This window comes from Lactuca serriola, chromosome 7 (assembly GCF_051521515.1).
Source record: "Lactuca serriola cultivar US96UC23 chromosome 7, Lser_US96UC23_V15, whole genome shotgun sequence".
In the NCBI taxonomy this organism is placed as follows: Eukaryota; Viridiplantae; Streptophyta; class Magnoliopsida; order Asterales; family Asteraceae; genus Lactuca; species Lactuca serriola.
In genome coordinates this window covers 156,037,648-156,109,736 of record NC_136414.1, presented here as the reverse complement: position 1 = coordinate 156,109,736, position 72,089 = coordinate 156,037,648, and the positions used below count along the sequence as shown (strand labels likewise).

Below are 72,089 nucleotides of genomic sequence, written 5' to 3'. Positions count from 1 at the left end.
GTACTCCAAATGTGAGTTCGGGATGTGCGAGGTGCAATTTCTTGGGTACCTTGTCAATCAGAAGGGTATTCAAGTCGTTCCGGCTAAGTTAGAGGCTGTGATGCAGTGGGAGTTTCTGAGGTCTCCAATTGAGATTCGGAGCTTCCTAGGTCTAGCAGGTTATCACCGGAGATGTATTCAGATTTTTGGAAGTGGTGTGATCTTTTGGATTGGTTAATAGTGACACACTAGCAGTGGCAAACATGGTTTTCAGCAGATTGGGCATAGAATGGTAAGAAGGATTGAGGATCCTTCCAGCATTGTGTGATGTAAGACGTTAGTTGAATCAATGTGGGGGAGAATCATCCATGGATTCAGAGGTAGGAGCAGTTTTGAAACTGGGATAAGTTTCAGATCCTTATCAGAAAAGAAGACAGCCTAGGAAGCTGTGTGGATTGAGGTTAGTGTGAGATGGAAGTTTGGAAAAAAAACTTGCCAGTAAGGAGGTTGCATTCTCGTAATGTTTTCCAGCAAGCCTTAGGGAATCAGGTTGGGGATTCCAATCAGGAACTGGGTTCAGTCTTGAATGATAGGTCGTATGTATACTCGGCATCGAATGTGTTCGGATCAGTAACCAGCGAATGATATAGTGTTAGAGTGTTGTAAGTCTGCGGGTGTAGCCGTAGCATTCACTAGCCGTCAGATAGTGTTAGAGTGTTGTAAATCTACGGGTGTAGCCGTAGCATTCACTAGCAGCCAGATAGTGTTAGAGTGTTGTAAGTCTGCGGGTGTAGCCGTAGCATTCACTAGTAGTCAGATAGTGTTAGAGTGTTGTAAGTCTGTGGGTGTAGCCATAGGATTTACTAGCAACCAGGTAGTGTTAGAGTGTTGTAAGTCTGCGGGTGTAGCCGTAACATTCACTAGCAGTTAGGTAGTAATAGAGTGTCGTGAGGTTGTGGGCATAGCCGCGGAATACACTTGGCTGGTAGCCAGCATGAGTGCGTTGTTAGGACGCGGAAGGAACATTAGCCCCCCAGTTCGGGCGTAGCAGTAAGGATGTGGAAATCCACGAAGTGGATATCGGAATTATCTGAATGGATTAGACCTAGTTGAGCCAGTGATAAGACTGTAAGAATGCCACTGCATTTTTGAGATCGAGGAACCAATGGATTGCTTCAGGTTACTTGTTATAGAAGGATACAATTGGTCATGCATTAGAAGAAAGTAACTACACACTCACTTGATCAGAAAATGATCAGACAACACTACGGCTTATAGAAGTAGTATTCTTCGGTAGATTTGGAAGATCTTCACAAAAATTGGCTTCTCGCGGGCAGAGCTTCGGCTCGGGAATCTAACCTCTCGGGATCCTCGGGGCTTCGGAACTTGTTTCGGGGCTCGGGAATGATACCGGGGCTTCGGGATATTTCTTGCACGAAAAGCGGGGTAATAAACGAGTGAGAGAGAAGAGTTTGAGCAAAAGAAATCGTTGCCTTTGCATGCTATTTGTAGGGGCTGAACTTTGGGGTTACGCTGGGCGTAATTTCGGAGTACGTTGGGCATACTCGATACGCTGGGCGTACTAAGCCCTACGATGGGCGTACGCTTCGGATCAGGCTTCCAGATGATGAAGTCTCGGTGGAGCGACGTGGACGAAGTTGGACCAAGCAAGGCAGTTGTACGTGGGGCGTACTCCTAGGTACGCTGGGCGTACCCTTCGGATAAGACCAGCCTCGTCACTCCTTCGGGTATTATCCAAATTAAAATAAATATATTTTAATTATTTAAAAACTTCAGAAATTCATATCTTCCATATACGAACTCCATTTTCAACGTTCTTTATATCCACGCGTAGGTGAGACTAAGATCTACAACTTTCGTTTAGACTTCATCGGCTGATTTCGACTTTATTTTTATTATTTATTTTTAGTAGTCCGAGACAGGAAAACTCCGTTATAAATTCATAACTTCTTCCTCCGACGTCCGTTTTCGTCTATCTTTTTACTGTTGCACTACCATTGACAAGATCTTCGATTCTCGTTTAGATTGTTTCGGCTAAAAGCCGCTCGATCTCAAATCGAGTATTCGGGCTGCACACTGCTAAGTCGAAACTTAGAAAAATCATAACTTTATCATACGAAGTCAGATTTGGGCATTCTTTATATGCATGCTCTCGGTTTAACGAACTCTAAAATATTTGTTTAGATCACTAGGGCTAAATATCGCTCTATCTTAATCTCGTATTTTACGTCATTCAACATCGTGCCGGTTCTGTCGCGAAACTTCGACAAATCATAACTTCTTCATTATAACTCGGATTTCAGCATTCTATATATATTCGGAAACCTCGTTTCAACTAATACAACATTATCCATAGATATCGTCTTTATCTAACATTTCATTTTGACGCTTATTTTCATACTTAATTTAATTAAGTCACATAGTTAAGCACAAAACACATAATACTCAAATAATACACTTCTATTATTTTAAACAGGTTACAAAGGTTAACCTAGACTATTACATCAATATTAAAGCCTAGCCCAAAAACATGGGCATTACAATTCTCTCCACCTTAGAATGATTCCGTCCTCGGAATCACAATCAACAAACAAATGCAGGTAGCGACTCATCATGTCACTCTCCGTCTCCCAGGTGAGATTTGGCCCATTCATGTGTTTCCATCGGACAAGCACTAACTCGACCATCTTGCGTCGCAACTTCTTAGTCTTTCGGTCAACGATTGCCTTTGGTTCTTCAATCAACCTTTTGTTCTCATCAATTCTCAACTCCGAAAATGGAATCATGTCGGGAACTTCTCCCGTGAACTTCCTCAAATAACACACATGGAAAGTGTTGTGAATTCCATTCAGTTCTTCTGGTTGTTCGAGCTTGTAAGCTTGGTTCCCAATCCTCTGAATAACTTTAAACGGTCCAATAAACCTTGGACTTAATTTTCCCCTTTTACCAAATCTTATAAGTCCCTTCCACGACGAGACCTTAAGCGAAACCGAATCTCCAACTTCAAAAGTCATCGGTCTTCGCTTGTTGTCAGCATAGGTCTTTTGACAATCCTGAGCTGCTAACATTCTCTCCCTAATTATTTTGAACTTTTCAGCAGTTTGATGGACTATCTCGTGTCCCATAAACTGCTTTTCCCTAGCCTCAAGCCAACAATACGGCGTACGACATTTTTGTCCGTACATAGCTTGATAAGGTGCCATCTTAATGCTCGAGTGGAAACTATTATTGTAGGAAAATTCTACCAAAGGAAAGTGTTCATCCCAATTACCTTGGAATTCCAGGGTACATACTCTCAACATATCTTCAAGTGTTTGTATCGTTCATTCACTTTAACCATCAGTCTGTGGATGGTAAGCTGTACTCAAACACAATTTGGTACCAAATTCCTCTTCTAGACTTCTCCAAAATCGCGAGGTGAAATGGCTATCACGATCTGACACAATCGTTAACGGCGTACGACACTTATGTCCGTACAAGGCTTGATAAGGTGCCATCTTTATGCTCGAGTGGAAACTATTATTATAGGAAAATTCTACCAAAGGTAAGTGTTCATCCCAGTTACCTTGGAATTCCAGGGTACATGCTCTCAGCATATCTTCAAGCGTTTGTATCGTTCGTTCGCTCTGACCATCAGTCTGTGGATGGTAAGTTGTACTGAAACACAACTTGGTACCCAATTCCTCTTGTAGACTTCTCCAAAATCTCGAGGTAAAACGGCTGTCACGATCTGACACAATCGTTAACAGAACACCGCGAAGCCTCACAATTTCCTTCACATAAGAATTCGCAAGCTTTTCCATAGACCATTTGTCCTTGGCTGCTATGAAATGCGCACTTTTAGTGAATCAATCAACGACCACCCAAATCATGTCGTCGTGACCATTCTTTGTTCTGGGTAGTTTAGTGACAAAATCCATAGCAATGTCTTCCCATTTACCCACAGGCACAGGTAAAGGTTCTAAACTCCCGTGTGGTTTCTGATGTTATGCATTGACTCTTGCATAGGTCACACACTCTGCCACGTACTTTGCAATATCAAGCTTCGTCGTCGGCCACCAGTAATAGGGTTTTAAGTCCCTATACATTTTAGTGCTACCGGGATGAATCGAGTAGATGGTTTTGTGAGCTTCTTCCATCAGAAGATCTCTGACTCTTCCTGTCTTAGGTATCCAAATCCGATCTTGGAACACCTTCAGTCTATGACTATTTATACCGAACACCAACGTTTTTCCCAAACGTTCTCCCTTTTGGTATGAGTATTTTATTTTTGAGCATTTGATTGTGATCGAGTTATATGCCATCTGCATACCTTGGGTATTCGAGTGGTAGTGAGGAGATGTTCCCTATTGGAGAAGGCTACATAGGATGCAGTAACTGTAGCATGCTTGGGAGGGACTTGGTATGTCTCGCTAGATCGGAGTTGTATAGTGTTAGAAATGGATTGGTTAGATCCCTAGCTATGGTAAGCTTGGATTCCTCAACAGATTGATTATGGAATGGTAGCAAGGATTGGGATTTCTTTTTGAGTATTGAGTAACAAGGGGTAAGCAGGATCGAAGTGGGGGAGAATCCTCCAAGTGTGCAAAGGTAGGAGCACGCAGACCCAGAATGAGTGTGCGACCTCCGAGAAGGAAAGGAAGTAGTTCAGCGTTTGATGGATTGAGAATTTTAGGGTTGGGAGTTTTAGAAACTCACCATCAGTTAGTGCGTGTGATGGTAATGGTCAGTGCGTAGTTGGGAATTCAGATTGTGGATCGCCGAAGGACTCGAGGGAGTCGGAATGAGGATCTGGAGAGCTTATGGCACATGGGTGCCTTTGTACTAGCAGTCAGTGGTGGAAGTGTTGTAAGACTACGGGGCAGCCGTAGCATTCACTAGCAGTCAGCAATGGATGGTGATGTAAGACTACGGGTAAGCCGTAGCATTCCTTAGTAGCTTCGATTAGCGGAGTTGGGGCGAGGCCCTTATCTCCTAGCGATCAGGTAGGGATTAGGAATGGGTAGTGGATGAGAATGATAGGGAGTTGCCTGTATAGCCCTAGAGAGGTGAGACCTTGGGAGGGGCCGCTCCAGGATATGGTTGGGTGAGACCCGTGGACGAGGCCCGTATGAGATTAGCAGTGTAGGTGAGACCTGAGAGCAGGGTTGCTTAGTAGTATGGTTGGGTGAGACCCGTGGGCGAGGCCCAAGCGAGAGTGGTTAGACTAGTGCGACTAGGAGGTTAGAGGCGGGTGGGACCCGTGGGCGAGGCCCATGAGTTTTAGCAGCATAGGTGGGACCTGGTAAGGACCTTAGTGTCAAGATATGGGATCGAGGATCCCAGGATTGTAGCGCCTGAATGGCCTGATAGATTGAGCAGTATGGGTGGTCTTAGTTCGTCCGAAGTCAGAAGAGGAACAGCAGAATTGCCAGTCAGTGGCAGTGCGAGTATGCAGCGTATGGTGGAATTGAGTTAGTTGATCGTGAGGTGCTCGGCACCAAAACATAGTAGAAAGAAATGCCCAGTGGATACTGGCGATAATGACCCGTACTGGTAGTAGCGGGAGTAATATAATTGGTGAAGATAGGGTCTTCACAGTGGCAGAGGAAACAGTTGGTTATGGAGCATTGCCTTGGGGAGGCAAGGAAATCGCGCAAGGAAGAAGGGGGTGAACCCCTATAGGTTCAGTTGCAGTACTCGGAGAGTACCAGAAGGATTGACGGTGTAGTAAGTTGCGTTTCCAGAATGTTCAGGGTCAGGGTTGACCCGAGATGATTATCCGCAAGGATTGATGCTAGTCAGGATGATCGGGCGGAAGACCAGCGAAGGTAGGCAGCTGGTGTTGGAATAATTGGTTGGGTATTACAGGCAGATCGCAGGCAGTGGGCCATAGCAAACTTCGAGGACGAAGTTTAGTTTAAGTGGGGGAGAGTTGTAACACCCAAAGTTTTGAAGGCCAAGAAAGGAAAGAAAACCTTAATAATAAGGGGCGACTCGGCGAGTCCAAGGAGGAACTCGGCGACTCCGAGCGGGATCCCGGTCGAGGAGTAAGTGACCGACTCGGTGAGTCGGCCAAGGTGACTCGGCGAGTCTGGTCTGTGTGTGGAAAACCCTAAATTCGGGACTTGGAGCCTATATAAACGTCTTAATCTTCTTCCTAGGGTTCCTTACTGCCTCTTTAGCCCTGGATACCAAACCCTAGCCGTCATATCCATTGATTGAGCCAATTATTGCCTTGAAGAGTGCATTAAGCTTGGAGAAAGAAGAAGAATCTTGAGAGTGCAAAAAGGGGGCTGTAGATCCGGGATTGGGAAGACATTTCTGAGCTTTTGAAGGTAATAAGCTAGTCCTTGGACTCCCTTGCACCTAGATCTATGTGTGTGTTGGGCATTCTTGGCATAATAGTAACCATTTCGAGCTAGAAGTCCAGATCTGAGGTTGCTACCTCAGATCCATGCTTATTTTGGTCTAGTGTCTCATAAAGTATCTGCCCTTGAGCTGATTATGGAGCTTTCTTGCCTTAAACCCTAGTTTATGGGGTATTGTGCCTAGATCTCCTTCTCTACACGTAAAGTTTGCAACTTTACGTGAGGAATAAGCTTGGGAAGGATAAATCTACAGTTTGGAGTCCGTGCATGACTCCAAAGTCCTCTGGATGTATGTAGATTTGAATGGACTCGACGAGTCTTTCGAGTGGACTCGGCGAGTATCATGAAGATGAGGAGGAACTCGACGAGTGGGATGAACAGCTCGTCGAGTCGGATGAAGTTGGGCATGAACTCGGCGAGTTGGAAGAACAACTCGGCGAGTTGGATGAAGATTGCCTTGTAGTCGGCGAGTCTGCTCTTGGACTCGGCGAGTCAGGTCGCGGAACCCCAAACCCTTCGAGTTGAGACTCGAATCAGTGAGTCGGGTGGAGACTCAGCGAGTTGGGCAGGTCAGGACTCGGAAATCGTTGGACTCGGCGAGTCATGGACTGACTCGGCGAGTCGTGTCGCGAGTGGAAGGACCCGAAGCATATGAACTCGGCGAGTCAGTAGGTGGACTCGGCGAGTAGGGTTAACCTGGAAGGTTGACTTTGACCAGGACTTTGACTTAGACCAGAGTTGACTTGGTTGTCTGTCGGGGGTCAGTTTGACTCAGTGAAGCTTTGATATTGGTAGCTCGGGGAGCGAGTGGAGCGGGAGTTTAGAGAGTTGTCGGGCAGCAGCTAGTGGGTTCATCAGCCAGTTCAGCCAGTGCAGGTGAGTTTCCCTTTTGTGTGAATGGGTCTAAGGCCACAATGCCGGCCCATGTAGCTATGAGTAAAAGACCCGGGGGTTAGCCCTAGGCACAGTATGCTAGTATGATATTCGGGACGAGGTCCAATGATTGCGGGCAGGTGCCCAAGGATTGGGTTATATGACAGTTTATACTTGTTGTCTGTGTGATACATGTATGTGCTTGGTAGGGAGGTGAGTGTGGGTGAGGTCTCGTATCTCACCAATAGCAGAGTGTGGATGGTGTTCCACATCTCATTAGCAGCAGAGCAGGGGCAAGGCCCAAGTTAGGGAAGGAGTAAGTGTGGGATGGGCCCGTATCTCACTATCAGTAGGAGCATGGATGGGGTTCCATGTCTCATCAGTAGCAGGATAAGGGCGAGGCCCAGGATAGGCAAGGCCTTAGGACATGATCCATTGTATATTCTTAGCTTATGCTTTGCAGTATGATTATGTGCTATTATATCTTAGCGGGCGAGGCCCTGTGACAGGCGAGGCCTAAGTGAAATAGATATGTAACCGAGCGGGCCTTGAAGCCAGGCGGGGCCTGGAGCGGTGGGGCCGTTGTAGCGGGCGAGGCCCGAGGTAGTGGGCGAGGCCCAGGATAGTGGGCGTGGCTTAGTATGTGCAGTATGTGGCTATGCATGGTATGTGGTAGGGTGGGGAAACTCACTAAGCTTCGTGCTTACGGTTTTCAGTTTTGGTTTCAGGTACTTCCGGTAGTAGAGGGAAGAGTTTGGGGTGATCGCATGGCACACACCATAGTTTAGACAGCCTGGGAATGTTTACTCTGATAACGAACATGTATTTTGGAAACTAATACTTTGTTTATGATTTGAAATGATGATTTCGCTTAAAGTAATGTTTTATTAAAAGAAATTTTTAGTCTTGAATTTTGGGACGTTACAAGTTGGTATCAGAGCCGTGGTTTGAGGGATTCGGACATGCTCTCGGGTGTGTCTGAACTCAAACCGAGGAATTGGTATAGAAGTTCTCAAAATGAAAAGACAGTTTTGTAAAAAGAGAGTTTTGGGAAAGAAAACAGTTTTCAAAAAGCAAAAATAATTCAGAAAGAAAAGAACTTTGAAAGGGAAAAAGGGGTGTGGTGCATGCAATCAGCCGAGCTCAAGTAAGTACCCCAAAATACCCATACAAGTTTATGTTATGATTATCAGATAATAGAACAGTATGCTAGAATAGGACTAAGGATCTAGGGATGATGCCTTATGTGCCTGTTATTTGTGCTTTTGAGCTACATGATAGTGCTGCTTAGACAGTAGTAGGATAGCCTGTTTAGGTTACGCCTAAGTTTATGAGTTTGTGTTGCATGCTAGTTCAGATTCTTGCTATGTGGATATGATTGCTTGAGTATGTTATGGTGATGGGAGTGATGGGATTTTGAGTGATGGTGCTTGCTTTGTGCATTGTGGGATTCTGAGTGATGGGAGTTAGCCATTAGGTGGATACGACACGCCACATGTGATCAGGGTTGAATAATCTCAGAGTGTTGGACTTGGTCCTATTGCGCAGCTCTTGTTTGAGTCCAACCGTTGTAGGAATGAGTCTTTTACTTGAAGGATTATCTGAGCCTCGCCGCATGTGATGGTATCCAGGTGATGGCTAATTGGCATCACAAGGAGACCTTCAGCAGTTGAGGACTGGTTTGAGTTGAGTCAAAGGTTTCCCTAGGGTAAGCCTAGGATGAGATAGTGCTGGGAGCAGTAGTAGTGGTTAAGGGACCTGGTGGAGTCAAAGCAATTCCTGAGGAAAGTACGGATAGATGTGGAAGGTAGTATGGGCCCGTACTACTGAAAGTAGAGGATCCGTACTCGATTCGGGAAAGGCCGAGACAAGACCAGGAACCTGGCAGGGTGTGTTTGGTCTCGCATCAGTGATGAGTATTCTGATAGTGGTTGTGGTATATTTTCAGCATGGTGACGTTGAGAGAGAGGCCAGCGGGCGGATCAGGCACCGGAGAGGGATCGGGCTCGGGTTCAGGGGCCTAGCAGCTCGAGGAGCAGATGAGAGAGTTGATATCAGCTGAGGTTACGCGCAACATTCTAGCTCAGACTCTTGTGATCTTTGGCACGGTCAAGGCGGGTATATTGGAGATTTTGGATGAGAGGCTGGGAGCCTTCCGTACCGAGATGATGGCTTTGGTGGGAGCGCGTACCTTGACATTTCGAGAGTTCAGGGCGTGCGGGGCACCAGATTATCATGGGGCTAGGGACCCCATCGCTAGCAGCAGATGGTTGGCTGATGTTGCCAACGCATTCCGTACGAGCCGGTGTCCTGAAGGGGACAAGTTAAGACTCGCTTCCTGTCTTCTGAAGGACAGATCGAGGGATTGGTGGGAGGAGATTGGTCATGCTTTGGGGGATGATGCCGCATTGGACGCGATGACTTGGAGCGATTTCTCGGCCAGGTTTAGGGCGGAGTTCTCGCCGATTATTGAGGTGCAGCAGTTGGCCCGGGGGTTTCAGGATTTGACGCAGACCACTGAGACTGTGGCGGAGATCACCGCCAAGTTCAGGGAAATGGCTCTTCTTGTACCGCAGTATGTCGCGGATGAGGACATGAAGAAGGCCCGATACCATGAGATGTTGAAGGATGACATCAGGGAGTTCGTGAGCAGATCCAGCTGTAAAACACTGGAATATATGATTTCTTGGGCTAGAGAGAGGGAAATTGATTTGGAGCAGATCCGAAAGAGGAAGCCGGATGAGGTTCAGGTAGCTACAGGTTCGGGCAAAAGGCCCAAGGGATCGGATTCAAGGTCGAGGGATTATCAGGACCGCAGCCGGTGCGGGAAGTGTGGCAGGGCGCACGGGGGCGCGTGCAGGGGTGGTAGCAGTGGTGAGTCTGGCTGTTTCAAGTGCGGTCGGACTGGTCATTTCAGCAGGGATTGTACTGTTACCACCTCACATGGATTAGACCTGTTATGTTTTCACTACAACCAGCGGGGACACAAGAAGGCCCAGTGCCCCAGTTTGTTTTCAGCAGGACGGGTGATGGAACCTTCCCCTGCAACTTTGAGGATCACAGACGGCCGTCAGGGCCATGCAGAGGCGCCTGCGATAGGAGGCAGAGCTTTTCAGATGACTAACTTAGGGGCGCGATCAGCACCGGACGTTGCAGGTATGCGATTTCTGTTTTCTGTTCTTTTATTTGTGCATGATTATATTGTTATGGTTCTGCATCATCATCGGTATGAGTATTTTATTTTTGAGCATTTGATTGTGATCGAGTTATATGCCATCTCCACACCTTGGGGATTCGAGTGGTAGTGAGGAGATGTGCCCTATTGGAGAAGGTTACATAGGATGCAGTAACTATAGCATGCTTGGGAGGGACTTAGTATGTCTCGCTAGATCAGAGTTGTATAGTGTTAGAAATGGATTGGTTAGATCCCTAGCTATGGTAAGCTTGGACTCCTCAGCATATTGATTATGGAATGGTAGCAGGGATTGGGATTTCTTTTTGAGTATTGAGTAACAAGGGGTAAGCAGGATCGAAGTGGGGGAGAATCCTCCGAGTGTGCAAAGGTAGGAGCACGCAGACCCAGAATGAGTGTGTGACCTCCGAGAAGGAAAGGAAGTAGTTCAGCGTTTGATGGATTGAGAATTTTAGGGTTGGGAGTTTGAGAAACTCCCCATCAATTAGTGTGTTTGATGGTAATGGTTAGTGCATAGTTGGGAATTCAGATTGTGGATCGCCGAAGGACTCGAGGGAGTCGGAATGAGGATCTGGAGAGCTTATGGCACATGGGTGCCTTTGTACTAGCAGTCAATGGTGGAAGTGTTGTAAGACTACGGGGCAGCCGTAGCATTCACTAGCAGTCAGCAATGGATGGTGATGTAAGACTACGGGTAAGCCGTAGCATTCCTTAGTAGCTTCGATTAGCGGAGTTGGGGCGAGGCCCTTATCTCCTAGCGATCAGGTAGGGATCAGGAATGGGTAGTGGATGAGAATGATAGGGAGTTGCCTGTATAGCCCTAGAGAGGTGAGACCTTGGGAGGGGCCGCTCCAGGATATGGTTGGGTGAGACCCGTGGACGAGGCCCGTATGAGATTAGCAGTGTAGGTGAGACCTGAGAGCAGGGTTGCTTAGTAGTATGGTTGGGTGAGACCCGTGGGCGAGGCCCAAGCGAGAGTGGTTAGACTAGTGCGACTAGGAGGTTAGAGGCGAGTGGGACCCGTGGGCGAGGCCCATGAGTTTTAGCAGCACAGGTGGGACCTGGTAAGGACCTTAGTGTCAAGATATGGGATCGAGGATCCCAGGATTGTAGCGCCTGAATGGCCTGATAGATTGAGCAGTATGGGTGGTCTTAGTTCGTCCGAAGTCAGAAGAGGAACAACAGAATTGCCAGTCAGTGGCAGTGCGAGTATGCAGCGTATGGTGGAATTCAGTTAGTTGATCGTGAGGTGCTCGGCACCAAAACATAGTAGAAAGAAATGCCCAGTGGATACTGGCGATAATGACCCGTACTGGTAGTAGCGGGAGTAATAGAATTGGTGAAGATAGGGTCTTCACAGTGGCAGAGGAAACAGTTGGTTATGGAGCATTGCCTTAGGGAGGCAAGGAAATCGTGCAAGGAAGAAGGGGGTGAACCCCTATAGGTTCAGTTGCAGTACTCGGAGAGTACCAGAAGGATTGACGGTGTAGTAAGTTGCGTTTCCAGAATGTTCAGGGTCAGGGTTGACCCGAGATGATTATCCGCAAGGATTGATGCTAGTCAGGATGATCGGGCGGAAGACCAGCGAAGGTAGGCAGCTGGTGTTGGAATAATTGGTTGGGTATTACAGGCAGATCGCAGGCGGTGGGCCATAGCAAACTTCGAGGACGAAGTTTAGTTTAAGTGGGGGAGAGTTGTAACACCCAAAGTTTTGAAGGCCAAGAAAGGAAAGAAAACCTTAATAATAAGGGGCGACTCGGCGAGTCCAATGAGGAACTCGGCGAGTCCGAGTGGGATCCGGGTCGAGGAGTAATTGACCGACTCGGCGAGTCGGCTAAGGTGACTCGGCGAGTCTGGTCTGTGCGTGGGAAACCCTAAATTTGGGACTTGGAGCCTATATAAACGTCTTAATCTTCTTCCTAGGGTTCCTTACTGCTTCTTTAGCCCTGGATACCAAACCCTAGCCGTCATATCCTAAGGGGCGAGGCCCAAGTTAGGGAAGGAGTGAGTGTGGGCTGGGCCCGTATCTCACTATCAGTAGGAGCATGGACGGGGTTCCATGTCTCATCAGTAGCAGGACAAGGGCGAGGCCCAGGATAGGCAAGGCCTTAGGAGATGATCCATTGTATATGTTTAGCTTATGCTTTGCAGTATGATTATGTGCTATTATATGTTAGCGAGCGAGGCGCTGTGACAGGCGAGGCCTAAGTGAAATAGATATGTAACCGAGCGGGGCTCGAAGCCAGGAGGGGCCTAGAGCGGCGGGGCCGTTGTAGCGGGCGAGGCCCGAGGTAGTGGGCGAGGCCCAGGATAGCGGGCGTGGCTTAGTATGTGCAGTATGTGGCTATGCATGGTATGTGGTAGGGTGGGGAAACTCACTAAGCTTCGTGCTTACGGTTTTCAGTTTTGGTTTTAGGTACTTCCGGTAGCGGAGGGAAGAGTTGCATCATCAGCTCCTTCATCTCCTTTGTCCAATAACTCCTGAAGTTGCATCATCAGCTCCTTCATCTCCGTCGGTGCTAATCGATAAGGTGCTTTTGCTATTGGCGTCGTCCCTGGTAACAAGTCTATTCTAAACTCCACTTGCCTATCAGGCGGTAATCCAGGAAGATCTTCGGGAAATACTTCCGAATAATCACATACAACAGGAATGCTCTGCATCTCCGTTTTCTTCTTCTTAGCATCGATCACAAATGCTAGATACGATGTACATCCTTTGGCCAAACACTTTCTGGATTTCATCAATGAAATGATTCAGAATTTACTCTGCGTTTATCTCCATACACCATAAACGACTCTTTCCCTGGTGAGTTTACTTTGACTATCTTCTTTTTGCACAATATCTCGGCGTCATTGGCGCTAAACCAATCCATTCCCAACACGATGTCGAAACCGTTTAGTTCGATAGGCAATAATTCCTCGTGGAACATATTCCCATTCAAGTCAATTAAGATGTTTTTCATACGATTGCTAACAGATACAAACTTGCCACTAGCAACTTCGACTAATAAAGAATTATCTAGTCTATCGATAGCCAAAGCTAGTTTTCTACCAAATTCATGCGAAATAAAGGAGTAGTTGGCTCCAGAATCAAATAAAATTTGAGCAGACAATTTGTTTACGAGAAAGGTACCTGAAGCGACATCAGCTTCATCTTTATTAGCTTCTAGTGTCATCTGGAAGGCTCTCGCCTTTGGCTTTGGCGGAATGTTGGGTTTTGCTGCCTCCATCTTCTTCGGACAATCTCTCGAGATGTGCCCCTCCTCACCACACCCATAACAATCTTTCTTGGTGAGGCTACATTCGTTGGCATAATGTCCTGGCTTTCCACATTTGAAGCATGTGGCCACTACGTCACATTTTCCGTGATGCTTCTTCTTACATTTGTCGCACCATTTCGCTTCGCCTCCTCCTCCTCTCAAACTAGACTTCAAGAACTTGTTTTTCTTGTTGGACCCTGAAGGTCCATCGAACTTCCTTTTCTCACCAACCTCTATTCTTTCCACACCCTTTTCCTTTTGCTGGGCCTCCACATTCTTAGCTGCTTGAACAACAATTTTTTAGAGTAGTTGCCATCTTGACTGTCAGGCCAAAGTCGGCAGGCAGTCCATTAGCGAACCTCTCGATCTTGGAGAGTTTTGTTGGCACTAGGTACGAAAATAACTTCATTTTCTCAGTGAATGCACTAGCATAGTCATCTATGCTCATCCTCCCCTTCTTCAAGTTTTGGAACTCATTGTTCATATCAATCAGATCTATCTCTAAACAGTAATGCGCCCTTAGTCGTTCCAAGAACTCCTCCCATGACATTTTCAGGGCTTCTCCTCGTGGCATAGTATCTGCCAACAACTTCCACCAACTCAAAACTCCAGTCTTCAGTTGCCTAACTGCAAAGATGGTCTTCTGTCTGTTGCTACAGTCGCAACTTTCAAATACCATCTCCATTTCGGAGATCCAATTCATAATCTCAACAGGCTTTGGGCTCCCAGAAAGACTTGGCGGCTTGGCGCCCAAGAAATGTTGGGTTTTGAGCATTCTAACACTCCTAAGTGTACATGAAACCCTAATAAACCTTGGATCTATGTTTTCTCTAAAATACATGCAAATAATAATTTCCAAGGTTTACATCCTAACTAGCATGGCATGAAGAACTAGAATCATAAAACACTAGAAGAATGACATACCTTTTGATAGTGATTGATTGCTTGGAGTTTGAGAGCCTAGCACCAATAATGTGAATGCCTCAAGTGGAATCACAAATCACCACCAACTTGGAAAAACCGTGAGAGAAATATATGCTATGTAGAAATCGGCCACCACAAAGTCTCACACAACTAGTTGCCATTTCTTGCAATATGTGCATCTTTATATAGTGTGGAGGATTAGGGTAAACCCTAATAACCCATGTCTTTTCCTTTCCAAGGATCCATGGGTTAAAAGTTCCATGGATCATCCACGGACCCCCATGCATGCTTAGCCCATTCCTAATGAGTTTAAGCCCACATTATATAAAATGCAAAAGCCCATGTTCAATTAGTCTTCCTTTTAATCACTAAATTAATTCATAATTAATTGAAGACTAAAACTAATTAAATAACATGACTTCATATTAATATATTATAACTTATAATATATTAATAAATCATAAACATACTATTCTCATAAGATTATCCATATAAATTGTCCGGGTGAAGTGTAACCCAAATGGACCATGACGGGTCGGTTCAAGTATATACCAAATAAGTTATGGACTTAGACACCTAATCCAATTGTCTCCCACTTGGATAAGTCTAATAACTGTATTTGTGTATATTACTTCAGGAACCAACCAGAAATCGTAGCTCTCGAAAACTATGTTGAACTATGAAGCGCCATTTTAGATAAGTGATCATATAATCCTCTGTTCTCATGATATTAGTCGGACAAATACATGGAACAACGTCGTACTTGTTTTCCAACAGTTTGTTTTCCGATTTCCGATTTGTTTGACAAAGAACTAAATTGAACACATCAATTAGATTCTGACCGGGCCCGGTACATAGGTCAAAACAAAATCATCGAGGGGCCCAGATATCGCTTCTATTTCTAGAAGGAACAGATAAACTTCGAGTCATATGCTTGTTCTACTACTTGTTGAATTGTACAAAAAGGCACGTTTTATAACATCAAGTTACTGATGCGTTTTCGTGCAATCAATGCACAACCAACTCATAGGCAACAACTCATATCTCTAGGTTTGAAGACTTATATGATATTACCGTCTCACGATCACTCGAGATAAATTCCATGAAGTGATACAAGTGAGCGTGGGTTAATTCCAATACTCATAACTTATGAGCACTCATGAATGTTGTAGCAACCATTGCTATGACTAAACACATTTAGCCATCTACAAACTCGATTCATGACAGTCTTAATTCATACCTACTTCCAACATATGAACAACTGTGGAGTGTTTAAATAACTTAGTTATTTAGAAGAATAACCTAGCTATTCTAGAAGTCAAAATGTGCAAAGTGAAACACAATAATAATCGAATCCAATATGGTCTCAGAACCCTTTTGAATATAAGTAGAACCACCTTTTATTTATCACCATATTGATTACACATTATTTATTGTATAATGTTTCAAATAATCAACTCAATAATTGAATAAAACAACAGTCATCCCATGCTCCTAGCATGTACACTTTGTATTTCTAAACAATAGTTATGCTATACTCCAAGAATACACACTATGTTTGTCTATGATCTTTACTTTTGTGAAATAGATCAATTGAACATGATTCCAATGATGCTCATTTCACAATCCCAAATCCTTATTGTAAATGTAAGAATTCATAATTCCTACCATTTACCAACAATCTGTTAGATTTTAAACTTTTATGCAATGTTCCTCTTGTAATGATTATGCACATAGTCACAAAACTTGTCAACAATCATTACAGAGTATCCCAAAGAAGATCAACTCTATGGAAACGAAGTCTCATATTCAAAGTACATTGCTTTGAACATCCTTCTTGCATTAAGGTTTTCTAATCTTACACAGATTGAATAACTTCCACCTTTGGAGACATTTCCATAGTCCCATTTTGACTATCACTTCTGAACAAGAGTTTCCTCCTTTCATAAAATGTCAATATGGTCCTGCCAAAATTAACACTATACTTCTAAATGTCCCTGAGCAACCAATATTTGGCAAACCTTAGATTGTCCTCGACAATTGCTTAATCACTTTAGTCATATCCAATTCTAGACTTTTCCCTTCTCAATGCCCTGAGCATTTGGAAAATTTAGAAAGGATGAATATTATGGCACATGCAATCGATCCTATATCCGAAGCATATGGGACACGATTCATGATGTCTCACATAAAGACATGATACTAGACCAGTCTTTTGCTACAATATTTTTATTTTATTTGCCATGTTTTCAAAATTTAACTATGAAGAGGGATGTCGTAATCATAATCGAATTTTGAGAACGCAATATATAGAGAATTTCCTTAAGTTGAACCATTCCAACATAAAATACATATAAATATATATATATATATATATATATATATATATATATATATCCTTGACTAAAGATGATTAAAATCTCAATCTAACCTTTTAGAATTGAGTTGAAGTATAATTTCCTCTCCCTTAATTATAGCAAAACAATTTTTCAACATCTGCAATTTCACAAACTGAAACTTTTGTTTTTCTATAATTAACATTTCTAGACTGCAATAATAATAATCATAATTATCACGCTTCCACTAACATGATGATTATTAGCATAACACTTATGCTCCCACTAGGTTTAACATGTTTCCAAAAATCAGTTGGACTTCTGAATTTTTGATTCATACACCTTTCCTTAGATAGCTCACTTGTGTGTCTAAACAATTTTCAGAACTATGAAAAGGGATGCCGTAATCATAGTCTCAATTGTTTAGACCTTTTCCATTTCTCACAAGTCCATGTTAGTGTGTCGGTTAACCACACACGCTCCACTAACGACTTTTAAAAATGCAAATAACACAATTGCTATCTACTTAAAATTTACTTACTGAAAGCGTTTCCTCACCATCATTCTCATGAATCGGAGAGAAACCTTATGACACTTAGATTTTATGGTGTATGAGTTCCTATCCATGTGAATTTGTCAAAACCATAATCACAGGACAAGGTTAGTGACAAATTCAGCCTTACATGGATTGAACTTGTTAAATCTTAATTTCTTGTCACCTGGTAGCACAAGGCCCACCAATGCTTCCAAGTTGTTATGCTCACAATTTAGAACTAACAGAACTCATATGCATAGTCAATTTAATCGACACAAGAATTATGTCAACATGATAGGTTACAAACCTCAAGTCATGTGCTAGTGATAAAACACAGGTTATACTCTTGATTAAATCTTGAAATCCTTTGAGGATCTTTAAGACTCCCACTGTCCTCTTGACATATAAGTTTCCCTAGTCAAGGACCATTCCTTTGATGGGTTTTGGTCATAAGAACATCCTATGTGCTCATACAAACCCTAATGCTTGGATCTAGGTTTCTCTATTGTACATGCAAGTTATCCAAGACTATAAACCCTAATTCTAGCATTCAAGTAATCATATTAACATGAGAATAGGTTTAAGATGTTACCTTTATTATTATGTAGCAACAACAATCCCAATTCCTCCTTGTATTGACTTTAGAAAGCATGAGTCACAAATATCACTCCTCTAATGGTTCACAAACACCATAATCAAGAATATGAAGAGGAGAGAGGATAGAGGCTGCCTAAAACGTGTTCTAACCCTAGAAAAGAAGTTCCCTACGTTTTTGAGCCTTAAGGGTTCTATATATAGTGAGGCTATTAGGGTTATCTAACAAGAAAACCCTAAATTGGATGCTTAAGCCCTAAGCAACCCATAGATCCCTTTCCTTAAGGCCTTGGACGATTTCATATGGGCTTCCCCATAGAATTCTTCCACTCCTTAATATAAGGCAATCCATGGCCCAAATTGCAGTTATCTTATAATTACAATTCCAGTCCCTTAAGTTTAATTAATCTCTTTTAGTCACAAAACTAATTACCAATTAATTATTTACTAATATTAATTAAACAATATGATTTCTCCTTTAATATATTATTCCCATAATATATTAATAAATCATATTTAACCCTTTCTCTCCATAATTTATCCTATCAAGTTGCTTTGGTGAAGGCAACCCAAAAGGACCATGCACCATCGGGTCAAGTACATACCAAAATAGTTATGGACTTAGACACTAATCCAACAGTCTCCCACTTGGATAAGTCTAATAACTATTATGCGTATGACTTCAGATCCTGATCTGCAATCGTGGCTTTCCAAAGCCGCTGTCAACTCTGATCTTATCAGATACGTGTGTCCTTTAGATAAGGGATCATATATTCCTCCATTCTAGATATCATATGAGATATGATTTCAAATCATTCTCTTTGTACTATATCTCGATTCCGATTTATGACGACTGACTAATTGAATTAATCAAATTAGTCCTAGCCCAGCCGAGCATTTACGTTTGTCATCACTAAATCATCGAGGGGCCCAAAGATATCGCTTTTATCCTACTTTGGATAAAATGAACGGATAAAATTTGATACAATGCTTGCTTGCACTCACTCACCGAATCACACACAACAATATGTTTTATAACACCAAGTTACTAGTGCGTTTACATATTATCAATGTGCAACCGATTTGCAAGATACAACTCACACATCTCGGTTTCAAGAATATAAGATGTTATCGTCTCACCAATCACTCGTGATATAATCGTAAGCACTCATGAACGTTGCAGCAAACATTTGCTTGTGTCTAATGCTCTTTAGACAATCTACACACCAATTCACGACAGTCTTCATTCATACCTACTTCCAACATATGAATGACTGTGGCCCATTCGAATAATTTAACTGTTCTTAACCAATTAAATTATTCAGGAAGTCAAAACATGCAAATATGAAACACAAGAATAATACTAATCCCATATCGCCTCAAACCTTTGAGTATAAATAAAACACCTTTTATTTATCACCATATCGATTACTCATTATTTGTCGTTTCGGGTAATCAACTTCTTACTTGAATTATTACACTTGTCCCATGCTCCTAGCATGCACACAATGTTTACCTATGGTTCTTACTTTGTGAAATAGATCAATTTGGATACATTTCCAATCATTCTCATTTCACAACTCCTAATCCTTTTTTCATAAGTGAAAGAATATCAAATTCTTGCCACTTATAGAATATGTTAGATTCTAACATTTTATGCAATGATCCTTTTCGTAATGTCATAGCACAAAAAGTCACAAAGACTATTGCCAACGATATTACAAAGTCCTCTATCATAGATTGTTACAATACAATTCCTTAGATATGATGTCTCTCACTCAAAGTACATTCCTTTGAACATCCTTTTTCATAAAAGTTTCTAATCTAGACATAGATTTTCAATATTCAATTCCCAATATGGACACGTTTCCATATTTTCCATATGACAATTTATTCTTAATAGAATCTTATCTATTCGTAATGATGTCGATATGGTCCATCCAATATGGAAACATTTCCATATTTTCCATATGACAACTCATTCTTAATAGAATCTTTTCTATTCATAATAATGTCGATATGGTCCATCTAATACCATGCTTCCAACTACTCACAAGAAACCAATCCTCGTCGAACTTTGGATTGTCTTTTGATAGTTGTTTAATTATTTTAGTCAAAACCGATTCTAGTCCTTTTTCCGTCTAAATGCGCTAGACATTTGGAAAATTTTAGAATGGTCAAATATTAAAGCATTTGCAATCGATCCTATACCTGAAGCGTATGGGACACGATGCATAATGTCTTACATAAAGATTTGATACTTTATCAATCTTTTGCCATAATGTTTTATTTGTTATGTTCTCAAAATTCGAATTGTGAAGAGGAATGTCGTAATCATAATCAAAATTTTAAGAACACACTATGTTTCTTTGACTAAGTTATTAACATTCCACAACCTAATCCTTTAGATTTGAAATGAAGCATAATATTCTCTCCCTTAATTATAGCAAAACAACTTTACAACCCTTACGACTTTGCAAGGTATAACTCTTGTTTTCTATAATTAATATTGCCAACTTGCAATACGTGCCTTAATAATCATACAATCATAACATTTATGCTCCCACTATCATGATGATTATTATAAACATAACACTTATGTTCCCACTAGCTTTGACATGTATTCAGAAACAGCTTAACTTTCAGAAAACAATGCTTATTGAATTTCTTAAGTTCATGTTTCTAATACTTAGTGCTTTGATAATCTTTTATCAAGGCTTCTTGAACTTATACACCTTTGCCTTAGATAGTTCATATGTGTGTCTAAACAATTAACACTAATTGCCAAACCTCTCAATTCAAATCATGGAAAGGGATACCGTAACCATAATCGAATTCGAGAATGCAATTTTACAATCACTATCTTCTTAAAATATTTCTTAGTGAAAGCATTTCCTCACAATCATTTTCATGAAGGAGGAAATCTTATGACACTTAGATTTAAACGGTGTATGTGTTCCTATCCATGTGAATTTGTTAAAACCAAAGTTTACGACAAATTCAAACTCATATGGATCGAACTTTCTTAATCTCGATTTCTTGCCTTATGGTAGAACAGCTGCCCACCATGTCTTCCAAGTAGTTAAGCAGCTCACTTTTCTTATCAATGTACTTTCCATTGATCAAGTTCCTTGCCTTTTATGCATTCAAATGAGGACTCATAGGACTCACATGCATAATTAACTTGATTGGATTGGCACAGAAACAAAATAATGTCAACACGATAGGTTGTAAACCTCAACTCGTGTGCTAGTGATGATCGATAAGGTTTATTTTATTTGTTCTTGAAACCTTTCAAGACCAATAAGACTCCCACTAACTCCTTGACATATAAGATTCTCTTGTCAATAAACATTTCTTGACAAATAAATATTCAAGAGATAGTGTAGTTTTTATCAAAACACTTCATAAATAGGTCCTAGTTGGTCTTTGTCTTATCCAAGACATCACAACTTTCCTCATTTGATGAATGTTATAAACCTTCTTATCACTCAATGTCACAATTTTAACCTTAAGACTTGTTATTGGAATGAAGTATGATTGACTTTTTGATTTAACAATTTCTTCAATTCTTGATTCCTCTTCTTAGACATACAACTGTACTAAGACTCACTTAGAGGATCAATTGAGATATGGTTCTTAATCATTAAGACCTATCATAAAGCATAGAAGGTACTCTCCCTTCTTCTTAGAATGGAGAACCTTTTATCTTTCTGCCTACTTGATTCTTCTTATTCGTTCTGCCATTGATTTAAACCTTTTTAATCAATTCCGAATTACACTTAATCTTATAAGTATAATCATATTTACTAAACTTTTAGTAAATCATGACGAATATCTTTGTTACTCTTATGGTGGACTTGATCAATACGGAACTTTGTGTGCTCGATCTCCTAGTCCTTCACTCGACACTTTGTCAATGAATTAGTCTAATTTCCAAATATGAAATTTCTCATTCATCGTGCAACCAAGTTGCATGATTCCAAGTTTCTGTCCAACTGAAACTTGGGCGATGAGAAACTCTCCCTATTTGGTAAATTCTTGACATTTCCATAAACAACATAATTAAGAATCAAATCCATTATTGCTAATATTCAAACATCAATTTTTCATACACGCCATTGCAAGGATAAATAAATAATATAAAATCAAAATTTATTTTATTGCGGAAAAAATTTGTCCTTACAATGCAATTCATTGAAAAACTATGCTAATACATCTTTCTTAGCAATCTAATTCTAACTCTAAGTAGTAGAATCTAATCTTCGAGAAATGCGATCGAAATCCATTCCTTCACGGTTAGATTTTGCTCACTTCTTCCCTTAAGCTTCCTTTCTTTTCTTTGATCCTACAAAACATCAATTGTAATCTTATCACATTATGTATTAAGAATCTAGAATAGAAGCTTAAAAGAGTTAGTTAATGGATTTTACCTATATTAGAGCCATACGTTTCGACTCTCCCATCTCTTAGATCTCTTAGGTAAATGGGGAAGCTTCGTCTCCAATGCCCCTTCTCTTGGCAATAAAAGCAAATTGACTCTTTTGGAACAGGACATGGAACTACTTCAGACATTGCCTTGCTCTTATGATCAAACTCTTCGATCATGGCATGTCTTTCGTTGCCATTGCCTATATCCATAGAGGTCTGGAAGGCAGATTCACCAATCAACTTTGCTTTTCCATTGCGCCAAACCATTGCTGATTCAGCAGCAATAAGCATATAAGTGAGATCTATAAGAGTCACGTCACAGTTTATCATATAGTACTCTCTTACGAACTCACTATATGAGTTAGGAAGTGACTGAAGAACCCAATCAACAGCCATCTCCTTACAGACAACAGATCCCAACATTCTTAACCTATCAATGTGTGACTTCATCTCTAGGACGTGTGCACACACCGACTTTCCTTCTTTATGTTTACTTACCAAAAGGGCTTGAGTGATCTTGAACTTTTCAAGCCTTTGAACTTGTGGGTTAGGGAGAATAATTAGAGGAGGTGGAGGAAGTGAAGCATGATTTCTTGTTCCTCGATCGAATCGTGGAATATCATCTTCATGTGGAAATCTTGTTCCACGGGATTTGGGAAGACCATAGTTGTCGAACTTTGACATCTACAAAACGGGAGAAAACGAATTCAAGTTAGTTGATTGATTGATTCCTTAGTAAATCACCCAAATAAGATACTAAGGCTAGGACCCAACACAATATTCTACAACTCGGGAGAGGGATGCCGTAACCCAAATTGCAGAACATTTGAAGGTAAGTGAATGATGATTCACTAATTTCCACCACGAAAAATGAAAAAGAATTTAAGTTTTTAAATCTATGAAAACTCCTAGATCCTTTGAGATTCATTGAACTTTCAATGGCATGTTTAAATCTCGATATGCCCCTCTAGTTTGTGACTGGGATGCCGAGGATCACAAAGCGGGTGTGAATAACCATGCAACCTTACATGGTGCCCTCACATGTTACAGTCACCTATTCGATGTGCCGGTAAACCACACACGCTCCACCGAACTATGACAAACATTGAGTCACCATTTGCTACCTTTGCTTAGAACCATTTAGTGTGCCGGTTAACCACACACGCTCCACTAATGTCTTCATAAGGGCACAAAGTGTAATTTCATGGAATTGCATCAATTCACTTTTGCCTAAGTAACTAAGATTGGGAATTTGTAAAACATTTAGTTACTTTTGTACTTTATTATACTTATAATGAAAGATTTTTTCCTATCCTACTCGTTCGGCTAACAACCCTCCACTAGTCAAGAGTGCGGTGGGTAAGAGTGGATACCCATTCAATCGTCATTTTATAGGCAATTTCCTTAAACACCCCTTATAGACCAGCTTCGTGAATGAGGCCTACTAACGGTAAGACTGACTTTTACTCATACATATATATAATGTTAGACTTTTAATGTTATATATAGTATAGGGTGTATTTTACACTTTTAAAATATTAGGTGGTCTAATTTAATAATTATACTTTTAATTCAATTAAATTGTAAACCTAAACCTTTTATGGATTTATTAAACTTCTTTTAATTATACACCTTAATTAATTAATAAAACCATAAGGGTGTGATTTGAACTTTTTCAAAAACAATACTAGAGTTTTAAAATTTAACATTCCTAATTAAACTTTTAATCAACTTTTAAATTCCAAAACTTGAGGGAAAGTTTTGAAACATTTCAAAACATTAGGGTTTAGAATTTAAATATACATCAAATTAAACTATTAATCCAAAATATTAAATTCCAAAACTTGAGGGCAAGTTTTGAAACCTTTTTCAAAACATTAGGGTTTTAACTATTTAAATTTCAAAACAACAAAACTTTTGGGTTTAAATTTAAACTATAAAACCTAAAGGGATTAATTTGAAACTATTCCAAACTTTGTCAAGAATATTCTAGATCACATAATTCAAATAAGGCAATTAACTATAATTGGTGGTTATCTAATTAGATCTAGTTCAAATTCTTGCAAGATAATGATCAAATAATTTCCATAACTTAACATATATCAAATAAGGTAACAATTATCTAATTAGATGACCAAAATCTTTTATTTTGACAAGGATAATCATAAGGGTTTAACAAAATTCGAATTTTATTAAGTTTAAACAATTATGGCAATTATCCTAAGTCAAAATAGGTAAAAATCCAGAAAATCCGTCTGTCTGACAGCCAAACTCGCCGAGTCCCCTTATGGACTCGCCGAGTAGGGGCCTACTCGCCGAGTCCACAATGGGACTCGCCGAGTCCACAATAGGACTCGCCGAGTACATCAGGCAGGAGGCAAAAAACGATTTTTTTTCAACTTGAACAAACATACAAGGCATCAATACAATAGAAACCAATCAAGGCTCTGATACCACTGATGGGTTTTGGTCATAAGAATATCCTATGTGCTCATACAAACCCTAATGCTTGGATCTAGGTGATGTGTGTAAAACCCACTAGTTTTAAACCTACTTTTAATTATCAAATAACACACAAAAGGAAGTGAACCTATCAATTGTGGTATAGCTAAATAAGCAGGGTATCGAACACAGGGAACGGCAAATTAAACTAAAAACTAATTTGATCTAAGTTAATTAAAAAGCAGGGGTTGTTCTCTAGTTTTACAAGACTAGAAACTTACTAATTATTACTAATTTAAAGCTAGAAAATAACGATTTAACTAGATTCAATAATTGGAAAGGAACTTCTGTTTAGTTCAACTTGGTTAACTCTATGGTTGATTTTCAAGGTAATAGTGCAATGGATTAATTCTTTCGTTGGTTACCGATTCAAGTGATTAGATTTGTGTTCACTACCCTAATCCTTAGCAAATAAACTAACTCAAACAGTGGCCAATTGTCTAATTTAATTATATTTACTAGATTGATTATTCGGGTTAAGTTAGACTTGCAATAGTTAACTAATTTAGTCTTTTTAATTAACCTCTTGTTTGATAGTCATCTTACAAGCTTGCACATGAATTTACTCAATTTTCTTATTAATTCTAGTTTCATATTCATTAATCCTAGACATATAACTATGTGGTCACAATATATCATATGAGGACAATAATCAATAGATGTTCATTCTAATCAATTATCTTCCTATTAACAGAAAATTAATTATTATTCACACACAAGGTTCTTTAGCAAGCTAAAATAACAAAAATTCACCAACTTAGAATTAATCCTACCAATCAATCAAACCATATTGTCAACTTTGTATCCCCAAACAGAAGTCTAAAGGTTTTAGCTCATAATTAAAGTAAATAACAGCAAACAATCAAAGTCAAATTGCTTAGTCATGATGAATAAACAAAAGAATAAATGGAATGATGAAATTTTGCCTTAATTACTCTCCGGAATTGAATTCTAGCTTCCTTCGTCGTCTTCTAGGGTTTTTCAGGCTTCTCAATCGTAGCAAGATACTTCTGAATCGTCCCAGAACTCTCCCTTATCGATCTGTGGAATTATCTATAAATATACGAATCGACTCGTCGAGTCAAGTGGTGACTCGTCGAGTCACTCTCACATTCCCCGTATTGCGATAACTCTCTGGGATCCCAAGTCATTATCCTTCTGATTCCTCGACCGGACTCGTCGAGTAACTATCTGACTCGACGAGTAGAAGCTTTTTTTAGTGTTTTTCCTTCTTCATTCCACTCTCGAGCTCCTAACCGCTTCTCTTGCTTCCTTTTGCTTCCGAGCTTCATATTTGGACTGAAAAACATAATTTAACACTTTTAAGTACCTTTTGTCCATAATATGCGATAATTTAGCTAATATATGAATAAAAACTATACTAAATACACACTAAATATGCACATATCAAAATACCCCACACTTGTCTTTTGCTTGCCCTCAAGCAAAACTGAATTTTAACACATTAGAATTATGTATAACAACTCCAATCTAACCCAGCCATTATGCCAAGACCGCAACGCACGCATTTGTGTCTAAAATTTTCCTAATAACCCCCCATACTCCAAATACTCACAATCCTCATAAACATTCGCCCACTCACCCCGAACTATGCTCATTTTATGCAACCCTCCGAATCCATCCTCAGAAAACCTCTTTACCCTCAAGGTATTTTTAATTGAGCAACCCAAGCATACATATTCTAGAAAATTACAATTTTTCGATACCATTATGAAATTCTTTGAATTCTTCACTTTCTTGATAATTTGATCTTTGATATCTTTGAATTCACCAACTTGTATTGACTTTTGGCATCTTCAACTTTTTGAATCTTCGGAATTTCTTGGAATTTTGATCTTTTGATCTTCACTTTATTTGCTCCAAAATTCTTCAAACTTTACTCGTAATTCTCTTTTTTTTTATATATATTACATGTATACCTCACTTTTTTTTCACTCAAAACCCTACATGCTTAAGCAGGGGCGCTCAATCTCAACCTTTATTGGCTAATGATAAAAAATTTTCTGGATACATTTCAGGTTTAGGCTGCTAAACATATTGCATCCCTCGGGCTGAGCAAGATTGTGTTTTTGTCTCATGATTTCACTAGAATAAGGAAGCCACAAATGCACTAGAACGTATATAGACTCACCGAACCATGCGATCGAAACCCATCTTTGTAATCAGAATCAACATATACTTCCTTTAAGCTTCCTATCTTTTCTTTGATTCTTAAAAACATCAACATGTGACCCATTCACATTATGTAATAAGAATCTCCAAGTAGGAACTTAATAGAGTTAGACAATGGACTTTAACTGAAGTAGAGTCAAACTTCTTGACTTGATCAACCTTATGATCTTTAGGTAAATAAGGCAGCTTCGCAATCAGTGTTCCCCCCTTTGGCAATAAAACGTATGGACCCTTTGGTAATGGCACATGAGACTATCTCAGACTTAGCCTTTCTCTTTACCATTTGGTCAACCGAGTTGACTATGGCCGATCCCTTTCCATTGGGAAGAGAAATCCTTTTCTAGATATCCAATGCTACCATTGTCAACGTCCATTTAAGGTTTGGGAAGTTGATCTTCTAATAAAATTTGCTTTACTAGTGTTCCAAATCATTGTTGATTCCATAGCACCAAGCAAATAGATAAGATCATTAAGGGTCATGTCATAGTCTGTCTCATAGTAGTCCCAAAGAGACTCACTATGTTACTAAGGAAGTGATTGAACATCCAACTTTCACAAGACTTTGACACCCAACTCTCCCGGCTTGTCAATATGTGACTTCATCACCAAGATGTGATCACACATAGATCTTGCTTGCCATTAGGGCTTGAGTGACCTTAAACTTGTGGGTTAGGGAGAATAACTGGAGGAGGTGGAGGAAGAGAAGCATGATGTTGAGGAACATCATCTTCAAGAGGAAAGCTTGTTCCAAGAGATTTGGAAAGATCATAGTTGTTTGAACCAGACATCTATAATGGGAGATTATCAAGTTAGTTGATTCAAAGTCCTTAATATAACACCCAATATGAAATATTAAGGCTAAGACCCAACACAATATTTTATAACTTGGAAGAGGGATGCCGTAATCCAAGCTATAAAATATTTGAAGGTAGGCGAATGACGATTCACCAATTTCTACCATGAAAAATGAAATAATTTATTAGGTTTTAATTGGATTTGAAACTCCTAGATCTTTTGAGATTCATTGAACTTTTCAATGGCATGTTTCAATCTCGATTGTGCCCTCTCAAGTTTTGTGACTGGGATGCCGAGGATCACAAAACAAGGTGTGAATAACCATACTAATTCACTTGGTACCCTTAATATTATCACCTAATCAATGTGCCGGTTAACCACACATGCTCCATTGATCTATGACAAACATTAAGTCACCCTTCGTGATCCTTACTAGTCCAAGTTAGTGTGTCGGTTAACTACACACGCTCCACCAACGACTTGGTAAGGTACAAAGTGTGAATTCCATGGGCTAGCACCATGTTCACATTTTTCCTAAAGTAACTAAGATTGGGAATTAAAAAAATACTTAGTTACTTTATAATAATCATTATACTTTTAATGAGAATTTAAAGTCATTGTCCTATCCGTTCGGCTAACGACCCTCCACCGATCAAGGAAGCGGTGGGTGAGAGTGGACACCCATTAAGCTGCCATTTTATAGGCAACAACCTTATACCCCCTTATAGACCGACTTTGTGAATGAGGCCTACTAATGGTAAAACGACTTGTTCTTATATATATATATATATATATATATATATATATATATATATATATATATATATATATAATTATTAACCATTAATCTTATAATAGTATAAGATTAATTTATGCTTTTAAAATAATTTCAGAGTAAATCCTTTTGATTTAAAAGAGTTGCGGAATTTGTTCCTAAAAACAAAATATGATAAAAATAATATTTACCAAAGCATTTCATAAAGAAATGTATTTTCATTATATAATCAAAACTCGGGATGTCATGTTCCGATACAGACACAAAAGCATAAACAACAAAAGATAGACCATACAACAGTTACATATAACAACTGGTCTAATAAACAAAATCATTTGATGATTCATCCATCATATGCCCTCGCGCCACTACCTGTAATACAAATAAACTAAGTGGGTCAGGCTTGGGAGCCTAGTGAGCATATAGGGTTTTCAACCCGCAATATATAATTATATTTAATTTCACCAACCAACAATAACCCGATTACCCATTCCCGTTATCCTCACTTTACGTCCCTAAAACAACATCTATCTCAAGGAACCTAATCTAGGATTTTCATCGGGACAGACATTACTGCAAAGAGGTTTCCTCAACAGTAGATGTCCTAAAGGAAACCATGAGGGGGATAGAGTACACCGGTGAACACATCGTTCACAACACCTACAGGTTATGAGCCTGCTAGTGTTCCACAGGACTGTCTAGAAAGAGTCTGTGGTTGTTATCCATACTCCGCTGAATAACTAGATCAACAACAACAACATCGAGGCCTCTCATCTGTTTATCACACATTAACTATCTACCCATGTTATACCCAACATATTAGTAGATAAAAATATATATTTTTATACATAGTTTAAAACCTGTATAACATTCTCATTCAATACATATTCCAAACAACAGATGAGACACATACACATAACACGTATTTCATAGAGAATAAATCATATCTATGAGATAGAAGAAAGTGAATATACATTCACACATACAACAACAAAATATATGCATAACACATTTTTCATATAAAATACTTCATAATTATGTGTTAGAAGAAAGTAACTACACACTCACTTGATCAGAAGATGATCGGACAACACTACGGCTTGTAGTAGTAGTATTCTTCGGTAGATTTGGAAGATCTTCACAAAAATTGGCTTCTCGCGGGTAGAGCTTCGGCTCGGGAATCTCATCTCTCGGGATCCTCGGGGCTTCGGAACTTGTTTCGGGGCTCGGGAATGATATCGGGGCTTCAGGATATTTCTTGCACGAAAAACGGGTTAAAAACGAGTGAGAGAGAAGAGTTTGAGCAAAAGAAATCGGCTGCCTTTGCATGCTATTTATAGGGGCTGAACTTCGGGGTTACGTTGGGCGTAATTTCGGAGTACGTTGGGCATACTCGGTACGCTGGGCGTACTAAGCCCTACGTTGGGCGTATGCTTCGGATCAGGCTTCCAGATGGCGAAGTCTCGGTGGAGCAACGTGGACGAAGTTGGACCGAGCAAGGAAGCTGTACGCGGGGCATACTCCTAGGTATGCTGGGCGTACCCTTCGGATAAGACTAGCCTCGCCACTCCTTCGGATATTATCCGAATTAAAATAAATATATTTTAATTATTTAAAAACTTCAGAAATTCATATCTTCGTCATACGAGCTCCGTTTTCGACGTTCTTTATATCCACGCGTAGGTGAGACTAAGCTCTACAACTTTCGTTTAGACTCTGTCGGCTAATCTCGACTTTATTTTTATAATTTATTTTTAGTAGGCCGGGACAGGAAAACTCCGTTATAAATTCATAACTTATTCATCCGACGTCTGTTTTCGTCTGTCTTTTTACCGTTGCACTACCATTGATGAGATCTTCGATTCTCGTTTATATTGTTTTGGCTAAAAGCCACTCGATCTCAAATCGAGTATTCGGGCTGCACACTGCTAAGTCGAAACTTAGAAAAATCATAACTTTATCATACGAAGTCAGATTTGGGCATTCTTTACATGAATGATCTCGGTTTAACGAACTCTACAATATATGTGTTTTCATAAAGGTTATCGACTTAATCAATCATGCTCCTAGATGGGGAAACTGCCCGAAAAGAGAAAAATCCTACTTTGCATCGTATATGACGCTCTTTGGTGTATATGGTTAGTAAGAAACGATAGAATCTTCAAAAAAATCCATGTTAGTCCTTCAAAAAACAGTGGGAACAATGATCTCTTTGGTGTATGATTGGATAAAGAATAGGGGTAAAATAGGGAATTGCAATTGGGTCCTTTGGTCTTGTAAGGAAAATGACACATATAGCCTATGAATTATTTATGGTTGACCCTTTTAGTCACTTAAGTTTTTTTCGTGGCTTTATGAGGGAACCAAGTTGTGGGCAACCTGTCCTTTTAGTCCCCTTTACTTGTTTTAGCTGGTTTAGGGGACACATATACAAAACTTGGGGCCCACCTCTCTCTCTCTCTCTCTCTCGCTTTCTCTCTCTCTCTCTCTCTCTCTCTCTCGTGTTCCTCCTGATCACCAGAAAAAACCAAACAACAACCAAAGTTGTTGCCTTCTTCAGCCGATCCTCTCGTCTTCCTTCTATTTTGATGGCAAACTGATCCAATCACCACCAAACCACCGCCATGGCCAGTTGAAGCAAGCCTTCGACCACAAACAGGACTGTTGGCACTGTTCAGTGGAGAAGAAGAACTAGCGAGAATCACCATTTTCCCTTCTGTCTTCATCTCTTTTCGACCTTCAAGTAGCTTCTAATATTTTTTCCTTACTCCTCCATCAATCTCAGGTAACCCCTTTTCTTTTCTGTTCAGAACTCATTCAAAAATCTCTAAGAACAGTCAACACATGCCATGGTGGCCGGTGACATGAACAGTTCCGACGGGATGGTCCTATATATATATATATATATATATATATATATATATATAGTTCCTTGTTCCGTTGTTTTTATATTTTTGAGGTGTTTAGGTCGAAAATTAAGAAGGGTAGCTCTACGGGTCTCCTCCGGCGAGCTCCTCATCGTCATTACTCTCTTCTCGTCATCACATGTTAGAGCCAAGAACAACAGGAGTGATAGGTGTTGAATATCACCGGTGATGATGGGTACCACCCACCACAACAACGACGGCGAGTGGTGGTAGCACAGCAGCTCCGCTGCTTACGCCTTCCCAATCCAGCGATGATCGAATAGGAAAGAATGTGCATATATCAGAGTTGTTTGGGGTGGGGCTACGGTGGTTCTATGACGGGCGATGGTGGTTTCCAGTGAGGAGGAAGGTGATGGCAATGGTGGAGCAAGGTTGATTTAAGTTGAGAAAATAAGAGGAGGGTAAGGGAGAGATATAGAAGTTAAAGAGAGTGGTGTTGAGAGAGAGAGAGAGAGATGTTGTGGGACCTTTTAGTTTTTTTAATTTATTAAAATATAAAAATCAATGAGCTGGCATAAGGGGTAACCGGGTTACTCCTTCGTTTTCTCAAAAAGGACATATTGGACCCGACAAAACCAAAATTATTCTCTGAAAAAGCCACTTAAAAAGTTAAGTAACTAAAAGAATAAACCATAGAAACTTCATAGGGCGTATGTGTCATTTTCTCGATGTTGTAATCCTTTTAGTATTTTGTAATCTGTTTTTTTTTCTTTCGTTTTCTGCTCGAGCTTGGTTAATAAATTTTCACTGGTTAAAAAAAATGACACACTTATTTACTTCCAACCTTCTTTCTTAGACAACTGAAATACCCTGGTAAGGGTTAAATTAACATATTCACCAGCTAAAATCACAACATGATATATGGAATATATAGTTCATTATATGGACATATTATTATATGATATGTTTGATTTCGTAAAGGGTGCTCCTATATACACCAATAAAATCTTGGGGTAAATTACACGGATGGTCCCTGTGGATTAGGGTAATCTGCATGCTTGGTCCCTAAAGACTTTTTTTAACTCGGATCGTCCCTACTTTATATTTTTGTTACACGCTTGGTCCCTGGCACGCTTAAAAAGACTGCATTGCCCTTGTATATTTCTTTTATAATTAAATTAATGTTTATTGATTATTTTATTTATTAAAGAAATTGTTTAATAAAAGGTGGGTCCCACCAACCCACCCACAACCTATGTATTGTATGAAGCTTTTATCTTTTCTTTGTTCATCCATGGTTCAGGTGAAAGAACCCTCTATTTACCAACAACCATTTCTTCACCATCGTTTCTATCTTCCATGCTTGACTTGTCGGGAAATGCCATAGTCGGCGACTACCCTCCATACCCTCCATCTCCTTCCTTTCTTTGTCGCCTGCAAACATCTAGCACCAGGTATAAATCCATTTGTCTTTCACATGTGAAGATGGATTATTTGAAGAGGTAAGCTTCCATGGAAACTCAATGTCACCTTCATCTTTCCCTCTTATCAAGTAGGTGTCATGGATATTTCCGATGACCCGAAACCTGACGAACATAAAGAAGGGGAAAAACTTGATTTGGGGATTTTGGTTTTTTTACAAGCCAATTTTATTGAATCTTCTTCCTTTTGGGTTTCTCTGTACCTGAAGTTTCTCAAATCCATCTTCATTCTTAATTAAAGTGAAAACCTGTAGGATTTAGAAGGTGAAAAGTTATTGATTTGGTGATAGTGGAACAAGAAATCAGAATGCAAAAATGAGGGTTTTTTTACATCTGATGGATTCATTTCTAAAGGAAGAAATCAATTTTGATGTGAAAAGTTAAGAGGCATTTTTGCAACTGGTTTGGATTCGATTAGGAAGCAAGAACTCGGTTGAAGAGTATTACAGGTTTTGGTTTCATCCACCGTTGTGATCGGGGATAAAAACTGTGGAAAATGATTCGTTTTTTATAAACGATTTCAGATTTTGATTTCAGGTATCAGTGTTCATTTACATGGGTTTTTGTTTATTAACGATGGTTTGATGATTAGCAACTGAAATTGTTTTTAGATGGTGAATATTAGACGATGTTAGCCGAAGATTCCACTTGAGATGGTAACAATGAAAAGGGAACTAGTAGGAACGTGAATGGTGGGTTGGGGTGAGGTAAAGGTGGAAAGTGGTGGAATCTAGTGTTTTCCGATGAAGTCAAGCGTTTTCTGGTGGAGTCTGCATTTTCCGGCGACTGAATAGGAGGCACATTTTCCGGCGACTAAATAGGAGGTAGGGGAGGGGAGGAGGGTGCAGTGTGGGGTCCTTGAATCAAACCATTATACATTTACTTAATATTCTTTCCACATTTAATTAATATTTTTTAATTAATTGATAATTTCAAAAAGATAAAATAAATCAGTAAGGGTAAATCAGTCTTTTTAGAACGGACAGGGACCAAGCGTGTAACAAAAATATAAAGTAGGGACGGTCCGAGTTAAAAAAAGTCTTTAGGGACCAAACATGCAGATTACCCTAAACCACAGGGACCATCCGTGTAATTTACCCAAAATCTTGTAATTGAGCTTTGGGAACAACAAAGTCCCCATCCCATCATCTTCATGAAGAATTTCAATTTCATTTATGTTTTTTTATTTTACTCCCTTCAATTTAGATGAAAATTTTAAAAGATACCCTTTTCTAATTTTTATATTACACTCTAATACTTAATTAATGATTTGAAATATGTATATAAAAATATATATATATTTATGTTATTAATAATTAACTCCTCACTAAAATCACGTTAAAATTCCAAATACAGAGTGTCATTTTTTCTAATAAATTTGAGTTCTTAATAATTAGCAAAGCATATTAATCTGTCGTTAAAACACAACTACAAATCTTGTTTTATCTGTTAGCTTAGTTAAAATTTGATGAAAAAAATTTCATTCATGTTCATTAATATGGAGTTTGTATAATCCAAAGAGAATTTTTAGTGACTTGTCGATTATTTTTACGATCTACAACTTATAACAATTGTTTTTCGTAACCCGCCGAGTACGAATTCATTTATGAACTATTATTATCGTCAAATGTTGATAAAGTTTCTATTATAATGTATTAGTAACTTGTCAATTATTTTTACGCCCTACAATTGTTACACCCCGGCCGAGGCGGCGGAATATAAGGTTTGATTTGAAAATCAAATATAAATGTAAGGATATTTAATGAAAATAATATATTTATTTTATTTTTAAAATTCATATTATTAACCATCAACCACTTTATAACTTTATTAAAATGTCCCATCTTCGTGATATATACCCCCAGTTTACGAATGACAACTGACATATCATTTCAATTATCGTATTAATATCTGTCAAACATTCTATCGATAAAATGTAATATTACAATATTATACCCCCAGTTTACGTTGTAGTTTTAGAAAAGACGCTAGATTTTATCAATTTAAATCTTAAACCCTTAAAACTTTATTAATTTTGAAAACTAACAAATAGAAACATATTATTTATTCATAAAAGTTATATAATTAAAATGATCTCATGAATACATTTACAAGAAGAGTAATAATGAATATTATTAAATATTAATAGAAAAAAATTAATTTGTTAAATAAAAAATATAAACTATGAAACATTAACAAAAATAGAAGGGATAAAAATGAAAATTTGGTTACAATTTCTTTCTATATATAGAGGATTGGTATTTCTTATATGATAAACTGAAAACGACTTGCAATGCCATTTTAAAAATAACTTTTCTTAAAAGCAAACATACGATATTTATTATAAATATAGATTTTATTAAATGACAAGTTGGGAAGAATGGATCGGTAAAACATATTATGATGTATTTGTACTTAACCTTTATTATTATTATTATTATTATTATTATTATTATTATTATTATTATTATTATTATTATTATTATTATTATTATTAAATGTATGTTTTTCTCTTTGTTATGTTTGAAGAGATGATATTTATCTAGTGGAGACAAATGAAGTAGATGAAAATAATAGCTTCAATGAAAGTAACTATTTTTTCGACGTCACATCGCCATTCGAAACGGATATTCATCCAATGGACACAAATGAAGCAGATGAAAATGAAAGTTTGAATGAAAGTCATTATTTCTTCGATGACACGTCACCATTCAAAACAGATAAGGTATAAATTCATTAGTATGCTGTTACAGGAATGTTAGCATCGAGTGGATTTGTTAGCTACTGATAATAATATAATTGTCAGGTGTTCAATTCTCGTCAAGAATTGATGGATTGGGTGCAAAATATGGCAAATACTTTAGGTTATATCATCGTCATAAAAAAATTTAAATGTAACTTTAATGTTGAATTTTAATGTGACCGTGGAGGTACATACAAAAGTACACAAATCTCCAAAAAAAAACAGGGACAAAAAAAAATTGTTCATTTAACCTACAGGGTAAATATTCGTCAGTAGATAAGTCTTGGAAGATAAAAATGATATGTGAATTTCATAACCATGAGCCGTCAATATATTTGGAAGGTCATCCTTATCCACAATGATTAACTGAATATGAAAGTCAAATAGTGGAAGATTTGTTAAAAAAAAATGTCAAACCAAAAGATATATTATCTGCACTAAAAAACCTAAATACGAAAAATGTATCTACTCTCAAAACTATCTACAATGCAGACGAAAAACTTCGATGTAAGGAGAGAGAAGGTAAAACTCAAATGCAAGGTGTTATGGAATTTCTAGATCAAAATGGATATGTTTATTATAGTCGTGCAAATGTTTTGAAAAATAAGTTAGAAGATTTATTCTTTGCTCATCCAAGATCATTAGAAATATGGCGAGCATTTCCACATGTCTTGTTAATGGATGCAACATATAAGACAAAGTCTTGTTAATAGATGCAACATATAAGACAAACCAGTACGGGATGCCTCTATTGGAGATTGTTGGTGTAACTCCAACAAATATGACATTTTCCATTGCATTTGTATACATGAATGAAGAAAAATAGTCCAACTATGTTTGGGCTTTAGACTGTCTAAAATCGGTAATGGAAGGATGTATGTTGCCGCTTGTTATTGTGACTGATAGAGAAATGGCTCTCATGAACGCATACACTATTATATTCCCAGATGCTAAAGGATTACTTTGCAGATGGCATATAAATAACAATATCATGAAGAAATGAAAATCATGTTGGGATGTTCTTTATACGTCATGGACGAGGTTGGTTAACTCTGAAACAAAGGAAGCATACAACAAGAATTTGGCACAAGTTGAAAAAATTACGAACAATTATCCTGGTATTTTTAAATATACATTTTAATATGTTATAATTCATTAGATCAACTGACATTTGTTTATGTATTTCAGATGCATTTTTGTTATCTAAACAAAACATGGTTGACACCACACAAAGAAAAGTTTGCGTCTGCATGGACCGATAATTTTCTTAACTTTGGCAAACACACAACTAATAGAGCTGAAAGTCAACATGCCAAGTTAAAAAGATATGTTGAAACATCGCGATCAGATATCGCCAAATCATTGAAGCGTATTGCTGATGTTGTTGAGTCATAATACACAGGTATAAAAGCGAGTCTTGCGCATCACAAAATTTTGATTGTACATCAGTACTACGAAATACCACATCTAAAACCATTGTGTCGTTTCGTTTCAATTTATGCACTTGATATCATTTTCAAAGAATATGAGCGGTCCAAAGAATTTGGATTTGTTTATGAAAATTGTGGATGTCAAGTACGTACAAGTTATGGGCTGCCATGTGCGCATGAACAAGCTATATTTGTTAAAAAAAGGTACTTATGTACCGCTTCATTCAGTCGATAAGTTTTGGAAGAAACTTGATTTATTAGAATGCAAATCCTTAGAAGATGACAATTTGGGTTGTGCAGTTAAGGTAAATATGTTTAATGCTCATTACGAAAAACAATCAAGACCTGTTAAGTTAAGTTTAGCAAGGAAGTTATTAAATTTAATCACGCCGTCAACAACTTCAGTTTCTGAACCTGCTACTCACAAAAATACTCGTGGCGCTTGAGTTTTAAGAACAACAAAGTCCCAATTCCATCATCTTCGTTCAGTCTGAATGAAAATTTACAATTTCCTTTATGTTTTTTTATTTTATTCCCTATGGAAGTTTTAAAAGATACCCATTTTTCGTAAAGTGCTTTGAGATGACAGGTTGCTTCAGTAGAGGATGCAATGCATCATTTATTTCGCTCATCCAGAAGGTGAAAGACCCTTTATTTTTGAAAGAGTATAGACAAAATACAATCATTCAAGAATGATGGAACAATATCAATTATTTTATTATCTTAAAAATAAGTCAAATAAACAAAATACAATCATTCAAGAATGATAGAACAATATCAATTATTTCAAGCACTGAAAGTTATTGTTGAGCAAATGTTTATTATGATACAATTAAAATTGATGTCTTTGCTTCTAAAAAATGCGTCAACACATCTATTTAGGTGAAGTTTGTAAGTCTTAGTTCTTATGAATGAGGTTTTTTTTAAGCAAAAAGGTTTTGTAACATTGTTGATATATGACTCACATTGGTTTTATTTTTGTGCTAGACACACAAACCCTTAAGATCGACCTTCGGGAATTATATGATTTCAAATTTTAGTATTTTAAATAGGGTTAATTACTAATCTAGCTAAATTAAGGAAGTAGTTAACCATTTTTAGCCAAAAATTAGGAATTGTCCCAAAATAGCACACGAAGCTGTAGGTATTTAGAATCGTCTACTGTTTCGTTAATTAGTCTACTGTTTCGTGTTTAGTAAAAAAATCATTTTGAAGATATAAAACCATATGTTTTTTTTTAAAACCTACGGTTTTCTCTCTATAAAATATTGTTTCCCAACCGTAGCCTACGGTTTTGGGTTAAATCTACGGTTTGTTTTTTATTTTTTATTATTTTCTTTTAATGAAAACTACGGTTTTAGGTTAAAAAGCTACGAGTTTTTATATTATTATTTTTTTAATATAGAGTATTTTTTTGAGAATTATTTTGATTGAAAATATTGTTTGTTAAATGCAGAGTAGTTTTTTGATAATCATTTTGTTAAAAAAATACTTTTTGTAAAATATAAAATAGTTTTTTAAACAATTATTTTGATAAAATAAATTTTTGCTAAAATTTAGATTACTTTTTGGGAAATTTTGATTATTTTTTGGGTAAATGTGACTATTTTTTTTACTAAAATTTACTACTTTTTCCTAAATTTGATTTTTTTTTATTAAAGTTGACTACTATTTCTTCTTTTGTCTACTATTTTCTCTTAATGGAGCATCCGAAAAACAACAAGGTACGCCCATTTTTAATCAAAATTTTACCGTATTGTTGATTATGAGTAGTTTTTGTATATGAGGATAACTTTTAAAAAAAAAACTGAAAAAAAATTAAAACATACGGTGTACAAGTCCACAATGCATAGAGTGTGGACTTGTACACCGTAAGTTTCGTAAGAAACCTATGGTTTTAAATTTTTTTTTTGTTTTTTTTTTTTAAGAAAAAGTTATCTTCATATACAAAAACTACTCCTAATCAATAATGCGGTAAAATTTTGATTAAAAATGGACGTATCTCGTTGTTCTTCGGGTGTTCAATTGAGAGAAAATAGTAGACAATGAAAGAAAAAATGAGTAAAAAGCCACATAAATTGAAAAAATAAGATATTATATACTATGGGCCAATGGACCACAAGACAGTAGACAGACCACGAAAGAGTAGTTCATTATGACGAAAGAGTAGTTTTTAAAGATTGACCTTAGTCAACCCTAACCTATCTACTATTATTTTGGGCTAGTTTTGGCTAATTGTTTTTTTTATTAATTTTGGATAGGTTTGGCTTAGATTAGTATTTTCCCTTTTTAATTAATTATTATTATTATTATTATTATTAGTATTTTTTTTTTTGATATCATGCCTTTTATTTTATACATTATATTATATTATATTATATTATATAATGTTAATAATGTAGTATATATTATTCGAGTATACCTCACTTCTGTCTTCCCCCATATCTTTTGCAGATGGATTCATCAGATAAGATTGTTAAAGAGATTCGCGGAATCATTCGAGTATACGAAGATGGCCGATTCCAGAAACTCACCGGCACCGATGTCCTTCCCGCCGGCATTGATCCTTCCTCCGGCGTCCAATCCAAAGACGTCATCATCTCACCTGAAACCAACCTCTCCGTCAGGCTTTACCTTCCTAAAACCGCCACCAAAAAACTCCCTCTTCTAATCTACTTCCACGGCGGCGGATTCATCATCGAATCCCCCTTCTCCCCTCTCTACCATAACTTCTCAAACCTCGTCGCAGCCGAATCCAACGTCGTCATTGTCTCCGTTGACTACCGAACGGCGCCGGAGCATCCCGTCCCCACCTGCTTAAACGATTCCTGGGAAGCAATCAAATGGGTCGCTGGAAACTGCCCGGAGCCATGGATCAACGATTATGCAGATCTTGAAAATGTTTTCTTCGCCGGCGACAGCGCCGGTGCCACCATCGGCCACCACATGGCAATCCGGGTCGGGTCAGAAAAACCTAGATTGAGTATAAACCTACGAGGTATTATCCTGCTCCACCCATATTTTTGGGGAGAAGATCGGATCGGATCTGAAGGCGAACACCCATGGAAGCCATTCATGGAGGATGTATGGATGTTTGCCCACCCAGGAACAAGTGGGTTGGATGACCCGCTGATTAACCCGGATAAGGATCCGAAGGTGTCGGATCTTGGATGCTCCAAGGTACTGGTTTGTGTTGCTGAAAAAGATATATTGAAGGACAGGGGATGGTATTATAAGGATATTTTGGGTAAAAATGGGTGGAATGGAGATATTGAGGTTATTGAGGACAAAGAGGTAGACCATGTGTTTTTCCTATTTTACCCTTCTGCTGATAATGCTGTTACTTTGCGCAAGAGAATTTGTACTTTCATCAACAACAATCCTAATATGTAATATGTAATAGCATAATATTTTTATCGTTGTTTTCTGAATTTGTTAGTTATTTTAGAGTGTTATTGTCAAAAATAAGTTATTGTTATGTTCTATAATGATATACCAAAAAAAAAAAAGATTTTCTTCATTTGAATAAAAAAAGTGTGTGCTTAGTTTAATCAAATGAAATATAGTACTTTATAAAAATAGTTAATTATCCTATTCTGTTGAGTTACATTACTTAGACAAGATCTATTTCGCATTAGAAAAAAAAATGACATGCATAAACCATTTAGTCTTTTATAAAAAAAGAAAAAAAGTTTGATGTTATAATTATTTTTCTTGGCTAATACATTTTGTTGTAAACTTAACTATAAAATACATTAAAATTATAAAATATGAAATAATAAAACTAAATAGTGCTTGTTAATAAAATCCGGGCATAAAAAATTAAATATGCTCAGTTGGATTGGGGCAAAAGAAATGTAAATTCGTTAGAAACTGATCTGGGCTTCCTGAATATATATACCTATTTTTATAGCAGCCCAGCTAACACGGCCCAATAACACAATTGAATAAATGTATATACACTTAACACGCAAACAACTCTTAACCCATTAAGCTATGGTATAAGCATTAAGTAAAAAAAACGGCATTGTTTATCTATATCTCATTTGTTTTTATAAAGGTGCTGTTATTAGTCATGGAGGTTTGTCTATTTCTTATTTTTATGCCAACCATGTAATATTTATAGGTGATTGAAAGATACATGATGTCACAAATCTTGATGCAACACTTATAGGTGATTGAAAGATTCATGATGTCACAAATCTTCTTTGGATATTACAATGTTTTTTCGTAGTTTCTGGATTAAGCATAAATTTGTAGAAGTCTAATCTTTTTGGATACAGGTGAATGAGGTCAAGATTGCACATATAGCCTTGGTTATTGGGTGTAGATTAGCCTCATTTCTTTTTACTTATTTGAATCTTCCGACAGAATCGAATATGTCCCGTGTTGGAAAATGAAATTAATTTCGATTGGTGGCTATCTTACTATTTTGAAATATGTGTTAGGGAGCCTACTCATATATATTTTGTCTATTTTCAAAATTCCAAATACCGTTTATCATATGTTGGAAGTTATTGGTTCTCATTTTTTGGGTGTCGAATTGCATGAAGGGAAAATTTTGTTAAGTAAAATGGGAGTTAGTTTAACCTTTGAGGATAAAGGGGGGTTTGGTGTGGGAGGTGTTTATGCCTGTAACTAAGTTTTTTGGGCAAATTACACGAATGGTTCCTATGGCTTAGGTTAATTTGCATTTTTGGTCTTTAACTTATTTTTTTAACTTGGAAGGTCCTTACTGTTTGTTTTTGTTACGCGCTTGGTCCATATCTTACCTAAAAAGACTATTTTGCTCTTGGTTTTTTAATTTATTTAAATAACCACACCTCCAACCCCACCCCGTCATCTTACCTTACCCACCCCATCATTTTTCTTATTTAAGTGGTAGTCTTTTTAAGTAAGACAGGGACCAAGATCGTAACAAAAACAAACAGTAGGGACCAAGCGCGTACCAAAAACAAACACTACGGACCTTCCGAGTTAAAAAAATAAGTTAGAAACCAAATACACAAATTACCCCAAACGATAGGGACCATTCGTGTAATTTACTCAAGTTTTTTTATTTTTATTTTTTTATTTATTTTTTGGGTTTTTTTGGTGATCACAAAGGGAATATTTCATTGGGTGAAATGGGAGTTAGTTTTAGCTTCCAAGGATAAAGGTGATTTGGTGTGGAAGGTCTTTATGCCTTTAATAGAGCCTTATTAACAAAATGGTGGTTGGATTTTCTTTTACCAGAGATTATGCTTTATGGGTTAAGATTATAAAGTCTATCCACCGGGGGTGGGAATCGTTTCTATTTGCGGATACACATTTATGTATTTATGTATATGTTTGCATTGTAGCCCATTGTAGTTATGCCCCTTTGTATTGGCCCATGTGCCTTGTATATATCGTGTATTATCTATACGTATCTATGAATGAGAATAGATTCATGGGAAAATAGTGTTTATCATGGTATCAGAGACCCAATAAACCTAGTCGATCTTGCATTACCTTTTGTCAATTTCTTCATCAATTGACGTTCTTTTCTTCTCCCTCTATCTTCTGTTTCTTTCTTCTTCATCATAACATGTGAAAACAACTCCCCTTCAAAACCTCCTCACAAGGCGTATGACACCACAAACATCAAAACATACATCCCTTTTATCCTTGTATCTCTTCGCCCGCAATTAAGAACCATGGAGTGATCTCTCACTGTATTTCCTACGGTGTTGTTGCTCATATTGACGACACTTTCGACCTGCCAATACCCATCCTACCAACACTGAGTGGAAAGAACTCGATCAACTTGTGAAACTATGGATTTTTAGATTCATCTGTCAAAAGCTAATCACATCCGCCTACTCCATCAATACGACGACTCGTAAGGTTTGGTTAAATGTCAAGTCACTTTTCTATGATGATATCGAGTCCACTGCAATGCAACTAGAGAGTGAGCTACGAAACATAACCTTGGGAGATTCTACCATTCACAATTACGGTGAGAAGATCAAGAAGATTGCAGACTTTCTTGAAGGTCTAGTGAAAAGTTCAAGGATTGCAATGTGGTACTCCATGCTTTAAATGACATCCCTAGTAAAATCGAGAGTGTTGTTGCAATCATACATTTTATCTAAACCTCTACCCACGTTTTCTGAGATGAGGTCAATGTTGTTGGTTGAAGAAACGAGACTTAATAATCACCAAGTCACTCACCCATCTCACGAGACTTATCCTTCAACGCCTTCACTGCTCCAAGTTAGCGCTCCATTGGCTTCCTCAAATCGGGGGAATAGTGGTCACCATGGCAGATGTAGCAACAATCATTAGTGAAGCCAACAATAACCACCTTCATTCATTGCTGGTCAGCATCTTCATAAAACCCGTTACATCTTCATAACGCTCATTACGGATGGGTTTAATTTCCACCGCCCCCATCTTATTCTCAATTATGAAATCCATCAGGTCATGTCCAACAGAATTAGGTTCCCTTACATCATATTCCAGAGTCGGTCAACCAACCTAATGGAAATTGTGGCATGTCTACTTTCATCGGCCTAAGAATTCTTAGTAAAAGGCCTCCATAATCTGTGCACTACTTGACTGCTACTCCTCGAGGCCATGTGCAATCTTCTGGACTAGGTCAGCCCTCGTGGGCCTGGCTCGATTCAGATCAGCCCACCTCACTCCCAATTTATTTAATACTATCTCGCTGAATGGTCCTGGAAATGGTGGTTGGATCATGGACACTGGAGAAACCGACAACGTTCACGCCAATACAGGTATACTCAAATCTGTCTCTAATAATCATTATGCTTGATCTATTTATGTTGGTAACTATTCTGCAATACCTGTTGTGACATCGGGACATACCATTTTTCGTTTTCCATATATCTATCGCACCCTTCATTTACAAAACGTCATCATCACACTTAATATTATCAAAAAACTCATATATATTCGCAAATTTAACACTAACAACAATTTTTCTATTGATTTTGATACTTATGGTTTCACCATTCTTGATTATCCTACTCGCCATCCTCTCATTTTTTTATGATATCAAAGGGCCTTTATATCGAGTCACAAGTTCCACAAGTCATTTGTTCATCTCCAACTCTTTGTCCATTTGGCATTAACGGCTCGGTCATCCCGACAATCAAGTCTTAAAGAATTTATTTTCTACTAGTTCTATTTCTTATCGTTTACCAAAAAATAATGTTTCTTTTCAAGCTTGTCTACTTGGCAAACACACTAGAGTTCCTTTTGCTTTTTTTTGATTCAATCGTTTTTGCACCTTTTGGGAATATTCATTTTGATGTACAGACTTCTCCAATAACTAGTAATTGTTATTATGTCTTATTTCTTGATCATTTTACTCATTATCTCTAGGTCTATCTACTTAATGATAAATTTGAAGTATTTCAAAAATTCTTTCATCTTTCCAACATAATAAAAACTCAATTTGGGGGGGGGGGGGGGTATTATCAAACAACTTCAATGTGACAATGAAGGGGAGTACAATAATAAACCCTTCCATAACTATCTTGCATCTCATAACATTATCTTTCGTTTCTCCTGTCCTCACACCTCTCAAAAAAATGGAAGATCTGAATGCATGATTCGCACTAATAAAAATATGATGCGTACTCTTCTTTTTCTATTCTCACTTTCCTACATATTTTTGGCCAGAGGCTCTCCACATGGCATGCCATTTACTTAACATCCTTCCCATTGTATCTATTTCTAATGACACTCCCTGCTATCGCCTTTTTAGGTGCCACCCTACATATGACCACTTGCGTATGTTCGGCTGTCTTTGCTTATCTCGCCTTCAAACTGCTCATAAACTCTAACCACGTTCCACACCATGCATATTTATTGGTTACCATCTCTCCACTCGAAAGATCATCATCTCGCGTCATGTCACATTTGATGTGTCTATCTTCCTATACGGATTGATCACCCCCACTGATCCTCTATCCTATGATTTCCTGTCTGAATGACATCTCTCGTAACCTTCACCAGATATTACACCCCACCTCAAATCCCACTACCACTCCCACCGACCCTCTACTCCCCACCATCAGTCTGAGGTTGGATCTACCTCTCTGCCTCTGACACCCTCCCCTTCATTCACCTCACGAAGCTCCCCCTCCCCCTTCGACTCAACATATGCACACCATATCTAGAAGTGGCATTGTGAAACCCATCGACTGCCTTAATCTTCCTTCTACATCCATCTCCTCGGTCCTGAGGTCACACATACAAACTTTTAAAGATCCACATTGGCATAAAGCCATGAATGAGGAATATAATGCTCTTATTACAAATGATACTTGGGTTCTTGTGCCACGTCCACCACGAGAATATGTGGTTCATTTTATGTGGTTGTTCAAACAAACGTTTAACGTTGATGGTTCTTTATCTCGCTATAAAGTGCAAAAGTGCAACTAGTGGCAAATGATCGTAGCCAACAACAGGGTATCGATTCTGATGAGACTTTTAGCCCAGTTGTTAAACCAACAACTATACGCAATGTTCTCAGCCTGGCTATCTCTCGACACTGGCCCATTCATCAGCTTGACATGAAGAATGTATTTCTTAATGGTCATCTATAGGAGACTGTCTATATGCATCAGCCCCCAGGTCTTTGAGATCCCTTGCATCCAGAGTATGTATGGCATCTTCAACTATCCTTTATCTTGGATTCTTGGTATGGCATGCTATTGTAAGGTGGTGTTTGTTTTTTGTCCGCAGATCTTCCTGGTCTCTTCTGTCTGCACAGCGCAAACCATGCGCATACATTAGTCTTCGCAGACTGTTTGTTTTTTTTTGAAGACTGCAGACCTAAAAATGTCTGCGCGCCCTCTTCTTGGCGCAAATGTGGACCAGAGTCTTCTAACATCTTTAGACATCGTCTAGCCTTAAAAAACACATATACTTTATTTTTATTTTTTTGTTTTTTTGAATTTATATTTATTCCAACTTCATTAGTGATAAACAATTTGAAAAAAAAAGTTACAATACTTAACAAAAAAGTTTGACGACACAAACGTGATATTTTTGACAAATTTATAAATAAAAGTTTATTATAATAATGGTCATCGTAGTTTTTTATATAAATATGAAAAAAAATATATTCTTATTTTTTGTGCCAAATTTTATAAAATATTATTTAATAAAACATCGTCAATTTCTTAGAAAAAATATTTATGACATGTTTTTAATTGATTTAATTGAAAAATCGAAGTTTATTTTCATTCATTTATATATCAAATTCTTTGATTCCTAATTACAATGTTTAAGCATAACTTTACGACCAAAATTGTTGGTTGTTTTCAAATATATACGTTAATTTGTACCATATTTATTTTCACTTTTTATACAATAATACTAAACGTTGATTTAGATTTGTTAATTATTTATAACAAAGTCATAAATATATTAAAAAATCACTTTGTAGTTTAAAAAAATCAGTTTATTTAGATTTTAGTTTATTTTATTAGCTTGCGGATGTTCAAAAAACAGTCTTTTTTTTTTCAGACTGGAGATGTTTGGTCTACCTCTTCTGCTGCAGAGGTCTACAGATGTGGTCCACAGACTGCAGATATTTTGTCTTAGAAAATACAAACAACACCTAAGTGTGTCACAAACAGTTATTATTTAAGCATTCGATCTCGTTTCTATGAGAATTGCGTTGCATGAAGTAAGTTTGCATGCTTTTAAAAAAATAGATAACCACGTAACTTTCAGTTGGGTTTGTTTTTTTCATTCATACAAAAAGGCAAAATGTTAAAGTATTTTCTTGGTGTACATTACATACTTATGTAATACAATTATATATTATATTGAAAACATGAAGAGGTACCCTTGATATTAGGGAGTTATGCCCAACATGGGCGCATGTGTAACGAAAATAGAGCAAGTTAAAACCAATCAATCCGGCCAAGCCCATGTCATCATCAATCCCATTCCTTAGGAATCCAATGTCCTAAAATATATGTGGATTTCATGCATTCCCACATGCAAGATTCTTGCCAATTTCTTTTTGTTTTGGCTCACACCTCAATTTCCCAATCAATTAAATATTTTGGGGTGTGAGGTTTCTTATGGGAATGTACTACTTGCATACTCATGTGTACACCAATTATCATCATGATGGTCGACCATGGACGATAATGTCAGGTTTCATTCATCTCGACACACAATACAAATGCATATCAATGGTTAACTAACCGAAAGAATGTGTACATGTTAGGCGAAATCTTTCAACACAATATCATGTATATATGCATTTCCTTTTGAGAATAGTTTAAATAACAAATAGCTCTGTATAGAAGCTCACAAAGCCAATATTATTTGAGGCAATAAGTAGTTTTCGTAATCTTGATAATTGTTTCTCGGGGTATATATATGTTCAATTTTGTAATGATTTGTCCAAGAAAATGAAGCATAGTTTTTTTGGATAAAATTATAAATCAAGGCCCTACTAGAAAAGAGTCATTACACTCATTATATTCTTCTTTTCCAAGTTACGGACCTTTCAAATCTTTAAACATTATTTACTTGGTGTCATGTTTCTTCTGTTTTCCAAAAATTGGAAATTGGTTTTTTTTTCCTAAAAACATAATTATATATTTCACACAGGAGCGAAAATGGTAGCTCCAAGCCACTCATTCCATAATGTATTCTTTATAAAGAAATTCGCGTTGGTGCATAAAATCTTGATTAATATTGTATTCTTTTAAAAAAAGGTCAAGTTGAAGAATGTGACATGTTTAATTGACATTCAAATAGATTAAAAAATGTAATATGAGCTTCAATGAATATGACATTCAGTCGCCAATATTAAACTCTTTAACTAAAAAAATGAAAGATTTTAATTATTGCATATGTTGTAAATTAGTGTTTATAAGTATATTTCATTTAATTTTGTAGATTTCAATGCATGTAAGGAAAATTTTGATGTAGCTGCATAAAGAATAGAATGACGATTTGAGTAGCAATCCATTTAACTCTAAGGAGTTGAATAAATTGTGAAAATTCTAGTTTAGCGTATTCATAATATGTGATATTATTGCTAATTGTTAAGCTTCTTTCACGACACCTAAAAACATAAACTCGTTTGGGATGAAAAATCTATAAATAAAAAAACTCCAATAGGAAAGAAGAATTTTCTTTGTTTTTGAAAAAATACTAAAATAAAAATAAAGAAAAATCATTCCAAGCACCAACAATAAGGTTAAGTTATATGGTCACCACCAACTCACTAGAAAAGTGTTGACACCTATGCATGACACTTTATCTCCACTACATGGCTACTACCAAACCATTAGCCCTTGAAAATGGTTACCACTGCACATTATTTATCTTGTTATTATTTTTTTTGACATTAGATTAAATAAAAAAACAAAAATTTAAACTTAAATAAACATTTTATTAATAAAAAATTACATTAAAACCCTATATTATAAATTGAAAAACTACTAATATAAGAAAATGAAACTCAGGGGCCTTTTATGTCAAAAACCAAAATTTGGGCATGAGATTCTTTTGAGATGGAATACAACCGTTTTCTTTCTTATTTCATTCAACCCATCAAACCCTAAAACATTTCCCCATTTGCTGCCTTGCATGCGTTGACCAAGAAGGACCAGAAGAACTTGCAGGAGAAGGGAAGAACCAGATGGAAACGGAGAAAGAGAGCAGACAAGGAGAAAGATAGTAGATTACAAAGGACCAGAAAGAGAGCAAGGGTAAAAAAACATCGCCCAATTAAATCCATCGTCTTCTTCTATGACTGGAATCACGCCACAACACACACTAACCGTTGGGACGGTGTTCACGCATGGGTAGGGGTGACACATCGGATGTCACACATGAAAACCCCTCCCATATCGGATGGTCTAACAAAACTTTTCCATAAACTTTTTTCATGTCACATTTACCAAGCAAAAGCATCAACATTTGTTGCTAACATAATAATCATTGTATTGTATTATTTTACTCATCGAGTAATATAATAAATTAATATTATGTATTTGTAAACATTTGTGTGTGAGTTCTAAACAAAAAAAAAAATTCAAAAAAAAGAAAAAAAATCAATACGGTACAAATATTATTCATAACAAGTTTACTCGAGTACTAACAACCACTAATGATATTAATTGCATGGGGTGGTGGAAGAGTTTATTAAAACTAGTAATTGCAACAACTTTTAGTGTATCACCTACAATTCCACACCATAAATAAAGTAGTAAATGTTAAATGTGAGTGGTCCAATATTAAAAAATACGAGGCTGATAACTCCGTTCTGTTATTCAAGATCACAATTAAGGATTGTCAACGAAATAGCTTCTCTTTGTTATTGCTCCGGTCCTCGAATTCGTCTGTTTTCTCCTTTATTCCGATCCCAACCTCGAATTTTCTTGTTACCATGCCCACGGCCCTTGCGTCTTCCGAATCCCCCTGTTAATTCCTTAGCCCGAAATATCCGATTAACTTTATTTTTAACTCGTTTGTTTAGTTTAATCTTACATATTACACTAATTATTTAAATACAAAACATATATTATGTAATGACTTCTCTAGTTCAATATTTATTTTTATAAAATAATAGTTAAATATAGGATAATTATTTTGAGGGCCCCGTAGAGTATTCGAGATGGAAGTCATCGCCCCTGCCCCCGCTCCGGAAAAACAAATGGGGTAAAACCCATTTCCGCTCCCATCCCCAAACACGGATACATTGTAAAAGTACTACTCATACGGAAAGGAGTCCCACAAGAATTTTTGATATTCCTAATCACAATTGGTGATTTTGGAAAAATATTTATTTGCCTATTAGAAGTTACATTTTTATATTTTTGCAGTTTCATGTTTGGCATAAAAATATGATTTCAGGAACGCATATTCTAAAGGGTTCTATTTTGTTATCATATATAGTTTAGGGGTGTATGCGGTGCGGTTTGATACGGTTTAGAGTCAAAACCGTAAACCGCACCGCATGTGCGGTTTGAGATTTTCGAAAACCGCAAACCACACTATGGGGTTCCAAACTGTGCTATGCAGTGTGGTGCAGTTTGATGCGATGTGGGTGGTCTGATGCGGTTTAAAGAATAACTAAAAATATTGTGTATCTGTATGCATTAGTATGTAACTACATTAAGTGTTGTTTGTTTTTTAAAGAAAAAATCACTTATGGTTACGCCGTGCAGCATACGCACAACACTTGACATTTCGCAACTATTTGTTTTTTAGAATTTTTCTGACTTAAAAAGTGTTGTGTGTATGCTGGATGGCGCAACACTGGACCCTCCTTTTTCAAATCACTTTCCAACTTACTTTAAGTTATATTATTCAATATAGATTTGTTTTAATTGTTTTCAACATGTTTATTATTTTAATAAGATTATGAAGGATATTATAAACAATTCGAATATATTTTATATAATTTCAAAACCATTTGGTAAATTTCATATAAATATTTTTTTATATTATATTGTCTATAATCAAATATTAATAAATTATTAAGTTAATCACTAAATTACCAAATTTATTGAAGCTAACAGGAAAATAACCATCATTTTTCAAAATTTAACAAAATGAACATGTTGTTCGTTAAATTAACAATTTTACTTATTGTTATTTGGCAAATATTATATTTAATTATTTTAGATAAATGTCTTTAATAATAATATCATCACAATAATCGTTATATTTGATTTGTATATGATTAAGGAAAATAAAATTTTGATTTAGAATTATTTTTAACTATTGTATGGTTAATTTCAGTTTATTGCAGCAACATGTATACGTTAAAAAACAAACAAACTTCTTATTATAAGTTGCAGTCATTTGGTCCACACATTCTGCTGTAGAGGGTTGTAGATGTGATCCGTAGACTTCTGGCGTTTTCGCTTCGAAAAAACAAACAACACCGAAATGATATTTTAGCGTGGAACAAATATCGATTTGTATATAACTATCCAAAATGATTGTTTTAACATCCCGGACATTGTAAATTTGATATAGCAAAACCTCCAGAAGAGTCCTAATATTTTACCCTAATTTACGAGAAAAATCCCAAACTAAAATTTCTTTACAAAAAAACATGAATTGCCGGTAAAAATGACTATTCGACCCCTTTTTCCCAGTTTACCGGTTTCATTACTTACATGGTTCCAATAAAGTCTCATTATTTTTCCATAATTTACAAATGTGTATCGAACTAAAATTTAGTGATGATTTAGGCTTTTTCTCTTAGTAACATAGATTTTACAAGTTTCATTGCCGGTCTAGACGTCTAGTCATCAAATGAGCTGATGAGATAGAAAGTTTCATAAATTACACCTATTATAATTTATTTTTGCATTCTGTTTGATATGAATTATTCGTGAAAGTACCCCCTATGCTCAGCAAGATACAAAGGGTAATAAATCTGTTTTAAGTAACTTTTATATTCATATAGGAGCAGTCACACTCCTTGCTCCTCCCCTCATCGTCGAGCAGTCGGCCTTTTTGTGGCCCACCTGATTGCAGTGAAAACATAATGGGCTTGCCCCCTATGGGCAGTCCCTGCTGATGTGACCATCCCTGCCACACTTGTAGCAGCCGGCAATCACATATAAACCACATAGCAACTATCATCCTAAATAGTATAATAATGGGCCGACATTGGTGCCTTCGAGCCATAGATACAGTGAGAAGACTCACCTCCACAGAAGATAACCGAACCACACACTCGAGTTGCTGCTAGTTGCAAATCCGATTCCCTTTCGAAGCTCGCGCGAAACACGCTATCTGACGGGCTTCCCCCGTCTCTTAGGATCGACTAACCCATGTGCAAGTTTCGTTCACATGGAACCTTTCCCCTCTTCGGCCTTCAAAGTTTGGAGCCTTCGGGAGCTCTAGGGCTTCCTTCGGGTGCTAGGGGGTACCCTAGGCTTTGGGGGGCTTAGGGTAGGCTAGAGAGTGAGTAGAGAGAGAAAGAGAAGCTGGAAATGGTGTGGTTTGGAGGCTGCGCTTGCGAGGAGGATATCCAGAAGACGACCTTTAGGACTCGTTATGGGCACTACGAGTTTGTAGTGATGCCTTTCGGAGTCACCAATGCACCAGCAGCGTTCATGGACCTCATGAACCGGGTGTGCAGGCCTATATTGGACCGTTCGGTGACTATTTTGCCCCATACTGCTACCATATAATATCCTAGTACATAAACACATAAGTCAAATACTTCCTAGCATATCAGGGTGATGGCCTACCCCTTCGATCCTTTCGACCGGTACTGGGGCCTATCCTACCCCTCCAACCACTATCACATAATATGTTGGGCGTGACTGGTTTGAGAAGGGATTTACTCAAACTCCGGGAGTTGACTGTGATGATACCTTCTCACTAGTAGCAAAGATTAAATCTATAAGGGTTATGTTGGCCATAACTGCATTTCACAATTATGAAATATGGCAAATGCTTATAAACTTTGACTTCCTTGTTACTAAATTATCCCTCAACCACACCCAAATCCCCCCATAAAATCAACTTTCATGCTACATGATCACAATAACATCACATCTGAGAAGCCATAAAAGTAAAGACTACATTTTCAAACTAAAATACATAAACAAGAAAAACAATGAAATCAACGTGTCCAATTAGTACATTGGCTGCCCTTGATACATCAATAAGTAACACAGTGTCAGCATGTAAGACATCAACGAATAAAAACAGTGTCAACTCGTGACACATCAACAAATAACACAGTGTCAACCCATGAAACATCACAGGAGATCTTCCCTAAACCGAATCCTGCTACGATCCCACTCTCCAATCTACACGAGGAGTTCCTAAACTTATTTGATGAGCCAAAATAGGCAAACTCCTCAGAGTCCAAAGCAGCGGTCAACAAGGAAGACAAACTGGAGAAAATCAAGTTGGTTGTGCATTGAATAATATTTTGAAGTTTTTATAACACTTTATGTCTTTTATCTTTTACCAATTTACCGTTTATCATTTTGTGTTGTGACTTATGAATAATATTTTGAAGTTTTTATAACTTTTGAATGAAAATTTAAATGGTTGAAATATTTTTCATGTTTTAAAATTATAAATTAAAATTATGTTTTATTTTGTAGGATCTTAGGATCCTGATCCCGATCTTGCAAACTCAAAAACGATCATATGTAGGATCCCAGTCTTGACAGTCTTGACAACCTTGATGTGTGTGTGTGTGTGTGTGTGTGTGTATATATATATATATAGGTAGGTAGGTAGGTAGGTTCAAATGTAGATTGACATCTATTGTGCGGACGTGTGGACAGTACTATTCTATGAGAATAACAAATAAAATATGTTGTTTGATAATGTGAATACGTTCAATCCTATATAATTATTGTCGTTATCATCTATTCTCACTAATTAAATCGTCTATAAGGTTATTATAGATTTTTTTTTATTATTCTTATTTTGTCAGAATGTTGTCAGAATATTTATTGAATAAACGATGCGTGAGAACAAAAATGAATAAAAATTAGTGAGAATGCATGAAAATGACGATAGTTGTGTGAGGTTGAACGTATTCACATTAGTAAACAACCTATTCTCTTAGCAATTCTCATAAAATAGCATTGTCTACACGTCCGCACAATAGTTGTCCATCCATATTATAACCTAACCCTATATAGGCTTAGGATATTTTGTTTTTACTAACTATTGTGTGCCAGAATGCACAGATTTGGACCACCGGATGTAATGAAATCAAAGGTCATGATCTGAGGGTCTATGATATTATAATAGGGTAACATATACCATATAATCACACAAATTTCAGCATAAGGGCATTTTAGTCAATTAACCTATATTAAAAAAGGAAAATTTTGGATTTTTAGGGATAACTAATTCCTTTATTTTTAAAAATATAAATATTTTAAATTAATTCAAATTTAAAAATCCGATTTTATTCTATCAGAATGACAGAATGCCAACCATAAACTAAAAAATATATTTTCAATTTTATTCTTGCAGAATACATTTCCAATGCAGTTATATTTGATAATTGACCTGATTTAAGAATAAGATATTATTCATATACATATAACTTAGGTCTATGATTTTATTCTTAATATACATCCAAAATTAAATACAAATTCATACATATTCTTACAGACTAAATATCCTTATACATTTTAATATAGTTATACATATTCTAACAGAATATCATACAAATGAATAAAATTCTTAAAAAAATAGCATTCTTGAATATACAGTTATTGAAGAAATACACTTGATCATCTTCAATGGTCCATATAATCAACTTGATCTTCACATATATACTTGTTGAACTCAATTCCAAATATTTCTCTTGTATGATCATTATTAAATTTCTTCTCCATGCAATTCTGAAAGAATAAGATACATTACTCGTTAGTATTACCAGTTAAACAAATATATTTGTTGTTAACAAACATTCTCAAAGATATTCTAACAGAATGCATTTATATAAATAAATTCTAATAGAATACATTACAGAATGCATTATGGCAGCATACATTCTGTTCGAATAGACTCAGATTCTCCATGTTTTTTTTCCTTTTCCACATCAAATACAGCATCTTGAAGACTTAAATCCACAAAGAAAACAATAATTAAGTTTCAAATATTATAAAATCCAGTGCATTCTAAGAGAATAAAAACTATAAATTTTGATAGAATGTAGTAGACATTAAAGAATTGTAATTTATTCTAATAGAATATAATCCTCAAATCACTTGATCAAAAACCAAAAGTGTATGAAGAAAAGTATTTACTCTTATCACTTCATGTGGTCTTCAATCAACCATGACAATTCAAAAAGGCCTTAATGTTTCTAAGTCAAAAGCTCCCTTGTTCATTACAATCAAATTGCATTATAAATTAATAAAAACAATACCTAGTAATTTAGAACCATGTGAAATTTTAGTTACATTAATTCCTATCTACAACCATTAAAATGTACCTTTGATAAAAATTATATTCTATGAGAATGTCATGAAATCAAATTCTAAGCATTTACATTCTATAAGAATTCTGCCAAGGAAATAAGTTCTAGCCATTCTTTAATCATTATTGAATGTTGAACAATCGTATCCTGCATCAGAAAATAAGAATTAACAATTTGTGCTGAAAATTTGGCTCGAACAACCCCTGTTCAAGGGGACTGTAAATTAGTCATTTTTAGTCAAATCAGAATGATTCCAAAGCCTAAGATGTAACTAACATAGAGGAGAATACGCAGAAAAAAAATCATCTAATTTGGAGCTAGTATGAAAGAGATACGACAGTTCAAAGATATAAATTTTTTTTAACAGAGTAAAAGTGTTGAAACTACAAGTTTCAAAAAAATATATATGAAAAAAATCCATGTACCATTCTCTGTACCATGGAAGAAGTATTTGAAACCAATTAATTTATGAAATAGGCATAAAAAAACTCCTAATTTCAAGGAATTAGAACTTACCTGCAAAAGCCTCCTCAAGTTGTAACTAAATTAAATATCATACATTATGAGTATCTATGAACTAACCAATTTTTATTTAACAAGAAATATAATTAAACAACTACAAATTTGAGACTTGATGTGCATCGTAATGCTTACCAAGAGAGATGAATTAAAATTCATGTATTAAACAATTAGTTTTTTACCAGGGGAAGTTAACTTCAAATCATACTAACCTTAGCATATAGATTAAAAATCATGGATTCCATTATAGAAAATAGAAAAACCTTTGCATACGAATTCAAATCTATGAACACTCGAAAGGAGCACATGAATATCAAATGCCAATGTCGGTGAGTCGATGAGAATTCCGATTGAAATGAAAGACCTATCTTTTAAATGGAAGTAATATGTCTTGGTGGCATTTAACTCAAAAGAGGGAGGAGAAAGGAGGAAGAAGATGGTGAAGGCATCGATGTTGAAGGAATGAGGTCGTTAGTGTGGATGGGGAGAATCGCTGCAGATTGGGATATTGTTTTGTCGCCAAGCACTGTTAAAACCCTTTGTTCTCCGATTCATAAAGTTGGTGGTTCGAAGATGGTGTGGGGTGGTGCTATTTCTCTGGTGGTGTCGAAATAAGGAGAAGAGAAGGGTTTTCGGGCCTATGAAGAGAGAACAAGATGATGGTGGTTCTACACGATGATTTTGATATAGGTTTGAGAAACTGATAACTTAAATTAATGGGATATTAATTGATTTTGTTTTCTTTTACCATAATTAATTATAGTGTAGATTACTCTTATACCCTTCTATTAATTATTAATGATTTAATTATTTCCTCAATTCCCATTTGTCTATATTAGGTCCCTATTTTTTGTATGTATTACACCATTAAGGTTGTTATAATCGTTTAGAAATAATCTCTTTTACCGGTTTCTTCCTGTTAAAAGGACTATTTGTAAACGGTTAGAATAATCTTAATTGTGTAGTATGCACAAAAAATACGTAGGGACTTAAAATGGACAAACAGGAAACGATATTACCCTCCTAAGATTTTTAGTATTTATTATTTTGAATATATATTTTTAAGATTTTTAGTATTTATTTTTATATGTGTATTTCATATAAAGTTGTTGAAATTAAAAAGAATAAAAAGTAAAAAAGTTTGGATTGGATTTTGTAACCACATCATCCAGTTAACCTCTAGCAAAACAAAACCTCTAGCAAGGAGCTAGAGAGAAGAACAAATTAAAGTCGGATTGGATTTTGTAATCACATCAAATATATATGAAAATACAGGAAGGTCTAAATGAAGCCAATGCCCAACCCGACTCCAAACCTGATCAGCAACCGAAAACTACAGCAACAAATGCTTCTCACTTTCTTGAGAATTATGACACACATGACACAATAAGGAATCTATCACCACCCCCTTTCCACCAGTTTAGCTCTTACAAGGATGCGATCAAAAAGCACACACCATATAAAATGTTAATTTTAATAGGGACAAAACGGTTCCACCTAGTAGGCATACTACCCATAGGAAGCGTCATATCATTAACCCAATTCCGTGCTGATTTAACAGTAAAGATACCTAACGATTCAAGCATCCAAGACCACTTATCCGACATTTCCCTTATGCGAATAGGATTTAATATCTCCACAAGATAATCAAATTGAGTCGATTCAACCCCTCCTCTAATCCCCCGACGCCAATGAAAAATTTATCCCCCCGAATCCCATTATTCACTTACTCGAGCATCTTGATTAAAGGCCAAAGCAAAGAGCCTCCCGAACCGCTCCCTAAGAGAAATATCCAAGCACCAAACATCCTTCTAGAACCTCGTTTGAGTCCCATCCTCCACCACTCTATACATGGAATTAGAAGGAATACAACCATTCTCATGGAGATGATTAATGGATCCTACAATCTTTTGCCAAACATCCCCTCCAGTTCCTATTCTCGAATCGTTCGAAAAACCACTACCTTCCCCATGACAAAATTTGACACTTTAAACCCAAAGAGCTCCCTTGTCATTAAGAAACCGCCACTTTCATTTATAAAGAAGGCCGATGTTAAAAGCATCCAAGCTACTAACCCCAAGATCTACAAGTTTCTTATTTAAAAAATAAAAAATTTACTATAGGGGTTTATAGTTTCATGCGAGGATAATGACTTAGGAGGGTAATAACGTTTTTCGTTTGTCCATATTAGGTCTCTAACGTATTTTTTTGTGTGTATTACACCATTAATGTTGTTATAACTGTTTAGAAATAATTCCTTTTACCAGTTTCTTCCTGTTAAAATGACTATTTGTAAACGGTTATAATAACATTAAGGGTGTAATACGCACAAAAAATACGTTAGAGACCTAAAATAGACAAACAGGAAACGTTATTACCCTCCTACGTCATTATCCCATATATATATATATATATATATATATATATATATATATATATATATATAGACTTAGGTTCAAATGTTTTCACTGTCTATTGTGTGCATGTATGATTAATTCTGGACCAATCATTTTAGTTATTTTAATAAACTAATTAATGCATATTAAATGCTGAAGATGTAATTAATATCCATTATATCTTCAACATGTAATATGCATTAATTACTTTCTTAAAATAACTAAAATGATTGGTCCAGAATCAATCATACATGCACACAATAGATAGTGAAAACAAAATAACCTAACCATATATATATATATATATATATATATATATATATATATATATATATATATAGGGCCGGCCCAACTACATGGGCAAGTTGGGCTTAAGCCCAGGGCATCAAAAAAATTGGGGCATATTTTGTATACAACAAGTAATGTTATATATGTAAGTTTGGCCCAAAAATTTAGTCCAATTACTTAGCTCCAAAAATTGACAGCGATCGGCAACATTGGGGCATTCCATTCTTGAGCGTGAACTGAGAACGCAATTGTCAATCGTCAAATGAAAAAGCTAAAATTTTTGAAAATCGGACAGTGGGGAGATCCAGGAGTCGACGAACGTTGAAATCGATTGAAGGATTTGTTCAATCGATCTTCATCTCAAATCGACTGAAGTATTCTGTGGTATGATTTGCCGATTCCATTCCTTCCTCTCTGATTCTTGTCTTCTTGATTTCTAATCGATCTTCAAACACAACCCGGAGACTCGATTCTTGTCTTCATCTCTGATTATTGTCTTCTTGATTTCTACTTACTGAGACCTGAGTTCGAAGACATCAAACACAACCCACAGCTTGGAGAAATCAAACACAACCGACACGTCGACAACCTAGAGACTCGAGACCTGAGTGCCGATTTGATTTCTATTCTCATCCACTCGACTTCTGCTCTTCAACTGATTAGGGTAAGGTAAGTTTTCTATTTTACTTCAAGTGATTTTTTTTAATTTTTGTTTGAACACCAAACATGTTGCATCAATCTATCACCTCTAAACTAGCAAGTTAGAATTTCTTTACCCCATTTAGGAAAAAGCTGAATTTGTTCATTGTTTTCAAATTAACGTTTGTGTTGATTCATGCTTTGTGTTAAAGTTCAAGATTTGATCTTTAGGTTTCTTTAAATCAAACAATAGTGTTGTGAGGATGGACCTTGCTTAGTTTGATAAGTATGATATTTCAATCCATCCGAAAATTGTGATCCAACATATGAATCTTGCTTACTTTGAAATGTTAGAAGGCCTTATCTAATATAATCCTGTTGGGATTTGGCAAATAACATTTGAAAAAAAATATGTTTTGTGTCACTTGTGTGATCTTTGAAACTAATTAATACACTTGGTTTGTACATACAGTGCTGGTTGAAGAAACATAAGGATTATAATTTTGGGAGGCTGATTTTTATTTATTTTAGTCTCTTGAAAGGTATATATTTATTTCATTGTTTATTTTAGTCTCTTGAAAGGTATATAATTTTGTACATTTCTGATTTTATGTTTTATTTTTCAGATTATAGACATCTTCAAAGTGGGAAATAAAAACGAAAACTTTGGTCAGGTTGTATCTTTCTTTGCTTAGCTTTTATAACTAGATTTATTGATTTTTTTTTTCTTTGCTTAGCTTTTGTAACTAGATTTGCTAATTTTTAAACATGTTTCCCCGAAAACAACCATGATCGGGTGCTCAAAATAGAAAACGAAAAAGAAAAGAACAAGAAGAGGCTAATCAATTAAGAGGGTCTTTGAATAAATATTTTGTTAGAAATCAAAGTTCTAATGATCCGGTTAATAATTTTAATGTTCCATCTAGTACTTCCAATGATTCGGTTGATATTTCCAATGATTTTGAAAAAATGATTTTTTTGATAATGATAAACCAAGTGATTTTAATATTTTTGATCCTAGAGTATGTGATGATTTAGATTCAAAAATGAAAGATCTACCAATAGAAAAAGGGCCAAATAGAGAAGTTGATACCAACACAATTTTTTCAAAAGATTCACTTGGTAGAGATTTTTCATTTGATTTTTTTTATTCGGAAATTAAGAAATGGTGATTCTTTTGATAGAAAATGGTTAGTGTATTCAAAAGAACTTGATAAAGTTTTTTGTTTTTGTTGTAAGTTGTTTAAAACCGTTCGAACTAAAAGTAGTTTGGCAACCGAAGAAATTAAAGATTGGAAGCATCTTAGTGAAACATTAAAACAACATGAAAATAGTTCCGATCATATGGATAATTTAAGAACTTGGAATGAAACGCGAATTAGGTTAAATAAAAACGAAACAATTGACAAAGAAATTCAAGAAATGATAAAAAAATACCGAACATTGGAAAGAAGTTATGGTTAGAATTATTTCTGTTGTAAAATGTTTAGCAAAAAATAACTTAGCTTTTCGTGGTACAAATGAAAAATTTTATGAAAACTCAAATGGCAATTTTTTAAGTGTAATTGAATCGATTGCGGAGTGGGATCCGGTAATGAAAGAACATTTTTGAATGATTCAAGACAAAGAAACACATAATCATTATCTTATTCATAAAATTCAAAATGAATTAATTGAAATGTTAGCATCCGAGGTAAAATGTGAAATTATTAAAAAAATCAAAAAGGCAAAATATTTTTCTATAATTCTTGATTGCACTCTGGATGCTAGTCACCAAGAACAAATGACTTTGATTATAAGATGTGTAGATTTGGAAAGTGTTCCATTAAAAGTTGAAGAGTTTTTTTTAGAGTTTTTAATTGTAGAAGATACATCCGGTCTAGGTCTTTTTAATGTTTTACAAGATGCCCTAAAATCTCTTGATTTGGATATTAATTATGTTCGTGGTTAAGGGTATGATAATGGGGCAAATATGAAAGGTAAACACCAAGGTGTTCAAAAACGATTGCTTGATATAAATAATAGAGCTTTTTATATGCCTTGTGGATGTCATAGTTTAAATTTGGTTTTGTATGATATGGCAAATTCTTGCCAAAAGGCAAAAACTTTTTTTGGTACATGTCAAACGATTTATAATGTTTTTTCTAATTCAACCAAAAGATGGAGTGTTTTATTTGAGTTTATTGATGATCTAACACTTAAATCATTATCAGCTACTCGTTGGGAAAGTCATATTGAATGTGTTAAAGCAATAAAAACACAATTTTATCAAATAAGAAAAGCTTTAAAAAAATTATCTAAAATAAGTGATAATGGACAAGTGTGTAGAGATGCTGATTCACTAGTAAATTGGTGAATTTTCTAGTTTTGAATTTATTTTAAGTTTAGTTATATGGTATGATATTTTGTACAAAATTAATTTGGTAAGCAAAAAGTTACAATCCAAAGAAATGCTTCTTGATGTTGCTGTAAAAAATTTAGAGGGGTTAATTAATTATTTTGAAGGATATAGGGAAAGTGGGTTTGACTTTGCTATTAGTGAAGCAAAAGAAATAGTAAATAGTGTTAAAGTTAAACCCGAATTTCCTCAAAAACGCAATAAAAAAAGAAAACAACATTTTGATGAAATTCCAAATACCGAAAGAGAACACCAATATTCTCAAGAAGTATTTAAAAGAGATTATTTTTTTATTCTTGTTGATATGACTCTTGTTCAATTGAAAAGTAGATTTGAACAAATGCAATATTTTGAATCGATATTTGGTTTTTTGTTTGATGGTTCCAAATTAGTTTTTTTAGTTGATGATGAATTAAAGAAATGTTGTTTAAATCTTGAGTCCAATTTGAAAAATGGTGAAGATTATGATATTGATAGAGATAGTTTATTCATTGAATTAAAACTTTTGCAGAAAATGTTGCCGGATGAAGCATACAAAAGTCGAAGTCCTTGGACATCTATTCAAATAATGGAGTATGCAAAAAGAATGGATATGTTCCCTAATGTGTTGGTTGCATATAGGATATTATTGACGGTGTCGGTTACGGTTGCTTCCGCGGAAAGAAGTTTTTCAAAATTGAAGGTTTTGAAATCGTATCTCCAAAATACCATGACTCAAGAAAGATTGAATGGATTAGCAATTTTAAGTATTGAAAGTGATTTTTTAAAAAATATTGATTATTGTAAAATAAGAGATGCTTTCGCTTTAAAAAATGCGCGAAGACACCGTTTTAGGTGATTTTTTGTATATTTTATTTGTATTATTTGTTTGATCATAAAAAATTACTGCATTTTTTATATTATAAATTACTACATTTGTTTGATTATATATTTTTGTTATTGTACGGTACACATATAAGGGCATAATTTTTTTATCTCGTCCCGGATAGTAAAAAACAATGAACCGGCCCTCTATATATATATATATATATATATATATATATATATATATATATATATATATATATATATATATATATATATATATATATATATATAATACTTTGTAAATGCCTGTAACCTTCTTGTGAATGCGATTACTGAATGATCAACTCTCCCAAAAGTAGGATATTTATTTCATTAATATCATTGTTTAATATGTTAGTTGCCTCTATATAAATGTATCTAACTTTAACTGTGATTGTACCAATTCATTGCATCTCACCTGAAAATTTCATTCATTGCACACCTTCCTCATAACCATTATAAACACTTAAACCTACACAATCAGATAATATTCTTTTTTGAACATTGTGATCAAAAAATTATATTAACGACAATAACTTTATTATTAGAAATATGAAAAGTATATTTTCAATATAACAACTTCAATTTTATACAATAACTTTTATATTAGAAAACAACCGACTTATTAAATTTCACACCGTCCGATCATGTCCAACCTTACCTTTATTTCCATTCCAGTCTTTTCACTTTGTCTATTCAGCTTTAAAGAGAGAAGAGATGTTGGTTTTTTCAGTTTGATTTATCTAAAGAATATACAGCAATTTGTATGTGTGAATTATGATTGAGGAAACGTGTACAAGCGGATGTGAAAGCACTGAAGAAGTTTCCACAATGGAGGTTCCAAATTCCCATGGAGACGTGCGGCGGAGTAGAGATACAGATGTTTCCAGCTCCGGCACCGGTAAGAGAAGAAGATTGGATTCTCAAGCTCAGGAGAATGTTTTTCAGCTTCAGTTTCAGTCTCGAAGTGAAATTGGCTTCAATTTCCATGAGAATGTTGTTTTGACGGCGGAGTCCGGTGTTTCTGATCATGTTTCGTCGTTTATCTGCTCTATCAATGATGATTCGAGACCAGATCTGAAGGTATGAATTAAAATTCAAAATTCTAGTAAATACATCGATTGTTTTTTTTTCTCGAGTAATGAATTTGTGTTTGTTACATCTTAATTAATCCGATTGAATGTTCATTTAAAGGCGGAATGTCTTTCCGAAACCGAAATCTTCATGTCCAGTAACGACGGTTTCAGGTCAAATTCTCTATTATGATTCTGTTTCAACAATTTTTATCAGTTCCATCGTTTCGGATTTGTCTATTTGTAGAAAACTCCACACCACTAAATTTTTGTGTTATGTTTGTCAATTTACAGTAGAGAGACATCTGCATCAAGCGTGGTTTCATTAGAATCAGAAGAAATGGAGTCATTATCCACATCTACTCCAAAGAATAAGAAGAAGACCGCAGCTGCAAACGAAGCTACTTCCGGTCGTAAACCACCACCGGAAAAGTCTCCTTCTCCGGCTGAGCTTGAAGAATTTTTCTCGGAAGCGGAAAAGTACGAACAGAAACGTTTCACAGAAAAGTAAGTAGCTATGGCGGTTTGTTCATGATACACCTCCCCCACCCACTTCCACTACTCCTCCACATGCGCATTGTAGAATTTGGAGTACAATCATTATTTCCAACTAATTTTCGTTTTTACTGCTCATCAGGTACAACTATGATATCGTGAAAGATGTTCCAATGGAAGGAAGGTACCAATGGGTTCGATTAAAGCCATAATCGATGGATCCATGACCTGTCAAATTGAAGACATATCATCTAGTTCTTGATTATTTCCCACTTCTACTAATTTCGAATTGTAATTTCTGTAACTATTTTCCCTTTTGGGGTTTGTTATCACAACAATTTAGCCTTTATCTCGTATTCTATCCATTCTTCTCTCATCTCCCCATCGTTAGAAGCTTCTTCCTCTGCAACATAACTATCAACGATTCTACATTCTCTCTCCTCTTCGACTGTAATTTTGTGGGGTATATTTGGGACAAATCCTTCATCCTTGCAGCCTGCCACGAATCCGGGTATAAATCTTTTCCTACAGTAAAAATCTTTCACCCCTAAAAAAATTTCTCCTTATTTTTCTTTTTATAAATAATTTGTGATCATCGTTTTCACATGAAAGAATCTTGTACAACATGATGATGGTTATAAAAGTTCCTTTTTTGTGAAGGGTCTTTTGCAATTTGCATCAAGCCTTTTGTGTTTTTTGATCATTTCATCTCGTGTTCTTTTGGTGTCATGTGCAGTTATTTGAGTTATTCCGCCTACATTCATTGCTTTTCCATTTTTGGCATTTAAGCTTTTGAGACTCTTTCGATTATATGTTCATGCATCTTTATCGAGGCTTTATTGATATAAAGCGAGGGGTTTTAAAGGTGCATTTTACGTGAATCTAGTGAGTTAATTAAATTATAATATATAGTTTTATGTTAAAAAAAATAATAAAAGAAAAGGAAAATAAGCGAAGGCACGTGGAAAGTGGGGTGGAGTGTGTTGCTAACTTTGATCATGCTTCGGATCTGATGTAACGATTATACTTTCAATGCCCCAATGGGAAATTCGAGACCCGTGAAGGGAACATTCTTGTTACCTCCATTATTTTCTTTCTAATTAAATAATTTAAAAAAAAAAAACCTTTTTCTTTTTACTGTTCAAAGAAAAATAATCAAAAAACCAAAATTTTCAATTCAAAGCCCCTTGTGTGAATTTCTGATAAGTACATTTCTTTGCTCTTGAAGACTCTTCATGTACTTGTAAAAATGAGCTTCTTTCTCATCTTGTTGTATTTATTGATTTTTAAGTGTGGTATGTTGTTATTCTTGTGTTACAAATCTCGTACAAATAAAATTGTTTAAAATAAACATGATTAGTAGACATGATAAACAATCAATTTGATTATTATTATTAAATTACTAAATTTTGTCTCGGACTCAATTGGCAACTCGCGGACAAATCAAACGACGAGACAAAAAATAAAACCAACCTGAATATGATGAATATCATGACTGGTAAGTGAATGGGAGAACTTATGGCAATAAAAGTTTTATGTCGCTCTAGAGTTGTAAGCTTCAAAGTAAATACTCTAGATTTAATATAATTTTTTTCTCTTTCCAGAAGAGCCGATAAACACAAAACGAATGCTTGAAAACTAGAAAAATGCAGAGTCACATAGGGAGCGGGAGTGAGGAAAGCGGGGAGAATTTTGCAATTTTGGTGTTGAATATGGATCCAGGATAGTCGTGTTTATACCAAAAAAACTGTGGAACTTTGACAACAATAGCCCTATGGGCTCGCCATGTGTCACATCTTTTTGCTAGGTCAAATCCTAGTCGCGACACCTTACCCTCAAGCAACTTATTTTCTTGAGTCTTTCAAAAGTCAATTTATAACTAACACTAACTAGGTCAGTCCAACAAAATCTAAACCTAACCTTGCTAAAAGTAAAAATTTATCTGGTCCTAGCAACATTGTGGTGTGCAAAGTGCGAAGTGTACCAAAATCATTCCATTTCATGAACATTTTGTCTCGCGTCTATCATAATTTCCAATAATACTCCACCAACTTGGAAAGTTCTTTTCACTCAACAGATGACGCCACTTTAAACCATAATTTAATTTAGACAAACAAAAAGAGACCGATTCAACGGTTTTATATAGATTTAAACCAAGAACCTTATGGCATGCATCTTTGGTTTAACCCATAGATCATATGACATCTTTGTGTTCTCACTGAGCACGGATATAACTATGAGCTCTGAACCCTTTTCATAACCCTTTAAAAGATAAACCACTTATTAATTTGAGTTGGCGCCCACCTCTAGATCATATAGGTGGATTTTTATAGTATCTACATAGCTTAGATATCTCCAAAATATTTTTAGAGTTTTAGCTCAACATCGTTCTCGACAATGATGTACTATCTTACCTTACATGGATCTATCATTATTGATTGCAACTTCTATTACAAGTGACTTTGTTATTACCCATTGAACTTGAGAATTAGGAGCATTCATTTCAAGAGTACTTATCCCTTTTAGGTACAACCCTAGTAGTCTACCTACTACCTTCAAATTTTCCATTCTTGGTTTGACAATATACTTACTCGGTTTTCTTATAGCAAATACGATGTTAGGTCGATTGCAATGCATGTCATGCATCATGTAACCAATTACACTCATAAATTTAGTTGACTCACTACTCTACAAGATTCCACATTAAGTTTCTCACTTAAATCAAAAGAAGTGTCAAATTCCTTAATGTTCAAATGTTGAAACTTTATCAGAATTCTTTATATACAATAAGATTGAAACATAGAAGACCAACTATCTATACTTTTCATATTGATACCAAGAATCTCCAATTTTTTTCATTTTAAAGTTTAGGGATATGTGTTTCTTCATCTCAGCAGCACATTTTAGGTGAATGTCAATGATCAACATATCATCTGCATAAATACATATAAGCATTTGGTATGCATACACCTTTCAACATTGTTGTGTTAAAAACTGAAAGCAATTAGAGTGGTATCAAATATGCACTTTGGAAGGATGATGCTCATGGATGATGCTTAATAGGGTAGAGTCTAGCTTGAAGCTATGTATATACACTACACTCACTATACTGAACTAGGTATATACTGAACCATGTTGAAACATCCCAAAAATACAGCCTAAAATTTCGTTTTAATTTAATAATAAAACTACAAGTCATCAAATCATTCTGTCAAAACATAAATCTCATTGTTCCAAAACATTATTATCAGAGTAAAACATCCTAGTCTGAATAAACAATGGTGTGTGTCATGCGATCACCCGAGCTCTTCCCTTCGCTACTGGAAGTACCTGAAACCAAAACTGAAAACCGTAAGCATGAAGCTTAGTGAGTTCCCCAACCTACCACATACCATACACATATCCACGTTCTGGGCCCCCGACCGCTGCATCGGGACTTGCTCGACATCAGAATCGCTCCGGCATCAAGCCCCGCCTGGCATCGAGTCTCGCTCATCTCTCTTAGGCCCCACCTATCTTCGGGCCTCGCCCGCTAAGCATATACAAGCATATAAATAGCACATAACATATAAGCTAGCATATTCTACAATAGTCCTATACTAAGGCCTCGCCTATTATGGGCCTCGCCCCTATCCTTCTACTGATGAGTCATGAAACCCCGTCCATGCTCTGGCTGTTGGTGAGATACGGGCCCCGCCCACACTCACTCATATCCTATCTCGGGCATCGCCACTGCTCTGCTACTAATGAGATACGGAACCCCGTCCATACTCTGCTAGTGATGAGATACGAGACCTCGACCACACTCACCTTCCTACCAGGCACATACAAGTATCATACAGACAACACATATAATCTAACATGCAACATTCATCGGGATTACACCGGCATCAGACCTTGGTCTGGAGTATCATACACATAAACTTGTCTTGGGAACCTGCCCGGCATTGGAACTTGGTCCGGAACATAATACTAGCATACAGTGCCTAGGGCTAACCCCCGGGTCTTCCTACTCATAAACTACATGGGCCGACATTGTGGCCTTAGACCCATTCACACAGTGAGGAGACTCACCTTGCACTGCTGAAGCTTTGACTGGTACCCTCCTGATTGCTATCCAATAACTCTAAGTACTGCGACTCCTCTAGCTCCCCGAGCTACCAATATCAATATAACACTTAGTCCCAAAGTGTCCTCCAGAAGTCATACCAAGTCAACTCTAGTTAAAGTCAAAGTCCTGGTCAAAGTCAACCTTCCAGGTTGACCCTACTCGCCGAGTCACACTATAGACTCATCGAGTTCATAAACTCAGAGAATCCTACAAGTCGCGACTCGACTTCCCGATTCACCCCATGACTCGCCGAGTCTACCAATCTCCAAGTCATGTCCTGTCCAACTCACTGAGTCACCACTTAACTCACTGGTCTGACTCATAACCAGAAGGGATTAAGGTTTCGACCCGACTCGCCGAGTCCAAGAACAGACTCGCTGAGTCCACCTTCATTATCTTCATTTTTTCGATTACAGACCATTCCATTGCTTCCCAATTGCATATCTAGACTCCTAAGGTTAGCACTACACGTAAAGTTGCTAACTTTACATGCATGCAAGGTGCTATGAAGCTAAAACACCAAATCTAAGCTACAATGGAGGTCGAAGTCATGAAAGGAAGCCATAGATGAGTAAAGCTTCTCACTCAGAGCTTCTAGAGCTCAGAAATGCTCAGATCTAATCTTTATTCGTCCTCAAAGGCTCAATACTCAGGTTGGCCTTGGAAATGGTCCCAAAAGCGACAAGATACAAGCTAAGAAGGGGATCTAGATGATTAATAGCCAAGGTATGAGCTTCATACCTTCAAATGATCTGAGATGTCACCCAAAATCTAGATCTATACTCCTTTCCTTGCTCCTTTCTCCTACAACCTTCAAGATGCACTCAAAAAGGACCTTAATCTTCTCACACAAGCTCAAGAATGAAGTTGGGTGGCTAGGGTTTCGTCTCTGGACAGTGGAGGCTGAAAATGAAGCCTTAGAAATGAGAATAGGGCATTTAAATAGGCCACTAAGTCCCGAAATTAGGGTTTCCCAACCCAGACCTGACTCGTTGAGTCAGTCCCACGACTCGTCGAGTCAGCTACTTTAGTTGCAACACGGAGCTCGCTTCGACTCGTCGAGTTCCTCCATAGACTCGACTAGTTGACCCTTTGACTTAGGGCTTTCCTTTCCTTTCTTGGTACTGCTGGATTAGGGGTGTTACACATGTAAATATTAAACTAGATATACACCAAACAAGGTATATATACCGAACCATATGTATAACGGATTATGTATGAGTATCGGACCATATAAAATAATGAATTGGATACGAGATAACGTCACAACATTGTTATAGTACATTGGAAATCAAAGAAAACAACTTGTATTGTGATACGTGACTGATGGATCCTTTGACCAACAAGAAATAGGTTTTAAACGGCTAACAAGTATATATGAGTGTGCCTTCGGTCATATGGACATTAATGCGAAAAGATGGCAAACATGCTCATACATGAAGAGGTCATAACCTCCTAACATCGACTATAAATAAGTGATAGGAATCACTTTACAAGGTATAAAAAGCACATACACTATTCTGTTAAGTTCCACTCAAATTTTGAACTTTCTTAAGGTCTTTTCTGACTTTATCATCGAAACGTTGGTTTGGGACCCCCTCCCGGCCAATCAGCTTACGAATTGTTTGTTGTCTCCAGGTTAGTTGAAATGTGAAGAATTCGATAACTCTCATGAGCAATGGAAGGTGAACCCAGGGGCTCATGGACGATGCTCATGGATGATAATCATTAACGATGCTCATGAATTATGATCATGGATAACGTTCATAAATGATGCTCATGGTTGATGCTCATGGACGATGCTCACGTATAATGCTCATGGATGATGATGCATCCGATGTTCATAAGGTTGAAAGTTCCAGTAGCGCCCACATGGAAGTCCGTGATTAGTAAGAAATTATGGCATCTTTTTATAGGCTAATTATGGATGGGTCTAGCTCATTAGAATTAGGGTTTCCTATGCTTACCTATAAATAGACTCATATCCACATTCATTATTCCTTGTTCATGCATGTGTGTACACAATAATTTCAAGATAGAAAACATTGTGACATTGAGAGCACGTCCTTTAGAGTAGTCAGTAAGAAAGAGATATTATTTTGTTTTGAGAACTGAAGTGAGGTGTAACCTTTGTGTATGATTGTAATTGTTCTTAAAAGTTTAATAAAATCCTCTTCCCCCCCCCCTCTCTCTCTCTTTCTAATTCACCTATGGATATAGGTCACATTGACTAAACCACGTTAAATAGTGTGTTGAGTTTTTATTTCAGTTTTTCAGAAGTTTTATTATGTAGGTTTCACCGAAGATGGTTTGACATTTGTCTGAAGTGCTTAACTTGTTTTGTTTTTATCCCAACAATCCATCTTAATTTTCAATGATATCAACACAAATAGAGATTAAGATGATGGTCTGTTTACCTTTATATATTTCATAAAATAGGAATTGTATAGAATGTACTATAGTTAATTGCATTTTTTTCATTGCACAAGTGAAAGTTTGTAAGAACTAGTGTATGAAACAATTTTTTCTAATTGGTGAAAATTTATATATAAAAATTTCTTCAATTATTATCTGATTCTATAAGTTTTTTTTATCAAACTTTTTAGTTTTAATAGTATGTTTCCAACTCCTTATTTACCGATTTCAAGAACGAAGATATAGTTATAGGAAAAATGTATGTTTCTGAAGTTCTTACTTATTCAAATTCTTTCACTCTGTTTTGGCTTGCTTTTGAGATTCATTTTCCAAAAGAGTGGCCAACATTCTATAGTTCAACTATAATTTAGGTATTTTAAATTTAATAGATCTAACAATGTTCAAAATATTCATAGTTTTTGAAGTTTATGATACTTACATGGCTGATATATTTTAGATGAACATGTAGGGTCTTTTAAAGATGTCCTAAAAGGGAAATAAATAACCATATTTTTTTGCCTATCAAGTGTTTCTTAAAAAGCTAAAGAGGGATTTCCTTATGTTACAATCATATTTTTCTTCCATAAAAGCTTATTTATTAAACTAAATGCAAAACAAAACTTTTAAATGTCCAAAATTTAATCTCATTTTTGTGTTTCCTAGGAATGGAATCAAGATGTATAGGAAACACCTTGCCTTTTCCCTCAAGAAGATGTATGGCTCCTAGCCAAGCTTTATACATTTGTGCATGCCAACTGTTTGTTTGGATGCCACTTTATTTAGGGTGTATGCATAAAATTTAGATCTTCAAGTAGAGGGTTAATAAATCCTGTCCTTTTCATGGCATCATATTCTACATCTATGAATGGAATTGGGTTGTGTCTGTTCTGGGGTTTCATTGTTTCCGAAAATGGTGAAGTGGAATATAAGGGGATTTATTGTATGTAACACATATCCAACAATACATGTAATCATACAGATCTACCAGTCTAATCACATAACCAATAAACACATACTCTCAGCATAACATCACACAACAAACTAGAATATCTAATCCAATGGGTTGATATTGGTGCCTTCAACCCACAAGTACAGTTAGGAAAACTCACCTCTCAGTTAGGAAAGATAGATGAATAGGACATTGCTCCGAATATCAGCTCTACAAGCCACCTATACATCAAATAGCGACCAATCTCAACTTCAACTCAAAATACCTAAAATACCCTTAGGTCAAACTTGGTCAAATCCTAGTCAAAGTCAAAAGTCAAAGAAGTCAACCGAGTCAACCCAGCTGAGTATGCCCAACGTACTCATCTTGTACGCACGACATACTAGCGCCTTGACCAAAATATGGGTTTTTGACCACGTACATACAACATACCATAACGTTTGCCCAATGCCATACCAACCAACTTTTCCTGCTATTAAGAGCTTAATCCCTTAATCCATATTGTCTAAAATGTAGATCTAGTCCTCAAATGACGTCCTTAATCATAAAGTTTCCAACTTTATGATATTACATGGCTATTAAGTGCCCAATACCAAAACTCTAACTTAATACAAGGTGTAAACCACTAACTTAATACAAGTTGTAAACCACTAAAGAGCATGCATGGAAGGAAGCTAAGGATCAAGATTATATTTTTATGACTCTAAACTATTCAAAAC

The 72,089-nt window shown here is 36.6% G+C and overlaps 2 protein-coding genes and 1 pseudogene across 2 annotated transcripts; all 3 read left to right on the top strand.

Annotated features, from left to right (window-relative positions):
• The first annotated feature begins 39,699 nt into the window (after nucleotides 1-39,699).
• On the top strand, nucleotides 39,700-40,724 carry LOC145063383 (putative carboxylesterase 2 pseudogene; annotated as a pseudogene).
• Nucleotides 40,725-61,533: 20,809 nt separating this feature from the next.
• LOC145064479 (uncharacterized) lies at nucleotides 61,534-62,319 on the top strand. Its single transcript, XM_079011923.1, has one exon. The coding sequence runs from the start codon at nucleotides 61,534-61,536 to the stop codon at nucleotides 62,317-62,319; it is 786 nt and encodes a 261-aa protein (XP_078868049.1).
• Nucleotides 62,320-62,859: 540 nt separating this feature from the next.
• Nucleotides 62,860-64,251, top strand: LOC145063440 (cyclin-dependent kinase inhibitor 7-like). The gene is made up of 4 exons (XM_079011047.1): nucleotides 62,860-63,410; nucleotides 63,522-63,574; nucleotides 63,695-63,907; nucleotides 64,038-64,251. Exons 1-4 carry the CDS (start codon nucleotides 63,105-63,107, stop codon nucleotides 64,105-64,107), a joined length of 642 nt encoding a protein of 213 aa, XP_078867173.1. The 5' UTR covers nucleotides 62,860-63,104; the 3' UTR covers nucleotides 64,108-64,251.
• Nucleotides 64,252-72,089: the final 7,838 nt, after the last annotated feature.

What these genes read in the sequence shown, in the direction of transcription:
- LOC145063440 (XM_079011047.1), top strand. Translation starts at nt 63,105, where the DNA reads ATGATTGAGGAAACGTGTACAAGCGGATGTGAAAGCACTGAAGAAGTT. An exon ending in TCCAGTAACGACGGTTTCAG is followed by an intron (nt 63,575 to 63,694) that starts GTCAAATTCTCT and finishes GTCAATTTACAG; the next exon opens with TAGAGAGACATCTGCATCAA. An exon ending in CAGAAACGTTTCACAGAAAA is followed by an intron (nt 63,908 to 64,037) that starts GTAAGTAGCTAT and finishes ACTGCTCATCAG; the next exon opens with GTACAACTATGATATCGTGA.
- LOC145064479 (XM_079011923.1), top strand. Translation starts at nt 61,534, where the DNA reads ATGCTTCTTGATGTTGCTGTAAAAAATTTAGAGGGGTTAATTAATTAT.